At 40.0% G+C, this 68,471-nt stretch overlaps 1 protein-coding gene across 2 annotated transcripts; it reads left to right on the forward strand.

Annotated features, from left to right (window-relative positions):
- The first annotated feature begins 8,021 nt into the window (after nucleotides 1-8,021).
- On the forward strand, nucleotides 8,022-54,087 carry LOC309386571 (calsequestrin-2-like). Of its 2 annotated transcripts, none has more exons than XM_081942117.1 (12): nucleotides 8,022-8,161; nucleotides 16,039-16,296; nucleotides 31,866-31,950; nucleotides 33,779-33,879; nucleotides 34,567-34,678; nucleotides 34,856-34,929; nucleotides 37,440-37,570; nucleotides 38,819-38,864; nucleotides 47,726-47,780; nucleotides 48,801-48,901; nucleotides 52,002-52,076; nucleotides 52,724-54,087. In XM_081942117.1, exons 1-12 carry the CDS (start codon nucleotides 8,138-8,140, stop codon nucleotides 52,886-52,888), a joined length of 1,227 nt encoding a protein of 408 aa, XP_081798243.1. In that variant the 5' UTR covers nucleotides 8,022-8,137; the 3' UTR covers nucleotides 52,889-54,087. The 2 variants fall into 2 exon arrangements, with proteins under 2 accessions (XP_081798243.1, XP_081798244.1); XM_081942118.1 differs by lacking the exon at nucleotides 8,022-8,161 and adding an exon at nucleotides 15,763-15,836.
- Nucleotides 54,088-68,471: the final 14,384 nt, after the last annotated feature.

Genomic DNA, 68,471 nt, shown 5'->3' on the forward strand with positions numbered 1-68,471 from the left:
TCCCCCCCGACATCAGAACCACCACCGACTTCCGCTCCTTCCGGCAGAAACTAAAGACTCACCTGTTTCGACTGGCTGGCCTGGCATAATTTCAACGCCTATCTCCTGGCATTTATATTTTACTGGTTTTTAAGGGTATTATTCTAGTCTTAATTTTATTGGGTATTGGGATCTTAATGTCTGTTTATTTTAATTATTTATTAGCAATACAGTCCTGCACATCTTTTATCCTCCTCTTATGCATCTATCCATTTTATATTTGTATATATATATTTTCCATGTAGTAATTTTAATTGTTTTAATTTTGTTCTTTGACATGGACTGTACACCGCCCCGAGTCCCTTTCGGGAGAGGGGGCGGTCTATAAGCGCTAATAAATTGAAAAATTGAATTGAAATTGAAATGTATTGGTAATTGCATAGCACTAATTAATATGGCATTACTAAAGATTATCCAGATGTTATATACATGTATTTTGAATATCTTTCTAGTTTAGCAAGCAGATCAGATAAATGTCACTAGAGATTTTAATCAAGTTTTGGATCCTTTGTTAGATCATAATGTTGTTCCAGCTGACTTAATTCTTTTACATCAAAAACTTTACAAGCTTATTTGCAGGACTTTAAGTTAATGGATATATAGCAACATTTTAGTTTCTCTCAGCAAGAATTTACTTTCCCCCCTCATTTTCACATTAGGCTTGCACTTGGTTTGTTTTTTAGTGTCTCAAACATGTTGTAATATTGGTATTTTTTCAATAGCCAATCATAGCAACATTATAAAATGAAACAAGACCTTGGATTCTTCATCTCAGCAACATGAATGTAAAATCATTCAATCTTGAATGGCAGAAAATATGGCAACATCAGTTGCACTGTTCCAATGCACTTGGGACTGTCCCAATGGTTGAGACTTATTTTGCCTCACTGACAAGCTTACGAATAGCACTGAGCATAGAATTTTAATGCAGGAAAGTAAAAGGATGGATCTTCTGTCTGCATTTTTCCTACCACACATTATCATGTCCCAGTTGGAAAACCATCAGTTGCTATCCTTTTAACATTTGGTAGGATGGACCTAGGTAACTATAGGCTGGTGCCTGGGGTGCTAGCTTTAGCTACCTTTCAAGTTGCCCAAATGACAGATAAATAATCTGGATGTTTCCCATAGTGCTAACCCATTACTTGTGTTATTTCTGAATTTGGGATGAGAAGTGTGTCTGTTTAAACGCATGTCCAAAATGTAGTCAAATTTAATACCAGTGTTTACTGTTGTAAATATCAGAAGCATTCCTTTCAACAACTAAAAGTCCATAATATGAATATCTTTTCCTCATCACAATGCTCAGGTAGTAATGTCATCCATCCATTATGAAAGTAAATCAGAAATGGAAGAATACCACAAGTGAATCACCGGTTATAACAATTGCTTATATGTCAAAAATAAGTTTGAGCTTTAAGTACAGGCAGGCAAATCTAATTAAATTGGTATTATGGAAACCTGAGGGCATGATTACCCCAAAGTAATTCCACAAACAGGAGAGAAGCAACAGAAAAGCAGAATGAGCTACATTTCATGTTACTAGTACTATACTTAAGAATCCAAAATAATGAATGTAATAAAATTATGAAGAGGAGTTGGATTAAAATTTGTAAAAGCATCTGTCTAGCCAAGAAGACAAGGGTAGCTAGTTTCCAAAAGTAAACTCTCAGTTTGATGGAGCATTACTTTCTTTAAGCTTTATTGTTCTTGATTTAAGAGAGGCTTAAATTATCTTTCATGGTGTAGATACTATATCTTGTTTTTATCAAAGCATTTGTCAAAATATCTAAACAATATTCTGATTAGCAATTTTGTTAACTATGAGCTGGAAGGTATGGTAATTAAGTGGATACACAGCTTGCTTAAAGAATGATGTGCCAAGTAAGATGCCCCAAGTCTTAGGCCTGTAGTCCTCAATATTTTTATTCATGGTTTAAATAAAGAAGTAGAGGAAATTGTTATTAGAATTGATTGTTGCCAAAAATGGTGAAATGGCTAATTTCATAGAAGACAGAATTAACAGAAACTTCTTCAGCTGGGGTAAAAAAAATGTCAAGATATGACTGCATGATGGTTTTTCTCTTTTTTAATAGGCAGCAAATATTTAAAAAGGGCAGAGTTTCAAACATGCAATTAGACAACATTTTCACTGCTAAGTGAAACATTTGTTAAGTGAGTTTGCTCCATTTTATCACTTTTCTTGCCATAGTTATTAAGTGAATCATTGCATTTGTTAAGTTAGTAACATGATTGTTAAATGAATGTGGCTTCCTCATTTATACTTGTCAAGACACAAAAGGGGATCACATGACCCTGGGACACTGCAACCGTCATAAATATGAGTCAGTTGCCAAGCATCTGAATTTTGATCATATGTCCATAAGGATACTGCAACAGTTGTAAGTGTGAAAAATGATCAAGTCACTTTTTTCTGTTGTAACTTTGAACATCACTAAATGAAAGGACTACCTGCATATATAAATTAATTTAATAATAATACAAAGCATAGCTCTGTGAGTGTCTGCCTACAGGAGGAGCTGAGGAGGTTACTGTGGGGGAGGTGGGCCATGTTGTTTCTGGGATCTCATTCAGCATTTCCAATACCCAAGAGTCACATTCATGCAACAAGCTTTTTCTGGCTTTTTGAAATGTTGAGGTTTCAAGGTGATACAGAATCACACTGCTGTCATGGTACAAACAGTCTCTAAGATAAAGCCAAGCTGCTTCATATAAACTCTATATAATATTGGTGAACTATTGGTGAACTATTCTCCAAGGCACCTGAGGGTAGAACAAGAAGCAATGGGTGGAAACTAATCAAGGAGAGAAGCAACTTAGAACTGAGGAGAAATTTCCTGACAGTTAGAACAATTAATCAGTGGAACAGTTTGCCTCCAGAAGCTGTGAATGCCCCAACACTGGAAGTCTTTAAGAAGATGTTGGATAGCTATCTGTCTGAAACGGTATAGGGTTTCCTGCCTAGGCAGGGGGTTGGACTAGAAGACCTCCAAGGTCCCTTCCAACTCTACTATTGTATTGTATTAACTAAAGCAATTTTCCTTGATAAAGAGACTTAACTCCAAAACTTCTGTTTTTATGCATAAGTAACAAGTCATGATACAACTGCAGTTATGTTCTGTCAATCATACTGAAATTTCTTTTTTTTATTTATTAAATTTTTTTCTGGCTTTTCTTCATCAGTTTTTGGTGCTTTTCAGGTTCCATTGCTTACATCATATACCAAGCAAAGGTTTTTGCATTTAATATGTATCTACAAAACGAGAAATATTCCTAGTACAGTAAGCTTGTATTTTATTGTAGAAATCTATTTCAAGTTTTAAAAAATTTATAACAAATGGTTAGTTTTCAAAATATGAAGGAGATAATTTTAGGTGCATCTGTAAGTAAAATGGCTAAGAACAAAATCTGTCTATAATCACTTCTGCTTAATTAGTTTAACATTAATCTCAATCTTAAAAAGGGATCTGGGGACAATAGATTGAATGCAACTAGGATATGAAATGAAGTGGGGTTAAGATTTTATAAGTAAGCACATGCCATATTTGGAAATAACTTGGCACAATAGGAGATTAACTCATATTCAGAACTGGGATAGATTCCATTTATTATGACAATATCATGCCCAGATGATATGGAATATAAAAAACTGGTTTCATTGTCAAGGTGGCATCTTAATATATGTTTACAGTATCATTCCTAATAATGAAGAAACAGGAATAATATATTCATGTGAGCCCCATTACAATTCCCAAGGCACTGATACAATAATGGTCAGAGAGCTGTGTGGTACAGAAAATTTGGGTATATCGTAACTCCTTTCAGAGTAGGTGACAGCAATGGTCCATTTTTACCAAACATCTGGCCTGTTTGAAGCCTCTTTGATAGAAATAAGCTATTATGTATAACTCATAATCATGAATATAAGTAGTCTTGTATTAAGTTTTTCTTTCCAAAATAAAAATTTAAATTCTGAGATTTTGATTGCTTTATTGGACATGAGTAAAATTAAATTCAGTACACATAAATGCTACACATCTTAGGTTTTAGAATTTGGCCAAATCTGTAATTAGGGCAGCATGCTGGAAGAGCTGCATAAACCTTTTCTTACAAGTGTGCTAAAATTATTATTTTTCTAGTAAGTAATATTAACATTGAAATATACTGAATAGCACAAAACTGACTTTATCATATATTTTTCTGAGAAGTAGAGTGTGCACTGATTGTAGAGCAATACCAATTCAATAATGCATCAACAATGTGATTGCATATACAGTGTGTGTGTGCTCATATACAAATATATATTGATACAAGCAGTTCTGTCTCCTTCCTTTCCAGCTTTGTGTATATTATAAAGGCAGAAAGAGATGACATGTTGGCTAAGTCTGATGCATCTTTTCATTTTTAATTTTTGGAAGGTGCTTTATAGAGCAGTTGTTCTTTCTCTTGCCTGAATAAAAGCCATAGAGGAGTATGAAAGGGTTGCATGTGTTGCAATGTAGCCCAAGGATATGTGTTATTATTCTTCGCCTCTTGACCAGCAGGGTCTCAGATCTCTCTTCCTCTCAGGCTTTTGTTTGAACAGATGGGATTGGGGAACAGAAAGAAAGAATAGCAGTCTCTTCTCATTAACTCTCCCAGTACACAAATACAGGGCTGAGCACTGGGGACCCAGAAAACAGGCCAGCTTTCACTCCATGCCAATTGAGGCCAGATGTACGGGTGCATAAAAGAACGGAACATGATGCACAAAAACATGGACATTTACCTAAGAGGGTTTCTCTATTTTGATATCAAGTGGTAACCATTAATTTATTTCATTTTAGTTGGATATCTAGCTCTGAAATCAAAATAAGCTCCATGGATAAGACCACCTTCTGCCAACCTAGCAGTTCTAGTCGTTCCCAACTCTAGGGGGCGGTGCTCACCTCCGTTTCAAAGCCAAAGAGCCAGCACTGTCTGAAGATGTCTCCGTGGTCATGTGGCCAGGATGACTAAATGCCAAAAGTACACAGAATGCTGTTATCTTCCCACCAAAGTGGTCCCTATTTTTCTACTTGCATTTTTACATGCTTTCGAACTGCTAAGTTGGCAGAAGTAGGGACAAGTAATGGGAGCTCACTCCATTACGCGGCGCTAGGGATTCGAACCGCTGAACTGCCAACTTTTCTGATCGACAAGCTCAGTGTCTTAGCCACTAATCCACTGTGTTCCTTAGTTTGTGCATAGAAAATGCCATATTATTGGCTGAGAATCTAATCTGCAGATTATATTAGATAGATGCATGATACAATCTATAGAAGGACCGTGGACCTAAAAATTAACAAATCAGAGACCAAAGTAGTTTTGTTTGAGAGAGAATATGTAGTCGATTATTTTAAGTTATATATAATAAACAATTATAACCAGTATCTTAATCTGTATATCTTAATAAAATGTTAACTGAAATTGGAAATCAAGAATAAAACACAATCTGTGAAGTAGGACTGAACCTATCTATATAGGTCTGTTAGAACACAATAAAAATACAATATAAGTGCAATACAAATTAAGTTATCTACAAACTTAAAATATAATGTAAATAAACCAGCAGATATTGCAAAGGCAATAATTATGACTAAAATTACTTAAAATGATTGTAGAAAAGAAAAACAATCTTTACGTACATTTTACGTACCAAGAAACCTCAGATGAAGAATGTTCCATAAATTGGATGTCATTACTAAAAGCTTTCTCACCTGATCTCACTATATATGGGAACCTGGAAAATGGCCTCTCATGAAGGCCTCAGTAAAGACTCTTTCAGGTAACCTGAATTTCAGTTAAATACTTAACAGAATAGGAAAGGTAAGTTAAATAGCAAAAACCAAGCCTGAAATTCTTTCCAATGATTGACAGGCTTATCATATCAATGCTATGCAGTGACAGCTTATTTTGCTCAGTTGTCCACTTCTATGTCAGTTGGAAGGAGACTGATGTAACCAACTGAAATTTAGGACTAATGTGAGGTTGAAGTGGCTGCAATCCTCTGGACACCCTCTAGGGGCAAGGCTAGAATGATATGGTATATATGTGGGAAATCAATAGTCTAAATGTAAGGAATTTGAGCAATTTTCAGGTTTGGTAAATTTCAGATTTATGGAGTTCAAATTCCAGAATTCCCCAGTCAGCATCCATACAGTTCATACATCTTAAAGATTGAGAAACCCTAAATTTGAATATCCACGATGGGATTAAAGGCAGAGTATATGCAGGAGTGTTTTGATGGATGGGACAATTAAGTGCAATTAAAGAAGGGATTCTAAAAGCAGTGCAATAAGTGTCTCTAATTTGTGGAAATTGCATGTGTCATCTGCAAGTGGGTAGATATAAACGGTAAGTAAAAAAAAAAACCTGTTCATATGGTCTTTATTATCTTTGTGTGTCATGATCTTGCTTTTCTCCACCACCCTCCTGCCCCCATTGCTTTACTGTGAAGCAAAGAAATACAGATTCAACACTGCAATCATATTGTTAAAGAACCATCTTTTGTTTGCCCAGGTGATCTTTCAATTAACTTGTGTGCCAAACATATTTGAAGTATATGTTGTGTACAGTTGGATTTCTCCCGGATTGGAAGATGGGTAAAAATATTAGCCCAGCACTACTAAGTACAACTGTCATTGGAAACCATTGTTTACAGCAGGGGTGTCCAAACTTGGGAACTTTAAGACTTGTGGACTTCAACTCCCAGAATTCCCCAGCCAGCATGGCTGGCTGGGGAATTCTGGAAGTTGAAGTCCACAAGTCTTAAAGTTCCCAAGTTTGGACACCCCTGGTTTACAGCATGCACTTAATATACAACTATCTACAACCGTTCCTTTCACTGAAATTGCAGGTGTATAATATGCAAAGGACATTAAATGGCCCTTTGCTAGCTATTATCTCCTAAATAGGCGAGGAAAATACAGTAGGGAAAGACTTTCCCATACAAGCTAAACCTTTCAATAGCACCATTGAACCACTGCACTTCAGTGTTCCCAACAGGATAGCCTCGGCGATGAACTGGGCTCGGCTGCTACCGTAATAAGGAGAAAGTACCCAGATGACCTGGCGCTTTAGCAAACTGCTCCTGACTGGGCTTTTTCCCATTAAAAAGAAATGCGGCTCCCGTTTGAATTAGGATTATGATGCTGCGAAGCGTTAGCTTTCTTTCAGTTTAAAATAAAATCAGATCTCACCCAAATTGCTGGTGATCACAGGAAATTTAAAAAGAAAAAAGAAACAAAGATCGGAGTGAGACTTTAGTTTTTCTGTTCTTTACCTTTTGATATAGGGCAGAGGTCTTCAAACTTGGCAACTTTAAGACTTGAAGACTTCTTAAAGTCTTAAAGTTGCCAGGTTTGGGGACCCCTGGTATAGGGGATGGGATGGGATGTTAGAAATTGCGAGAAAAAGCATTTCTGAAAGCAGGAATCTGAGGTCGCCAAATAAATAGCAAAGCGGGGTTTAGAAATATGTCAGAAAGGAGATTTAAAGAAAATTAATCACAGAGATTAACAAGCCCACTACCACCGTTCAAAGTCCACGTGCTCCATGCACGTGCCCAAGAAGAAAGGAAGAAGGAAGTGACCTCTGATTAGGAGTTTCATAGAGAAAGAGCATAGAGAGAGAGAGAGAGAGAGAGAGAGACTGCCGAGGAAGGGACACAAAGTACTGTAAATCCTTAGCTCTCTATCTACACCCTACTGCCATCTTGTGGTCAGTGCATCTGACCGCCAAAAGTTTGAAGAGCACATTTGGAAGAGCAGCACCGCTAAAAATCTAATCCAAAACTCTCCGCAAATAATATCAAATCCCCCTTAGAGGTAAAAAGATTTTCTCTTACAGTTTTGTGCACTATTCAGAGAAACAAGAGCCTACACCGGGAAAAGGTTAAGAGGAGAACAACATATGGATTTGTCCCACTGGAACCCAATGTCAATTAATAAGGAGTTGCTGCACAGAATAACAATTGCACAACCAAGGAACTACTTTGATATAAACTTCCTAGAAGCATCTACCTGGGTACTTTGGAAAGGCATACTGGATTCCAAAGATGTTTGGACTGATCCTGCAAAAGGTAAATTATTGAAAAGTGTGTGAGTACAACTTGTTCCCAGAGTCAACTCTATAAACTCAAGCAGTTTCTGGCCCATTTCAAGGTCCATTCAACATGCTAGTCCTCATCTAAAAACTTCTTCATGAATCTGTAGAATCGTTTCTAATTGTGTGTGCTTGTTCTATTAGACTTAGTCGAGTGGGTATGCTCTAGGTTGCATACAAATTCAAGCATACTGTAGGTCTACAGAACTCTGTCTTATCTGGGGCTGCCTTTGCCCTGTGATATAGTATCCACCTCCACTGAAATCACATGACCCAAGCTTAGATGTCATTTAGGAAAACTCTTAAAACAAGTCTCTCTCCAATTTGTGTGTATGTTTGTGTACATGGGAGAGAATGTGTGTGTGAGAGAGAGAGAGGGTGGGGTGGGGTGGGGAGGATTATTTATTAAAATAAAATAAAAGCACCTAGAAATGAGCAAGATGTTTACTAGAAGCCAGACCTATTGCCTTTGTAGGTAGAACAATCCATCTGGTTCAGTTCCGAGACGGGAGAAAGGTACTAGAAATAAAAGGGAGGCTGCTTGGAAAGAAGGATTACATTTATTGATGAGCAGAACCAGCATGTGGTTCTGGAACAGCTGACAAATTAGTTTGATGAAAGCAAGGATTTTTAGACTGTTTCTGAAATGCTACAGGGGTTGGTGCAATGTAGTGAGTCCTGTGTCTTTTGCTATTGTAATGGTGGTGGGTTAATCCTATTATGCCCTAAAACTCATGTCCTGTTCTTAGTATTTGGGTGGAGGGGAATGTAAATTTTAATCCCATCACTGGAGGTGAAGGTATTTTGTTTGTGAATAGGCTGGCCTGATCTTTCTTAATGGGCACAAAACATCCATCTCTAAAGACTTCGGGCATCTGCTGGAGGCTATTAAGAAAGACTAGGGCTGCTTTCTGCCTTTAAAAACAGTTTCTCCTTTGGGGAAATATAATATTCTGCCTCTTAATATCCCCAAAAATATTTCATTCTTTGTGGGAGGGGGAGAGGATTCCCACACCTTTTTTGACAAAGTGACTAAATGAGTGGACCATTGAAATTCTGTGATATAGTATACAGTACTTGGACTTCAGTAAGACATTGGACAAAGTAGACGACAACCTACTTCTTGGTAAGACCGAAAAATGTGGAATAGACAACATCATCACCAAATGTTAAATTTATATTTGCCAACAAAGAAATAAAGGGAGACTAGTATAAATCTATTTTAAGCTATTAAGCTCTAATCAGCTAGTATACCCTTCTGGGATTCAAACCCGGGCTACTTACATATTAGGTAGATGTATTAACCTCTTAGCCCTAAAATAATGCTCTCCTCGCTTTATCAGCTGTAACAGGGGAGAGATTATGTGTTTTCCGGTAAGACCAGTTTATCAGGGCAACCTGGTCTACTCAAGTAGCCCAGGTTCGAATCCTAGAAGGGTATGGCTAGCTGATGAGAGCTAAATGGCTTGAAATAGATCTATACTAGTCTCCCTTTATTTCTTTGTCGGTAAACAAATTGAACACAAAAATAGTTTGTCACAGCCTGCGACTGCCTGCGAAGGCTCCTGGATTGGGGCTGAAAAGCAAAAGCGAAAGCAGTATGCTCTGTCTCATATTTGGGTAGACCAGGTTGCCCTGATAGAGTGGTCTCACCGGCAAACACTCAGTCACCACCAAATGGATTCATAACTGGCTGACCAACCACATTCAGCATGTATTCCTCAATGGAACTACATCAACATGGAGGGCAGCATGAGTCGGATACCACATGTCTCTGTCTTAACCCAGTACTCTTCAACATCTTCATAAACAATTTGCATGAAGGGCTAGAAGGGGGATTCATTAAATTCACACAAGATGAATCAATACACCAAGCTGGGAGGGAATCACCAATCCTTTATAAGATAGATTAAAGATTCAAAAGGATATTAACAGAGTTGAAAATTGAGCCTTATCCAACAAAATGCTACCATGAACACCAACTTACAGTCAGAAGTCATGATGAAAACTTTTAATTTCATAACATATGGATGGACTGGGGACCTGTGACCATCCCAGACCAAGCCAAGTCTAAAAAAGCTTGAAATTTCCAGACGCCTGATACTGTTTATGTAGATACTACTTATGTATATTTGTCTATTGATATATTGATATATATAGACAAATAAACATAAACATTATCTACATAACTGTACAGAAGAGACAATCAACAAAAGACCAAAATGCTTCCCCAGTAGCAATCAACATCCAGATGATCATAGATTAACTCCAAGATTAACATCAGACCAACAATCAAGTAGTAAACAAAACCGCAATCAACAAACTGCCAAACAAGCTAACAGTAAACAGCCCAATCAAAGTACTTCCAAGACCACTCCCACTAACACTGACAGGACAAGCACTAGAATATAAACTGTGAGCAAACCTCACTCCTTAGTACCACTGATGATGTTTGAATAATGAAACATCTGTAAGAAAACAACCAAGCTCAGAGAATACCAGGGACTCCTCAATTATAAAATCATAGGACTGGAAGGAACCTTGGAGGTCTAATCCAACATCCTGTTCACTATAGGAGTCATTACTCCTGGTGGGGAGCTGTTCCATTGTTTAATTGTTCTCACTTTTATGAAGTTTCTCCTTAGTTCTAGGTTCTATCATTTTCTAACTAGCTTCCACCCATTACTTCTTGTCCTATCTTCAGGGCAATAGTGGGCATAGGTGATGTTTAAACCATGTTCTTTTTATCACACACATACCTATCCTAAGAGCTTCCCAAAATGATATTCAAGACTAAAGCACATAAAATTTAAAAATAAAAATAATGACAATTTCTGATTAAAAACTTTACCCACAGTGTTGAGTAGTTAACTCTAGCTATTTTGTTCAATACCTCTAGCCAGTGACAGACAGTAGTAATCGCATCTTCGTATATTGTATATTTGTGCCACATCACCGGTTATTTCAATTTACTACGAACTTTAAACTTCATCTACAATTCCTCAACTTTTGTTCTCACCATGCTTAGGTTCCCTATTAATTGAGGATTAAATTATACCACTTGCAGGGAATATCTTAAATTGATTATTCCTCAGTCTAAACTAGCCAATAATTGAGCTTTGAGAATGCCAGCTACTCAGTGCTCACTCTTTCTGCTTCCAGCTTGCACTGAATGTATTGAAACCTTCACACTCCTAGTGAGTTTCCAGCACTCCATGAAAACAAGGGAGAAAGCCCTTTGGATTGGTGTGGTGCTATAGCAAGCCCTGTATTGCAAATCCCGGTAGCATAACAAGCTGGCAAACATTAAAGAGCTTTTCCATATTTTCTGAGTATGAAGCAGCATTTAGAAATAAGTAGCGCTCACAGGCACAGGATACTGCAGTAGAGTTTTTAAGACTTCCTATCATGTTACTGCAGGTTTGCTGTCAGCGTGGTTGGATATATAGGATGTGCATCAACAACAGCAAAGTAAAAGTTTTGTATAATAACATTCATTCATTTCAGTCTTCTAACTTAGTGCTGTTGATAAAAAATGTACCTTGTTACGCTCAAATGGATAACAGCAATGCTGAGTATGGCCACTAGATGGGAGCTTAATTTCTGGAAACAAGAAAGAGAATTTTATGTCAAGAAATAACATGCTTGGGTAAGAAAAGGTGAAAAATGCAGCAGATACATTTAATGCATGTATTGAATATATTAAGATCTATGCCCCCCCCGAAATCCTCCCATTATACATTTTTCTAGGTCAGTAACTTTTAGGAATATACTGCAGCTAGTGACATATTTCAAGGAGAGCAAGTATAAGCCACTTTTGAAAGTTCTTTCTAGAGGTGCTGCTGCTGCAGTTTTTCTAAACATGCTTAAGTAATATTGAGAGGAAGACATATAATTAAAACAGAGGCAATAAAGAGTCTTACAGCATCTTGAAGATGAACACATCTTATTATTGCTTTGGTTGGCTCCTCAGTCTCTGACATTGAGGACCTTTTCTCACTGTCCACTCTAGAATGTTGAACTGAACTAACATTTCCTGTGGCAACATTCTGTCTTTAAAACATAATAATATTTGCTGCTGTAGCATCTAGATAACCACACAAGAAGGCACACAAATATTTTGAGAGTATTGACTGGCAGATATGGTGAGTGGAAGTCCCTCCACACTGAAGAGCAGCGCAGTGTAAAGCCTAATTCAGGCCCCATTCCTTAGCATGTTTTTCCCATTAGTTGTCAACTGGGAAAACTAGTTTTGTCACTTAACTAAGGAAATAATGGGAAGCAGGATGCAAAAATACACAGCTAGGTATAATTCCACTGGCAACACTGACTACCTGTCTTTTAACAGCCAATATGTTGACAAAATTATTGACTGGATCAATGATTACTGACAAAGGGATTTTATATGCTTTCTATGCCTTGGAAATTTGCTAGCTGATCCAGTCAGTAAGTGGAATTATCTTAACCAGCCTCTCCTCCATTTCTGCATATTATCCAATTTGCTTCTTTATCACAGTAACTTTATATAAAGTGTTTTATATTTTTTATTAATGTTATTGTAAGCCACATAGTGTCAGTTGATAGTGCGGTGGGCAGCTATATACTGTAAATTGAATAAAAAATAAAAAAGTAACCAGTACCACAGAAAAAGGCAAATAAATAAAACAATGCAGTAATTTTCACAATGAAACCAGATAGAGGAGAATGAAATATAACCAGAAAAGGATCAACATGCCAATTGACTTTTATAACTTATAGGTTATCTATTATAGTACCACATTAAGACTGCTAGCTAAAATAACAGCTGACAGATTACCCAGCCATCATTTAATTCTTCATACTATCAAGAAAAATTTGGCTACATTTGAATCCTGGTAAAAATGATAGATATATGTTCCTCAGGTCATCAAGGAAATAAAATACCTTTAAACTATTACAGAAATCTCAATAATATGAAAATATAGCAGGGCATAAAGGAGGAATTAAGATAATCTAACCATGGACTGATCTCCTTATAAAAGACTCCATACTCTTGCTACTCTTCTCCTTTCCAGGACAGAAAATCCATATGAAGAGTCTTTCAATATATTTAGGGCCACATCTGAAAAAAAGCTGTATGTTGTAACAGTCATGAAATCCTGAATAAAGCCCTCTAGCGAAGCATGTTTACATGTTTAAAGGTAACAGACGTTTTGAATATCACCCTAAATCCATGATGGCGAACCTATGGCACGCGTGCCACAAGTGGCACGCGGAGCCATTTGTCAGGGCACGCGAGGCGCTGCCCTGTCAGCTGGCCAGCTGAGTTCACCTTTTTAAAAGCTATTTTTTGCCTTCCCCAGGCTCCAAAGGCTTTATAGGAGCCTGGGGAGGGCGAAAAGAGCCTCCCCCCCCCCCCGGAGGCTTCAGGGACCGTCCCTGAAGCCTTCGGAACGCTTAAAACCACCCTCTGAGCAAACCGGAAGTGACTTCCGGGTTGCTCGGAGGGTCGTTTTAAGCGCTCCAAAGGCTTCAGGGACCGTCCGAGGCTTCCCTGATGCCTTCGGAGCGCTTAAAACAACCCTCCGAGCAACCCGGAAGCCACTTCCGGGTTGTTCAGAGGGTGGTTTTAAGCGCTCCGAAGGCTTCAGGGACCGTCTGAGGCTTCCCTGATGCCTTCGGAGCGCTTAAAACGACCCTCCGAGCAACCCGGAAGTCACTTCCGGGTTGCTCGGAGGGTGGTTTTAAGCGCTCCGAAGGCTTCAGGGAAGCCTCCGGACAGTCCCTGGAGCCTCTGGAGGGCCTCCAGGGGGTCGGAGGAGGCTCTTTTCGCCCTCCCCAGGCTCCTATAAAAGCCCCTGGAGCCTGGCGAGGGCAAAAAAACCATGTAAAAATGGGGGGGTCGTGCGTTGTGCGCGCATGTGCACTGGGGGGGTCACGCGTTGCATTATGGGTGCGGCACGCCCGCACTTGACCCCCCTGCGCTCCCCCCACTTGTGGCACGCGAGCCAAAAAAGGTTCGCCATCACTGCCCTAAATCCATCTCTTGGATGGATTTGTTGATCTGTTGATGCAACAATCAGAGTAGTTCACAAACTAAAGACTCCAATCCAGTCACTGCCCTTCTTGTCAGACCTGCCTGATCCCCTAGCCCCAATTTCCTTCCCATTGACGACACCGCTCTTTAAATTTTGGTGCTGCCATAGGATTTACAATTCTTTAATTAAGATTTTGGAGAGATTGTTTCAAATTTTTCTACAGATACTATCTTTCCAGGATTGTCAGCTTTTGGAAATGTTAGAAGTAGCTGTTATTTCTAGAATGAAATGTAAAAATAAGGGGTCCTTGGTGCTCTCTGAGCTTGGTTGTTTTCTGGCAGACATTTTATTACCAAACTTTGTAACATTATCAGGTGTTAGTAAGGAATGGGATTTGCTCTCATTTTATATACTAACGGTTTGCCCTATCAGTTTTGGTTAGGGGTAGTCTTGGAGGTACTTTGATTGGGCTGTTTACTATTAGTTTGTTTAGTAGTTCCTTGATTTGGGTATTACTTCTTGATTGTAGGGCTAATGTTAATATTGGTGTTAATCTCAGCTCATCTGGATATTCATTGCTGGTGTTTTGGGTTTTTTTGCTTCCCTTTTGGCTTTTTGATTGTCTCTTTTGAATGATATGTAGATGTTTGTGTCTATGTGCCCGTTGATGGTGATTTGTCTGAGTGTTAGACTTCTAGGAATTCTCTAGCCCAGTAGACGACTCTGTTTTCAGTAGAAAAGGATGATAATTCCTTGAAATACCCCATATGCTTTCTCAATGTGAGGGCCTAGTTCTAAGTGAAAGTAGCAATATTAGCAGTTCTTATGTGCAAAGACATGCCTGCTATTAAATTAATAACATTAATATAAATTGGTGAGGTAGGCAGTAACACAAAGTTCAACCTGAATAGATGACATGAGGAGAGATCAGTTTTCCTTCCCAGGAGAACAGGAGCTAAAAATAATGGTTTGCTATAAGAAAGGAGACAAGAGTTCCTCTTCCTTCACTTATGCTGCATTTAAATCCCCTTTTGATTTATAAGGAATTGAGAGCAATCTGACTGTCTCCCAAGTTACCTCCAGCTTTTTTTTTTAACCATCTAATAAATCAAAACAGGATTGACTAAATTTCAATCCGAACAACGGCTGACAGAAAATAAACGCGGAACATTTATTTACATTTTTTTTAAAATTGCAAGCTATAGGACAAGTTTTAAGGAAATGACTTATAATTAGATGGCACATCTGAAGCAAATGGAATTCCCCTCAAATCTCACAAAAAAGCAAATCCCATTCATTCATAAAATGAATGATAATTAAAGCATCTCATATAAAACACTCTTTAATTTTTTTTGGTAAAACAAATAATACAATAAAGTATTTGCAAGGGAAATTGCCATAAACCTGTGCATTCCGGTTGCCAGTTTTCTGCACAAGGAAGAGCACAAACCTCCCTTCACTTCCCCCCCACCCTCTGCTTTCCCTTTCTCTCCCTCAGAGGCAGAGTGCCAGCAGCCTCTCAATCGTGTCATCTCTTTCCTTTTTATTCATTGTAGGATCTATTAATAGCTTGAAACAACTGTTTCCTAAAAATGGAGTTCTGAATGACACAGAAGCTGGCCTGAGCTATGTAAGGTATCCAGGGTTTGGTCTCTCAGCTTCTCCTATTTTTTTGCCTTTGTCTTCAAACAAGGGTTGCTTACTTGCTGCAGATGCTTCCTGGTGACCTGAATCCATCTAGATCTATCTACTGGAAAAACGCGGGGATCAAAACAGTGCACAGAGATTGCTGAATTTCTCCATGCTTTCCCCCTAAAATTTCCTTTTCTTCTCCCAGATAAACTCACAGAAGTCCAGCAGTATGAAGGCAGCTTGCTGGTTCCTGGCAGTTTTTTATGTGCTTGCCTGCTACAGGGCTGAAGAAGGACTGGAGTTCCCTACCTATGATGGGAAAGATCGTGTGGTTGACTTGAGTGAGAAAAACTACAAGCAGGCCTTAAAGAAGTATGATATGTTTGGTGTGCTGCTCCATGAACCAGTGACTTCCGACAAAAGCTCTCAAAGACGGTTTCAAATGACTGAGATGGTGCTCGAGGTATGTGTAAAAAATACAGGTTTATGTGATTGTACATGGAATAATTTGGAGTCTAAATTGGAGTAGGATACAGATCTTCAAATGGACATTGAGAGAAATATCAATGCAGACTTATATTATCTTTGGCATTTAATTTCTAAATCTTAACAATGCTTTTAAAAGTTAAACTCTGCTTCTCAAACTGTACTGTTTCACTTAAGCGAAAAGTTTCTTTCATCCATATATTGGATTCAATTATTCTCCTTCCCATTAGGAAATAAACAAGAAAGCATTTAGTAAACCAAGCTGAAACAACTTCAAGTTCCATGTACTTTGCAGTCTTGTTATCAGTCTTGGTTAAGTATTCATTTCTTAGGCGGGAAAAAAACCCTGATTAATATTCTAGAGATGAAATAGTTCCAATATTAATGAAGCTAATCTAATAAAATGGAATACTATAACTGCCAGAAATATTCTAGAAGCAGCAGCTAACCACAATTGAGAAAGAAATATGTTTTACAGACTGTTAATGGGAAACAATAGCTACTTTATAGAAATATGGCAGATTCAAGGTCATATTATTATCTGGTAAAATTAGTCTGGATTTGTCTATAGCAACTTGTGTTTTGAGAATAAGCAAGTACCTAGAACCACCCCACAATATTGTCTTGTAAGCATCTTCTCAAAATCCTGTACTCTATAGCTAAAACTCAATAGTTCAGTCTCATTTGAGCACAATGCCTTCTAGATTTTGTAAGATGTGATACTAGAGTCTTATATGGTTAGATAATTTTGTGCAGTTATTCACAGAATCTAAAGCTAACGATATATCAGATGGTTACTATCCAGAAAGAAAGCCAGCTTATGGTTCACTATCACTTGTATGAGAGAAGTACCTATTGACAATATCTGTGTCAGTGCCTAGCTACCCAAAAGCTTCATTCACACAATTATTCACCTTTAAAGGTTAGGTTCTGGCAGCAGAGGAACAACTATACAACAACTTTTTCCTATATTACTAAGGCAGCGTGAGAAATTACAATGCATATGGAAGAAGTCACTTCTTCAATGTATCTCATTATCAGCAATAATATCCAGAGCAAAGAGATAATATCCAGAATGAGAGAATATGCAGCATCTGTGATCTATCTCTGATTTGGTGGTTTCTTTATCACCTGAGAAGGAGTGATACTGTGGCCATCACTTTGCCAGTAAGGCAACATAAAAACAAAAACACCTTTCATGATCATGACCAATATGTGGCAAAATTCTCAGAAATTAGCATATTGGTGGCACACCTTAAATACTCACAATGTATCTCTGATCTTTGTCTGACTCATCAAAAAAGGAAGCAAGAAAACAAAATTCAAAGTTTTGCATAATTATTTATTTTACAGCTAGTGATCAAACAGAATTTGCTAACTTGCTGATAGATACTATCTGCTCTTGAGAATAGGTTTTTGCTTCTCATATCTGGATAACCTCCAATGTGTCACTATTGATAATAGGGACACACTTATAGCAGTCCTGTTTTAAGCATTAAAAAAAAGGTAAAGGTTTTCCCTGTCCAATCATGTCTGACTCTAGGGGATGGTGCTCATTTCTGTTTCCTAGCTGAGGGAACCAGCATTATCTGAAGATGCTTCTGTGGTCATTGGCTGACATGACTTTCTTCATCATCATTCCATTTTGCTACAATTTTACTCCCATCTGTGATACGTTCTATTCAGTGGTGGGATTCAAATTGTTTTTGCTATCGGTTCTGTGGGCGTGGCTTGGTGGGCATGGCTTGGTGGGTGCAATAAGGGAAGGATACTGTAAAATCTCCATTCCCACCCCACTCCAGGGGAAGGATACTGCAAAATCCACATTTCCTCCCGATCGGATTTGAGAGGCAGAGAATGGATGGAGGCGGGACCAGTCAGAGGTGGTATTTACCGGTTCTCCGAACTACTCAAAATTTTGACTCCCGGTTCTCCAGAACTGGTCAGAACCTGCTGAATGCCTACCTACCTACCTACCTACCTACCTACCTACCTACCTACCTACCTCTCTCCCTCCCTCCCCCCCCCTTCTGAAACAAAGCATTCATTACTATCATTCCTTCATTACTTACAGGGTGCTCTGAGTGGTTGGTTTATCAGCACAGTGCTGGGGATGGGGTTGGCCATTTGCCTTGTTCAGCTCACTTTTTTCTTACTTTGTTACTAAGAATAAATTTGGCAAAGGAAGAACAAGGAAGGGCAGCATACCAGCTAATTGCCATTTAATCTCCCATTTGCCCCCATTGGACAGCTTCAGAGAGTTTTGGCCAATGGAAGGGCAGAAGGAGGTGAGGAATGCTCAACAGTGGCATAGAACATAGAATTACTTTGTCATGCAGTTGTGTGTTCAGCTGCATTGTATAGTTGAAACTACTGAGAAGCTAGAGGTTCTTTTTGTTTTGTTGTTTAAACGATATTGTCCCATTGGGAGGAATGTTTGCTTTACCCTTCTTTCTGGCTCCTGAGATTTAGGTCCTTTAAGAGCTAAACCTATGTGGGTTCCTCCAGCAATCCAGATGAAATGAAAACAGCTGAAATTTACATGAATTTTGTTTCATTTCTTACTTTTCTTCAGCAACAAATATATAGAATCAGACTACTGGATATTTTTCTTCTTCTTTACCCTTTTCTTTTGTGTTTGGTGAGAGAGTGAGGGATTTTGTTCCTGAAGAATCTGCAGAAACTTGATCCCCAATGGTATTCTTTATTCCTTGTTCTTGGCATTTCCGGTTCTTGGAGATGACGGTATGGGGACTGAAATTGATCACATTAATAAAACCTTTGTATAGGCACAGATGCTTGTATCCAAATAGCAATGTTGTTCATTTGGAGCTTTTTTGATGTTCCTCCAGGTGGTTCTGTTTTTCCCCCCTTATCAAAGAAAATCTGCTAGGGAGAATAGAACAAAATAACTGCCTATCCGTAGCTCCCTGAGTCCTCTAACTAAATGCATTAATTAACAGATGATAAAATAGTGGAGTAGTAAAATACACAAAATCATTATGCCTAAGAGATATAATAATGTTAGTGATAAAGGTTTTTTCACTCTTTGTGGCAAGTCATTATATTTTCTGTACAGTGGACTGGTGGAGCAACACATTCATATTCCATTTTTTAATTGTTGTTCATTGGGCGGCAGCCATGACTGCTAGTTTTCCATAGGACACCTACATCTTATCTGGTTACTTCATCAACAAGAGAAAGAGTTTTCAACTCATGCTGCAGGAATGTGACATATACAGTGGTGGTGGACTGGTTTGAATGCTGATTGTCTCTTGGAGCATCTCACAAAAGGTTTCATATGACCTGGCTGGATCATATTTTTATTTGGACAGAGTGTTCCGAATTTTAGTGACCTTAAGCAAAGTGTTTCAGCTTTCTAAATTTAAAGGGGATCATGGTGAACTTTGAACTTCTTTTTAAGCTTTATTGCCAAGGCCTGTTATGGAAATGCTAAAAGAAAGTAAAACCAGAGGTTTTGCAGCAATACATGATAACTGTAACAGTGGGGTGCCCTCAAGTCAGTCTTGACTTCTGGTGACAGCTTGGACAAGTCCCAACAGTTTTTTTAGCAAGCTTTTGGAAAGTAGTTTGTTATTACCTTCTTCCTAGGACTGAGATAGAGGGATTGGCCCAAAGGCCAAAAATTTATAATAATAATAATAATAAATTTGGATTTATTAGCCGCTCCCTTTCCAAGTAGGACTCGGGGCGGCGTACAATGGAGCATAAAACATAAAAGATATATAACAACACAAAAACGTACATACATACACAACGCACATACATACACGGAGGAGGAAACAAATTACATCATTAGACAGTTAAAAATCAACTTTAAAATACCCCAATTGTAAAAACCCAATAAGAATTAATATTTAAGGACAATTTAAAAACAGTTAGGAGGAATGAGAAAATTACGATTGCGATTGAGCCAGGCCAGATAATTGAAAGAGGTGAGTCTTCAGCTGTACACGGAAGGAGCGGAGATCGGAAGTAATCCTGATGTCACGGGGGAGGTCATTCCACAGGGCTGGGCCCATCACAGAGAAGGCTCTGCTCCTGGGTGTCGCCCCCCGGCACTGTTTGGCGGACGGCACCCGGAGAAGTCCCTCTCTGTGTGAGCGAATTGGTCGTAGGGATGTGTGGGGCAGGATGCGATCCTGCATATAACTAGGCCCTGTGCCATGAAGCGCTTTAAAGATCATAATCAAAACCTTGAAACGCACTCGGTAGACCACAGGAAGCCAGTGCAGCTCGCGCAGGAGAGGTGTTACAGGGGAGTATCTAGTCCTCCCCATAATCACCCGCGCGGCCGCGTTCTGGACCAACTGTAGTCTCCGAGTGCATCTCAAGGGAAGCCCCATGTAGAGAGCATTGCAGTAATCCAGGCGAGACGTCACTAGCGCATGGGTGACTGTGCGTAGGGCATCCCGGTCCAATAAGGGGCGCAATTGGCGCATCAGGCGGACCTGATGGAACGCCCCCCTTGCCACGGCTGTTACATGGTTATCCATGGACAGCCGGGCATCCAGGAGGACGCCCAAATTGCGCACCTGTTCCATGGGGGCTAGTTGGACGCCCCCGATGGCCAGAGATGGAAGCACCTGGTTGAACCGGGAGGCCGGAAGCCACAGCCACTCCGTCTTGGAAGGGTTGAGTTTTAGTCGGTTGCCATCCATCCAGACCCGTACGGCCTCCAGACACCGGGACATCATTTCGACGGCCTCATTGGGGTGGTTCGGAGTGGAAATGTATAGCTGAGTATCATCAGCATACAGATGATATCCCACCCCAAAACCACGGATGATCTCGCCCAGCGGTTTCATATATGTGTTGAACAGGAGAGGCGAGAGCACCGATCCCTGTGGCACTCCACATGTGAGTGACCTCCGGGTCGAACTCTGCTCCCCTGTCAACACACGTTGCGTCCGATCAGAGAGGTAGGAGCCAAACCACCGTAAAACGGTGCCCCTGACTCCCAGCCCCTCTAGCCGGTGCAACAGGATACCATGGTCGATGGTATCGAACGCCGCCGAGAGATCTAATAGGACCAGGATAGAGGAACAACCCCTATCTCTGGCCCTCCAGAGATCATCAACCAATGCGACCAAGGCCGTCTCCGTGCTGTGCCCGGGTCGGAAGCCGGACTGGCGCGGGTCTAGATAATCATTTTCCTCCAGGTGACGTGGGAACTGCTGTGCTACCACACTCTCTACAACCTTCGCTAAAAAAGGAAGGTTGGAGACTGGACGATAATTGACTAGGTCCGTTGGGTCCAGGGAAGGCTTCTTGAGCAGGGGCCTCACCACCGCCTCTTTCAAGGCGGCCGGTAGAGACCCCTCGCCCAACGAGGCGTTCACCAGGCCCAGGAGCCAGTCGCGCGTAACCTCCCAGGATGCCAGTACAAGCCAGGAGGGACACGGGTCCAATAAACATGTGGTGGGTCGCAGACGTCCACGCAACCTGTCCAAATCCTCGATGGCAACCGAGTCAAACTCCTCCCAAAGTGGTCCCTCAAGACTCGCAACGGGCGTCTCTACTGAACCACTGAAAGGGGTCCATCCCATCCGGATTTGAGCGACTTTGTCCTGTAGATAATTCCCAAACTCCTCTGCTCTGCCCTGTAGTGGGGCTTCCCGTGGTCTCTCAAACAAGAGGGAACGGGTCACCCGAAACAGGGCGGCAGGGCGGTTATCTGCAGACGCAATAAGAGCGGCGCAATGTTGACGTTTGGCCGCTCTTAATGCCACAAGGTACGTCTTCAAATAGGCTCGTGCCTGTGCTCGGTCAAATTCGGAACGGGAGGATCTCCAACGACTCTCTAGGCGTCTCTTGTGGCGTTTCATCACCCTTAGCTCCTCGGTAAACCAAGGTGCCAGGGTGGTTCGTCGCCGCAGGAGAGGCCGCAAAGGCGCCACCTCTTATCCCTCTAGAAAATACTACTAATAAAAATATTTTCATTCCGTGATCCATAGCTCATGTTATTCACATGAACTTTTTATTGTGCAACAACTAGCACCTTCTTCATGAAATGTTATGGAGATCGACCTGATAATTGACTCTTATTTGCAAAAGTATATTGGAATAATAACATTTTTTAAATTAGGAAAATAGTATACCTGAGATATAGTGGGGAGGCATTGTCCTGTAGAAAGACAGAATTTTGAAGTACTCTCTTTTACATATTCTCCTCTCCACCTTTGTTATTATCTAACAAAATGGAAGCACTGGAGAGATTCTCCCCCCCCCCCCCCCTGTATTAATATAAAAAGGATGTTTTGTGTTCAGACTCAGGGAGATAAATGGTGGTGTCTGTTAAAATAACAGTTTAAGCTAACCATTTTTCAGTCATCAAATATAAAATGAAAAAAAGAGCACCTTTGTTTATTTTATCATGCAAATAATGGAAATGAGGGAAACTGTACAAGGTCACAATTCACAAGTGGATTTTTTTTTCATACAGTATATTTCTATTGAAATTTAAAATAATCATATGTAAAGGTGCACACTTGCATATGCAAGTGAAGAACACCAAGCTGGCAATTTTATCAGAATTTGTGAATTTCCTGCAGTTAGGCAGGAAAAACCAAATGCACATGTATAGGCAGTTGTTGGCTCAACAACAACTGTGAGAGGAATTTAGATGTCCTGGCAGACAAACATTTAGGCATGTGCCAGCAGTGTGCAGCAGATGCCAAAAAAAAGTCAATGCAATCCTAGGCTGTGCAATAGAAGGACAACATCAAGATCATGAGAAGTGATAGTATTGTCTGTACTGCACTAGTGAGGCCACACTTGGTCCAATTGTTTCCAATTCTAGTCACCATAATACAGAAAAGACGCTGCTAAGGCCTTAGAAAGAGTGCAGAGAATAGCAACAAAGATAATAAAAGGTCTGGAGGCTAAACTATATGAAGAACAGTTAAGGATTAGGGTTAACTATCTATCACTACTTGAGGAGCTGTTACAGAGAAGAGGGGGTCAACGTATTCTCCATTCCACCTGAGGGTAGGACGCAGTGGGTGGAAGCTCATTAAAGAAAGATCCAATCTGGAACTAAGGAGAAATTTCCTGACAATGGGAATCTATATACCCTGTTTCCCTGAAAATAAGACCTCCCCGGATAATAAGCCCAATCGGGCTTTTGAGCACATGCGCTAAAATAAGCCTTCCCCTGAAAATAAGCCCTCCCTAAAAATATTGCAACACAACAGCAGCCATGAGGTGACCACACTCACTGCCTTCTGCACCTCAAAAATAATAAGACCTCTCTGAAAATAAGGCCAGGTGCTTATTTCGGGGGTCAAAAGAAAATAAAACCCTGTCTTATTTTCAGGGAAACACGGTATATAAAAGCCAAATCCACTCAATCATCATGAAATCTCCAGAACTGTAAAGCCTACAAACCAGGGATGGGTTCCTACCGGCGTTTGTACTGGTTCACTTCGCACCCGCTTTAAGTGTCAATTTATCAAGCCCGATCACATAGTTTCGTAGCGAAGCACGGATATCCAGCTAGTAATTAATAAATGGAACAGCTTGCCTCCTGGAGTTGTGAATGCTCCATTGTTGGAGGTCTTCAAGAAAAGATTGGACAGCCATTGGTCTTGAATGGAATAAGGTCTCTTACCTTAGCAAGTCAAATTAAAGCTATTACATGATATTTCTATTAAATCTTTTTATTTTGATATTAATTGTATATTTTGATTTGTTGATCATTAAGTGATCAAATTTACTGGTTAGTTTGGTTTGAACTTTTACTGTTGTTTTTTTGTTGTTGTTGTTGCTTGCTATATTTTGGGGGGAATTCCCTATCAATTCATTTCCAATCCAGTTTGGTAATGACTGGAGTGCTAATCTAACTTAATCTTGGGTTGTTGTAAATAGGATTTTTTTTTTAGGTATCTGAGATGTAGACAGAATTGTACAGAATTTTGGTATAGTCTTTACATCTTTGTTTTATCTTTTAATTAGTTACTCTCTGTCCATTGGCATCCTTTATCAGTTCGAGTTTGGAAACCTCAATTCTGAGTTTGGAGATCTGTTTGAAAACTTGCATTGTTTTTCTATGTCTCTTTTCATCTATGACAGGGGTGTCAAACTCAAAGCCTGTGGGCCGCATTCTGCCCTGGAACAGGGTTTATTACCCGAGACACAATGCGGTTTCCGCAAAGAGCGTGACACTGTGGACATGATCTTCACAGCCTAACATCTCCAAGAGAAGTGTCAAGAGCAGAATTATGAATTGTACATCAGCTTTGTGGATCTCACCAATGCTTTTGACACTGTCAGTTGGGAAGTTCTGTGGTGTATCATGTCAAAGTTTGGGTGCCCTGATAGATTCATCCTGATGGTATGTCAGTTCCACAACGGCATGACAGCTCATTTTCTGGACAACAAAGAAGCTTCAGAACCTTTCCCATCGCAAATGGCATCAAGCAAGGGTGCGTGCTTGCATTGACCCTGTTCAGCATAATGATTCAGCCATACTGTCAGATGTCTTCCAGAACAATTCCTTGGAAGTCAGTCTAAGATACAAGACTGATGGAAAACTGTTCAGCCTGCGAAGACTCCAGGCTGTCACCAAGATAAAGGAGACTGTGCTCTGAGACCTCCTTTTTGTTGATGACTATGCCTTGTATGCCCAGATCAGAGCAGGAAATGCAAGCCAGCGTGGACAAATTCCCAGTAGCATGTGACAACTTTGGCCTCCTCAACAACACAAAGAAGACCGAAGGGATGCACCAGCCATCCCCGAATGCCCAACATAAAGAGCCCATCATCACAGTAAAGGGACAAAAGCTGCATGCAGTGGCCGCACCCTCTCCCATGCAGTGACAATTGACATCGAGGTCAGCTGCCGAATCGCCAAGTCAAGCTCTACTGTCATGCCCCCATCAGAGTCTGAATCTGTGGGGGAAGATGAGCTGGAACAAGAACTGACAATGATTGAGAGGGCAGCTTTTTTGGCCTTGGAGAAAACTGGGGAAGGGCAGTCAGTCCAGGCAAGGCTTTTTGGAATTAGTAAGGCCTGCAGGCAGGGAGGAACAGAGGCAGGATGAACATGAGAGACAGAGCTCAGACGAGGAGCAAGGACCACCCCCTCCTGATCTAAGGGCTTGGAGAGTGCAGGGAAGACATGATCAGCGCAGACTGAGCAGGCTACTCGGGAGGAAAGTGTCCCACCTATCTTCACCAGGCACACCTGGGGAATGAGACTTAAGGAGATGCTGTGGGGAGGGGCACTTTTTGGGAACAAACAGTGAGTTCCTGAAGTGTTGTGTGCTGACGTTTGAACTTGCCAAAAGTACTTGTATTCCTTTTGGCATTCTGGCTTAATTATCTGTATCTTTTGCTCCCTGAACTACTTGATTTGCCAAAGGAAGTGATATAAAGACACGCTGAAAGCCTCTCTCAAGTCCCTGGATATCGATACCACCTCCTGGGAAACCCTGGCACAAGATCGATCAACATGGCACATGATGATCCACCAAGGCTGCCAGGCATTTGAAGACAGAAAGATAACCATAGCACAAGCGAAGTGAGCACTCTGTAAAGCCAGAGCTGCAAATGCTGCAATAGTGGTGCCCACGCATGCCTGCCTGACATGTGGCAGAACATTCTGTGCCTATATAAGCCTTACCAGCCACCTGCGGACACACCATGGATAGCCCACAATTTGTTAGATGTCAAGGTCCTCTTTGAAAATTATGAATGAACATTATCATGACATCTGTATAGAATGGGCAGCTGATGTCACAGCAAAGCAGTGCGGATTAGCGGAGCTACATGAATTCCCGCCAATTTCCTCAAGCCAGGAGGCTCTACAGGGCCGAAAGTCATCCTATAGGGGTGATGAAGATAGAGGGGATGCTTCGGTAGTCACGAGGAGAGCGGAGTCTGAAGTGACACCCCTGAAGTGAGACGATCATTGAAAGGTGTATTGAAAGTTCAACAGAGTGAAGAAGCTGTTGAAATCACTTATGATATAAGTGATGATATAAGACTCAAGATCCCTAGGGAGGAGTATGGGAGATGTGCCAAGAAGTCAATAAGAGTTGAGCTATGAAAACAGGCAAGAGATGAGGGAAAGGTGCAGCAATAAAAGTTGTTCTATTAAGAATTAGTACAGAGGTAGAAACTAGAAATGGGGAAAATAGTTTTTTTTAACTTGGGAACTATTCTATCAATGGTTGGAAAATAGAAGCAGAAGTTAGAAATTTAGAATTAAGAAGGATACGTAGATAAAGATGAAGTAAATGTGTAATTAAATAATGAATACTGAATAATTAGGATAAGTAAACATGATTAATAGACTTGAAAGATAATGGTGATAAATGTGATGTTTATATGATGTTTATTAATGTTTGATATTACTAACTGATTATAGACAAAACTGAATAGAGTGTTTAATTAAATAACAGAAAATGTTTAATAAGAATAACGGAAGACCATGGCAAATAGATTTTGAGAATAATACTTATAATTATCGTGTACATAAGACTTATTATTTGTATTTAAAAGAAATTGTACCCAGATAATACACTGTCATTGTGAATATGGAAATTTTATATATAACAAAGAAAATTGCATAATAAAAATAATTTTTAAAAAAGAAAATGATAGATGAACATCATCATGACATCTGTATAGAAAAATGGTTTAACTCTGGTACGTTTAAGGCATCTTCACATTACTGTCTTACGGTACTAGCTATCATCACTTGACTTCTTCCCAAGAATAGCAAGATTTTACATATTGTGAAGATATCCTTGGGCAGGGTTGAGATATGGCAGAAAATAAATAGTATTCTGACATTTATGCAATTAAGGACAAATGTAACACCATTCATTCATATGTAGGGATGAGATGAAGGCAATGTACTGGCAACATAGCAGGAAACAAAGATATGGCTGGGGCATATTTGTGCCATGGTAACATGCAGTATATGTGGTTTTAATGACAACATAAGATTGGGATAAAATGAAGATAATGTGTGACCAAAAGGGTTGCCAAAGCATGATGAAGTGTGCTAAATTGCCAATGAGGGCAGGGTATAGAATAGATCTTAATTACAATTATAGAACAGACTTATCTGCATACTAGTTCCCTTTGTCACACTCATACAAGTCTGTCTTCTAAGATGAAAGAGACCATATTTTCTTAGATTTTTAGATACACTCAATAGTTGTACAAGCAGTGTCTTTTTCAAAATTTAAATAAAATGTAGTTTCTCTTGAGTATTCTAACTTTAGTCTCACAGAATATAATTTGAAGAGCTTATTGTTATTATATCAGTTAAGCCCCATTTTTCCTCCATCAAGATAAATAATAGTGTAAAGCCAGAAAAGTGCTCATATAACTTCTTTCTTAATCAGATAAAGCAAGATTAAATTAACACAATTAGATTGTTCTTTAGGCTTTCTTCTGGGTTGTTTAATAGTTATGAATGATAGTGAACTATATTTTAAGTAATTTTTTTTTCTTTCAAAAAGTTATTTGCAATCTGAAGTGTTTTTCTAGCATGTTATTTGTTTAAGGATACTGAACAATAACACAATGAAAGTTATAGAAAACTGGAATGAATAAAACTCTGTTGCCATAAATTGGATTTCATTGTTAATCATCAGGCATGATGCACAAAATAATTTCTGAATTGTGCAATAGCTTTATTAAAACAACTTCAGGCAGAAAAAAATAATAGGCACGTTGTCTCCTCAATTAACACAAATTAACTGCTAATGTTTATCAAAAAGGCTGTTGTAATTAAAGGTTAGGTTCATTGTGTTAGTTTTGTTGATCACAATGTTGAACACAATGTCTCTTTAATCTGCTCACAATAGTTGACTAGATTATTCATAACCGTAGTGAATAAAGTCTCGGATTTTCTATTCCATAAAGTCTGCTTCAACACTGTGATTCCCTTTCCCATTGACTTGGGGCTCTTCGTTCTAGGCATGTTAATGTTGTATTCTGCCTCAGAAGCAGTATAGAAGCCTAGTGCTGTCTTTCCACATTTAATATGGGACAAATTAAGGGATGTGTTTATAGATTCGTCTAATTTTGTTAGGAATAACCCAGTTTCTGCCTCATTTTTGAGGAAAATAGGGTTACTCATCAAGGCATTTCAAATTACATTGGCATGCTTTTATGCCGACTCAATAATTGGAAGGATATACACTAATGTAGTCATGAGGAAGAGACTCTAGGAATCAGATTGTATTACATCTCCATCCACAATAGATCCAGTAAGCCTTTTCTTAGGAAATTTATCTTGGTGTGCAAATAGACCTTGTATTAAACTTTGTTTTCATCCATAGTTCTAAAGGGTGTTTCACAAGCTCATTTTCCAAACTGTCTTTAAAACCCACACTGTAAAAATACATGGAAAGTGGCATGCCAGGGCTTCAGGTATTCAATGCAGGTAGGAAAAAATGAACAAAGGAGACAAGTGCCTTGACTATTTTCCGTGGTTTTGCCATGGAATGGGGAAACACCCCCACCCCCACCCCCAGGGTGGATAAAAAATCTTTAATATATGATTTATTCATCTCATGGCAAAACTAAGGCAGTAAATCAGAATGGCGCGTGACCTTCAAATGGTTTGAATAGATATTTATATCTGTGGTGCAGAGTTCTTTCCATTCTAAAAATATAGACCATTATATGGCAGTAACCTCACAATACTTTCATAACCTTTCATCCATACTGTTAAAACAAAACCTAAAACATAATAGGTCATACATTCTCTCACACATTCCATTTGATATAGTATAATTGAGGGCATGCAGTTCTCTTGACAATGAGGTCCCTACCTATACTATTATGTCTTTCTGGAATAATGTATGTATGTATGTATGTATGTATGTATATTAAGTGTTCTCTTCCCGAGTATATTACTAACATTTTAGCAAAAGTTTGGATTCCTGCCTATGAAAGCAAGTCTGGACCAATTCAATAGCAGTAGAGAGAAATTAAGTTTGATGTTTCTTACCCCCTTTAATCTCCTGGTACTTTCCTGAGTTCAGGTTATTTATAGCATAGTTTTAAAGCAACAGCACTTCAACAGGAGCTCAGCTGCTGTATGATATTTCAATAATTCTAAGGAGATATGCATGGGAAAGGACTTTGGTAGAGTTTTCATTGTTACCAAACTGGCCTTCAGGACCACAGTTTTCTTCTTTTTACACATAATAGGTCACCATAAAATGGAAACGCTTGTCGGCAGGGTCACTGTTTCCCAAAGGGTTTGTGCCCTATTTTTGTTGAGAGGAAATCTCTCAGCTCAGATATTATGACACAATTCAATGCAAAGACAAGGGAAAGTACCGCTGTTTCCAGATAAACCTTTTACAGTGCTTGTGTTAAGTACTTACGGTAGTTTCGTGGATGGTGTCTCCGTTTAGATGTTTCTTATACATTTTTTTTTTCATTTTAAGGTAAGGCATTCGTAAACTGAAGACTCTTAAACCCTAAAAAACTTTGCTTTGTGCTGTAAAATAATCTGAATTGCAAAATAGCCTTTAAAAGGGAGAAATGTAAAATATTTCACTCAAGGAGAAAAGAATTAGGACATATGTATAAGATACAGCAATCATTGCTTGAAAACAGTACATATGAGAGGAACTTTGCTGTGAATATTGACACAAACTGAGCATAAATCAGCAATGTAAGGCAGCTACGAGAACAGCTCAATCAACTTTTTATTATGATCGCAGACCAGGGTTAAACGCTAAAATGTTAAAATAAAATAAAAAATAGAGCAGAACAAGACTTAATAGTACATTATCGTTAGTGGTGAGATCATTGATACGGTAGATGGCCAAGTCTGCCTAATTTTACAGACAGTAGAGCAGAATTTAGCTACTTTCAAAGAAACTATATCATACTGATATGATAGCAATAGTTGTAAATAAAAGAGAACAGAACTTCCTGCATATTTTACCAAGTAAGAACAAATAAAATGAGTCCATGAATCCTTATGAAGGGAACAATATCATAAGGTATGAGCTGTGTTTCAATGGACCCTTGTCCAAAGAGCTACAATGGGACTTTTTTTCTTTCAGCCCTCCAGAACTGCTGTGAGAAGAGTATTACAATGTGCTAGAATTAGTGCTATTTAAAATTTAGAAACATTTTATATAACATAGATGTCAGAGCTGCCTCCTATCAATTCCTAGGAAAGAAAACCTTTGATTCCATAGATTCAGAAAAAATATACTTTTACTAAGAAAGAACTGAATGCAGCAAAAGTCAGGCAACGTCTGAAGCAAACATGCATGAAAAAGATAAATTGAAAATCACCCCAGAGCCCTGAGCTCACCCCCCCCAGTAGTCAGGCAGACAGAGTCCAATCATAGGCCAGGAAACTATTTTGGGAATGTCTCTGGTTCAGGTGCTCTGCACTGCCATTCCCAGAACGGCTGGCCTTGAAGATGTCAAACAAGTCAAGTTCACCTCTGTGAGTCCAGTCCTCCCCATAGTTCTCGGCAGTTCTGCTCTCACACCACTTGCACACTTCCTCTCCCAAATACCTATTGCTCCCTGCCTCACTATTTCCATAGCAGCTGGCAGCAAGCTTGAAGAAAAGCGATGATGGCCAGGTTGACAAAGGTTATCTTGCTGGTTTATGAAGAGGGTTTGAAATCACACCTAAAGTACTTTCTTTAATCAGCTGTTTGATAGTGTTTGATAGTGTCTTTCTTTAATCAGCTGTTTGATAGTGTTTAATCAGCTGTTTGATAGTAATCAGCTGTTTGATAGTGATAGCATGGCTCTTCTATCTTTAGAGCTGATGGTCAGATCTTACATTTTGAGATCATATCACAAATGATCTCAAAAGAGTTGACATGATTGTGGACACTCACATAAAACATTGCTTTCCAGACTCAAATTTTATAGCATGCTGGCTTCCTATTTCATATGTCTAAATTTTAAAAATGCTAATTGTTCTTTTAAAAAATGAAATAGTTGATTATTTCTAATAGTAGGTCGGGTGGTCTCTGTGAGCACCACACTGAGTACTCCTAATGTAATGTTAGGAGTTCTTCTTCTGAAAACCCTCAAAACTGGTATAGAATAGTTTTGGGAAATAGACAAAGAAGGAAATGAATTAATATAGAACTGGAAACAAAGGACCTTCCAAAAATCCTCAAGCAACCTAAGTCTATGTGTTTATATTTATGGGTTAACACTGGGAGGGTGTAATTCTGGAGTGAGGGTTCTTCTAGAGTGGAATGGAGGTTGGGACTGCATTCATTTGAGTCATACCTCTACTCCTTATTGTTCTAGACCAGTGGTTCTCAACCTTCCCAATGCCACAACCCTTTAATACAGTTCCACATGTTGTGGTGACCCCCAACCATAAAATTGGTGTCTCAGTTCCTAAGACCATTGAAAAAATGTGTTTTCCGATGGTCTTAGGCGACCCCTGTGAAAGGGTCGTTCGATCCCCAAAGGGGTCCCGACCCACAGGTTGAGAACCACTGTTCTAGACCCTTCCACAGTCCTTCTGCCTTATGACTTTTCTGGGTCTTTCTACAGCTTGCTGCACAGGTCCTAGAGGAGAAAGGCATTGCTTTTGGATTACTGGATTCCAAGAAAGATGCAAAGCTTGCAAAAAAACTAGGTAAGTGTAATCCATTTTTCATTCTTCAAGGGGGTGAGAAATTCCAGCACCTTGTTTTCATGACCCAAACTAAGCCAGTGTTTAGTTTTAAAAAGCAGAATACATGTGTAATGTGCGCAAAAGGATTTTCTATCATACTATCATCTACTTGTTCTGTTTCTCTTGTGCATTTTTGGTTTTTATTATTATTATTTGTTTGGTTTGATTATTCTGAGATATAATGATAAAACAGCAAACTATAAAAGAAAGTTTATAAAGCCAGTATGGTCTTGATGGGCTGTCTGCTAAACTAAAGCAAGGTCATGGCACACACTTGAACGTAAATCAGGAAGCCTGTAATTGTGGGGTCTGTCTGGCAAGAAGAAAGAATGCTTATTCACAGGAAATATGCATGTGTAAAGCTTGTAACAATCCTGGGTAGTTAGAAAGCTGATAAAAGTAACAAAGAGTTAGGCATCTTGCAGACCTCAGGCAGAAGTTAGGAATAGAGATGGCCTGGAGCAAATAGAATGTATATTAGATAACTCCTTGAGCATCAATTAGCCAAGGTTTAGGAATAGGGACAGCTAGATTACTAAAATGTTTATTAGATGATATTTCTTATTATCTTGCCTTGCCCCGCCTTCTCTTTTAGTGAAAATATACAAAGCTTTCTTAATCCTTTGTTCTGGGCTCTTGGCATTTTGGCCAGGAGCCCTTTTTTGGGGGGGGGGTACTCTAATAAAAAGCAATCAAAACCTGTACCTCATGTCTAGGGTCCCTCATTGGCCTTGGCACCAGGATCAGACCCACATTGGGTACGATAGTCTGGTCTAGTGGTTAAGGCATCAGGTTAGAAGCCAGGAGATCAGTTCTAGCCCTTGCTTGCCTTAGGTACAAAGCCAGTGGGTGACTCTCAGCCTAGCCCACCTCAAAGACTTGTTGTAGGGAAAACAGGAGGAGGATGACATATTAGATATGTTGACTGTCTCGAATTATTTGTAAGAATCATAAAGCAGGATTAAAAAATTGAAAAGAGAATGAATGCACAACATAAATAGAATTCTGTGGCCTCTGCTGTCTCTACTGACTCTGCATGTAGATACAGGATTATTTGCAAATTAAGCAGAAGTGAGTGCATGTTAGTTTTATAGTCTGTCAGAAACTAAAGCCAGCAGTTATATAGAACTGCCTGCAATGTATAGTCTTTATTTAAAAAGTTTAAACAATTTTCAGATTCCACCTTAACCCCCCCCCTCCAGATTACTAGCCCAACCTTAACAAAAAAGTAACATGAGGGAGTTCACAAAAAGCTTATAAATATTTACTAAACCAGTCTCTCCTTCGTCCTTGATGAGCATTTGTTCTCTCGGAATTCCTGTCTTCCATTCAATTGCATTCTATTGCCTTTCCCCGTAAACTTAATGCCATTTCAGGTAAAATATTCTAAATTATTCTTATATTGCTTCTGTTTAGTTTTGCCTGGATTAAAATACAGATTTATCACTGTGGCAGGTGCTAGTTTTGACTTCAATAAGCCTAAGAGTAAGTATCTGGCAAGCAAGACAAGGAGTGGCTGGGAGGAGAGGGGTGAGGAGAGGCAGCCATTGACGTGAATGATATTGAGTTGGCCCATCCAGTCACATGACCACCCCAGGCATGCCTAGCCAGCCGGTCATTAGAGCAGAGAACCAGTTGTTAAATTATTTGAATCCCACCACTGTTCAGAACCCACAGTGAGCCTAAAAAATTAATTGTATCTTATGTAGGAAAAGTAACTTGTGTTATCTTTCACTCAGACTGCAGCACTGATCCATGTATTTATTTGCATTTTTGTCTTTTTTTCTAGGTTTGGATGAAGAAGGAAGCCTATATGTCTTTAAGGAGGATCATGTAATAGAGTTTGATGGGCAAATGTCAGCAGATGTCTTGGTTGAATTCCTATTGGATGTAGGTTCATCCTGTTTTCCAGTAGAAATAATATATTATCATTAATGCTAGTTACAGAGATGTTCTTTTGCCAAGGAATACAAATAATATAGTGGAATGCAAATCATATATTTTAAGTTAAAGAAACAAACATTATTTCCATTCAAAACTAATGGTATCTATTATATAGGATAATTATCAAAATACTACTTTTAGATGGCCCCAAACTAATTTTACCAATAAATTCATAAGGAAGATCAACTTCAGCCGGTTGATTTCACATGTTTAAAACAGAAGTTCTAGTATTTCAATTTTTCAAGGACTCAGTATTTCAAGGGTTGTCCATTCCACTACAGGCTATTTTATAGATCCCCAAATTGATAGTCAAGTCCACTTTTTAAATGGCAAAACTACCTTGTGGCATAAATTGCCTCCTCTTTAAAGCATACAGAAATGTTGAGGGGCAACTTGGTCACAGGTGGATTTATCTCTGATTATATAAAGTGAATGTACAAGCTATCTGAGCCACTGACCCTTATGCTGTGATAGTGAGTTTTTAAAAGTTTCTGTTCATGTTCTCTTTGGTGACAACAGTAATGTGACATAGACACTGAGACTACAACATTCCATGATTGACCTCAGTGATGAAGTTTTCCATCACTGCCTTTGTGTTAAATTGTTCCTGTCAAAATTCTTTCTTCCTGACAGCTGATGGAAGATCCTGTAGAAATCATTAACAGCAAACTGGAACTTCAAGCCTTTGACCACATGGAGGAGGAGATCAAACTTATTGGCTACTTCAAAGGAGAAGATTCAGAACGTGCGTTCTAAGTCATGATGGAATCTGAAGGGAGCTGGAAAGCAGTATTATTATTTTTCTTTGCTGGAAATGAATTGATATCTTTCTTGAAACATTTGTACGTTCTTTACAACACGCACTGTGTGTAGCCCTGCCTAGAATAGTATGTGATTCTTTTTCCTTTTTCTTCCTTCTCAGATTACAAAGCATTTGAAGAGGCAGCTGAACACTTCCAGCCTTATGTCAGGTTCTTTGCCACATTTGACAAAGGGGTAAGGACACAAAGATTCCCATGCTGATCTGGTAATTGAGAAAGTGGTAGTCTTGAAGTTCTAGGTGCATTTTCTGATTCTGATTATCTGGAATTATGCAGTCAGCCTTATGGCTAGAATAAAGGTACAGTTTGTTTTGGTAGATGGACTATGTCAGAAGTTGAATTATGGTGAGGAGAAAGAACATGACTGTTCTGGATCTATTGGACCTCTTGGCATGTTTTGTATGGATCATTTTCTGTTCTCAGATTTTCATTAAGGTTTTTGTGCAGTCATACTGACTTTGTCTGCTATCTTCTTATTTCCCTCGTTGGAATTATTTACAGCTGTTTTTAGTATTTCTTTCTCTAGGAAGTCTCATCCATTTCTTTTTTCCTCTGAAACTCTCTTTCATGAAATACTTCTTATTGCTGAGTTCAATAAAACAAAGGGAAGGGGAGCTTAACTCCAAGGGTTGTGTTTGACTATAACTTCAGCTGTACATGATCATTTCCCCAAATCTGCTTCATACTGACTAAGTCAGGGGTGTCCAAACTTGGGAACTTTAAGACTTGTGGACTTCAACTCCCAGAATTCCCCAGCCAGCATGGAGAAAATTTTCAGCATGACAAGTCAGAAAGATCATACTTGCAAGAGTTTGTTTTCTAATCATTATTAAGCCAATTAATGTCCCCCATAAGTATGACTTTATTTTTATCCCACCTTTATTTTTTTTATGAATAACTCAAAGCAGCAAACATACCCAATGCACTTTCTTCCTACTATTTTCCCTAGTACAACTTTGTCTGGTGGGCTGAGCTGAGAGTGACCGGGGACAAAGTCACCTGCTGGCTTTCATCCCTTAAATCGGACTAGAATTCACAATCTACTGGCTTCTAGCCAGGTGCCTTAACCACGAAATAAAACTGGATCGCCTTCACTTTGTTCTGGAAGATGTAATGCATGTCTTCTCTTTGGTTCAGCAGCAGTAGCAGATACCAACAATAATACTCTTTTCATTTACTTTTTTTATTTTGTGCAGCATTGTTAAGTTAATTTGTTTGGATTTTTTAGCAAGAAAAGGTATTTTTAACATATAAGGCAATCCCTCATTTTCTGTGTCTTCTGTTCCTTTTGCACAGTTAATAGTATATTTCAACTACTATAATCCTGTTGTGGGATCACCTTCCCAGGTCTCTATTAGACCTATTTATAATATTTGCTTTCTGTTCATAAATTCATAACATTTATATACCATATTCTGAATATGAATGTATAGACAATGAAGGCCATTAAGTTATGAGCCAATATTTTAACTTTTTTTTAATTTCAGAGAGCCTTTTTCAACAATATTTTCATTTTCTAGAACACCTATGTTCTTGATTCATGATCCTCATTTTAGTGGAGGAAAATTCCAAAACGTCCTTTATAACGATTGTTTATGCCCCTGCAAGTCAAATACAGAAGAATCCTGAAGTCTTGTATTTTTTATAGGCTGTTTTATATAGTAGAAATATTGCACCTCTTTTAGTGGACTGCTCAGGATGTAGAGATTATTTTTACAAATACATTACTATTGTTGACTGATCAATATCACTGTTCAGTGGTGCTGGTCTAAAAACCAAGACACTGTGAATTCTAGTTCCACCTTAGGCATGAAAGCTACTGTAGTTGGGTGACCTTGGGCCAGTCATTCTCTTTCAGCCAAACCTATCTCATAAGTATTATGTGTTTTTGTTGTGGAGAAAATGGAAGAAAAGTGCATTATGTATGTTCACCACCGAGTTTATTTCATGTAGTTAAGCTGCTATTGTAGCATCATGCCTTTAGAAATATTATTTCTAGTGTCATAACATATAAAGTTTCATAACACACGTATATATATATATATATATATATATATATATATATATATATATATATATATATATATATATATATATATATATATATATATATATATATTTGTTCTTATTTGTTTATAAGATAAAAATTATATGCTGAGTATTATATGCTAGTGCAACTATATTTTTGCTTTCTAACTTTTAAAACAGCTTTGCTGATGACATGGAGTTTAAACTGAAAAATCAGATGGAATACTTTTAACATTTGAAAAATATTCATATAATATTGATCAATAATCAATATTGTCAAGACAAGAAACAATGGATGGAAACTAAGCAAGGAGAGAATCAACCTAGAAATAAGGAGAAATTCCCTGACAGTGACAACCATTATTCAGTGGAAACCTTCAAAAGTTATGGTTGCTCCATCATTGGAGATTTTTAAGAAGAGACTGGACAGTCCTTTGTCTGAAGTGGTATAGGGTCTCCTGTTTGAGTAGGGGGTTGGACTAGAAGACCCCCAAGGTCCCTTCCAATTCTGTTATTCTATGTTTTATAATATATCCTAAACTTTTAAAATCTATTTATCAGAAATAGAAATTACTATTGTAAGTCTACAATATACCATACTTTTCAGCAAAATAAATTACAATAATTTATCAATGCAACATTTCTCATTTCTTATAGGTGGCCAAGAAATTGGGCCTAAAGCTAAATGAGGTGGATTTTTATGAACCATTTATGGATGATCCCATCCGTGTTCCTGACAAGCCATATACTGAAGAAGAGTTGGTTGAGTTTGTGAATGAGCACAAAAGGTACAGAGAATGGCATAAGGATCATTTCACCTACATTTTCATCAATACCTACCTACCTACCTACCTACCTACCTACCTACCTACCTACCTACCTAATTCATATACAGTAGCTGCCTGCTCACTCACAGTGACTCTATGTGGCTTACAAGCAATAAAACACAATATATGAAAAAAAACAATAACCCCTGCTTGACACATACGTCATTTGATGGGCTCCATCCCACTCTGGGTTCCCCAGGCCCGCTGGCAAAACCAAATCTTCAGGGCCTTATGAAAGAGTGTCAGTGTAGGCCAGTCTAATTTCTGAAGGGACAATATTCCAAAGGTCGGGATATTTGGGTCCCACCAGATGTACCTCCTTAGAGGATGGGACTCGCAACAGTCCTTGGCTGCTTATTCTACTGAGTTGGGCAGATGTAACTGACAAGATGTGGTCCGTCAGATAACCTGATCTCAAGCCATGAAGGGCTTTAAAGGTGACAAGCAGCACCTTGAATTGCATCCGGAAACAAATTGCAGCCGGAAACAAATCGGCAACCAATGCAGCTCCTGCAGGACAGGCGACACATGTGCACACCGAAGTCTGCACAAAACCATGCATGTCGAATTCAAGTATCAATCATTGAAAAATAGTGAATTTATATAGTTCCCTCCTGAGCTTGGTAGAGTTGATTAATGGGTAGTGTTTTGAAAGCTTCATTTTTGTCATGTCCTTCCTAAAACCTGGAGAAAGTTAGCATACATTTGGTAACTGAAAAAGATGATCTAATGGCTGGATGCTTTCAAGGTTTCTATTTATTTGTGAAAAGTACATAAGTGGAGGTCTCTTAAGCCTTCCACTCACAATACTGTAATCCACAGGGTTTGTCTACATTCACTATCCTATTCATTTCAATGTTGATTTGAATATCCAGTTCACATAAAGATTTTTCAACTTTCCTCTCAGGAAAAGAATCTGTTTTACCTAGATGGGTAGCTGAGAAAACAAGGCGGGAAAAGGGTATATAATACCTTGAGCCTGATAGAATCAGCCCTACACACTGCTGTTGTTTACGTTAATACCATCTGCTAATGCTTTTCTCTGAACATCCTCCAGTCCTTCTGTGTTTGTTGAAGAATGACTATAATGTTTTATGGAACTGGTTTCTGATCTGCCAGTCATGCTTTCTGAATCTACCTTCCCTACACATATTCTTATGAATCGAAATAGAATGGAATGGAACTGAAAACCATTTGTTTCCCTTTCAGAGCCACCCTGCGCAAGTTGCAGCCTGAAGACATGTTTGAGATCTGGGTAAGGGATGGAAGTTGCAAACCTTATGGAATCTTCATATGAAAAAGGCCCTGGATTGGTAATGCCAGCAAACAGTTAACGAGACCGTATTATGCTAGTGCTGTTTGTGCCATTTCAAGGCAAAATTCAAAGCAATAGTCCGAGTCTATGAAGCCATAGGGAACCTGGTGCAGGATATCAAAAAGGGTATCTGTTCCTGCCTATCTTATCCTTGGATTGCTGAAATGCCCCATGAGAATAACCTTGAGGAATGAGGATAAAGAGCTGTAGTTAAAGCAAGGGTCAAATAGAAAAATCTAAGTCCAAAAGAGGAATGGAATTTGAGAAAGTGTCTCTCAGACTTGACCGTTTCTAATTCCTTTGAGGAAAAAGGCAGAAACGGGATTGCAAAATTCTGTTATTGTAGCAGTAGCAGAATATTTTAGTATTAATAACTTAGGTATTCAAGTCCGTCCACCCTGAAGGCCTGACGGTTGCTTTCTGAAGTCTTTCTCTGGCCAAATGAGTTAAGAAGGATAGCCAGAAGAAAAAAGGTCTTTTCAGTTATGCCACCTTCTTCACCTGATTTTTTAAAATATATATTTATATTTAAAATATTATTTCACTATTTTTCCTAGTATAATATTGCTAGTTTTATTATTGAAATTTTAATCCCATAGCAATTGCTGTCTTATTGCTGCTTAATATTTTATTTTATTGTGCTATTTTCCATAGTAGTTTTAATTTTTAAATCTTTTCCTGTATTTATTTCCTGCTCAAAAATTAAACAAACAAATAAATATGCATTTAGTCTAGGATTCCTCTTTTAATCCAATTTAAGGCACTTTGTAAATGTCTGAGCTAATTTCTGGCAGCAACAGGAATTGTGTACAAATGAAAAGACCGATTAGAATGAGCCATCACTGCTAAGAAACCTCCTTCTAAGTAATATCTAGTTTATCCATACAAAGATAGAGATGCATGCACTATGTTATGATTAAATAATTTTAGAGAATACCTATTCCATTGTTTTACTATAGTAAAATTATGGCACATCCACGAATAGCTCAAGATCAGTGATTCCATAGTATTTTAAATAAAAACAATGATCAAGTCAAAGTGACCTTGTTTTGTCATCAAGCAATTAAGGATAACAACTTCCTCTAGGCTGCACACATACAGTATTGTGTACCTCTATAGAGGAATCTCTTTTTCTTATAGAAGTGAATTTTGGAACATGGAGAGAAAAAGGCCTAGAAGTACTGAATGTTTTACCATTAAATAGAGGCCGAGCCTCTAGCCATCCCCTTAACACCAGGGGTGGGTTGCTGCTGGTTTTACTACTGGTTTGCTTTGTGCGCGTATGCAATGGAGGCCTCTCTACCATCTGGCATCCTGTGACTTAGTGCTGTCCCATTGCTGTATGGTGAAGCATCACAAGCTAGTGTTACTGGTAGGGTTCCTTTGAAATGAGCTAGGACAGAGTCCGAGGAAGCAGTGATTTTACTACCTTGAACACTTTGTCTTGAGTGCTCGACCAGACCCAGGGCACTTGTTTGTCCAGTAGGCAGTGTAATGGTTCTGCCAGGGCAGCCTTATCCGGTAAGCAGAAATGGTAAAAATTGAGCAAGCCCAGGAATGCTTGGAGCTCCCCCTTGGATTTTGGTGTGGGGGCTTGCTGAATTACCTTTAGCTTTGCTTTAGATGGGTGGATTCCAGAAGCATCAATGTGGAAACCCAGGAATTCTGTGGATTTCACGCCGATCTGGCACTTTTTCCTCTTGAGTTTTAGGCCTGCCTTGCAGAAATGTTGGAGTACTGTATGGAGACGTTTTGCCAGGACTGCCACTGATTCCCCAAAGTATGGGCATATGCTAGGAATGTTCTTCAGTATTTGTTATGAAATACTTTGGAACAACCTGGTGCCATGCTTACCCGAAACTGCAAGCGGTGCACTCGGAATGCACCTCTGTGACTATTGTTTGTGCTTCTGCAGTAGCGTCATCTACTGCTAGCTGCTAGTAGGCCTGGATGAGGTCTAGCTTAACATAGATTCGGCCTCCCTGGAGTGAGGCGAGGATGTGGCTTACCTTTGGTACTATAGTGTAAATATGCTGCTCCATAGTGCCTTGTTTATAGTGCACCTGTAGTTTGCGCAGATGCAAATGTCCCCATTAGGCTTAATTGGGGTCACTATGGGAGTTTCCCAATGGCTGCAGTCCACTGCTTTAAGCACTCCCTGCTGTACCAGCTTGTCTAGTTCTGCATCAATTTTAGGCTTCAATGCAAAGGGAACCATACGCGATTTTAATCGGATTGGAGTTACTGCTGGATCAAGGTTTAGTGAAATGGGTGCCCCTTTGTATTGTCCCAGTTCAGTGCTGAATATGTCAGCATATTGTTGGCATAACACTTCTAGATTGGCTATTTGGATTCAATGGATGCCCATTATTCTGATGCCCAGGGCCTCGAACCAGTCCAGTCCTATGAGGCTGGTGCGCGGCCCCTCTACGACCATTATGCTGAGGAACCCTTGAATTCTCTGAATTGTATTGTAATGGTAGTGTCAGGAACATGGTGATTCTGGAAGTCCGTTAGCACTAAGTTCGATGATTTAAGTGGGACCCCTTGAAATTTTGGTTGGAGTGTTATCTTGTCTTTGATGGGGCATTGGACCCTTGTGTGTTGGATGCTATATCTTTCTGAGCAGTATTCAACTCTGTTCTGTCCTAGGGGTCTTTTCCCTTTGTGCTGCTGTGTTGCAGGTTTCATTTCCCGCTGACGACCTCTGCAAACTCTGGCAATGTGCCCTTCCTTTCCACAGGCATAGAATACTGCTGTGCGGAATCTGTACTCTGCTCTTTCACACTGTCCCTGCAGCTTGCAGCTCTCTGGGGGAGTTGCTTGCTCTGTGGAGCATGGCCTTCTGGGTGGCTCTCTCTGTAAGCAATCAATTTCTTCTATCTCACTGACCCCCCTGAGCGTTCTGCAGTCTCTTGGTGGATCGCTGGGCTGCACTTAAGAGTCCTGGGGATGGATCCCACAGGTACATCTGCACTTCAGTGTATCTTACTGGCAGGCAGGGTGGGGATCGTGGTCCCACCAGGGCTCTTTACCCTGTCTGACACTCAGTGATTTCAGTGTCCCTCCAGTGTGATTTACTGGTAAGCAAGAAAAAAACAGCATAGATACAACAGTATTTATTGACTCAAAATTGGAACTGAGGAACAGCAGGCAAATCCCTGTAATTTATACTCTGGGCCCCACAGGGCCTTAACCAATCATAATACTTGAAAAAGCCCACCCACCCAAATATGAATGTTCTAAATTTCCCTTAAAAACAGTTGAAGTTAACAGTTAGGGTCATCTAAAAGGTAGTTTTACTTTAGCAGGGCTTAACACAACATATATACTCAATACATAACAGGAAAGATTCCTCCTTTTCCAAATCCAGTGTCTTTCTTCTCATAAAATACATAATTTGCCTATATAAATCCCCAGGTCACCCCTTTATATTTCTAATTAAACTCTGTTTGAGACTGTTGGAAGAAATGTCCATCTGGGTTCAGTTCCAAGTGGGGAGAAAGACAGTGGAAACATGGAGGCTATTTGGAAAGATGGTTTAATGGTGGACAGGATCACATGGTTTGAGATCCTGGGCAAAATGAGCACATGGGTGAGAGAGGGAGAGAGATTTTTACCCTCTGTTGGGCTTTGAACTTGCTTCCTGTTCCGGTGGCAAGAAATGCATCCTGATTGGTTGTCAGACTCCCATGGGGCTATTCAGCAGGACCTTTATAGGTTGTCTTGAGTCCCAGGCCTTGTTGAATCTTGCTGGGTGATGATGTAATGAAGGGCCTTTGGCAATTTGTATTATGACTTAAAGGCTTTGTCCTGGTTTGGATCTTGAGTGAGGGCTAATCCTATCGTGTCCTGAGGGCCACGTCTTTTGTGTTGTAGATAAGCTGGCCCAGCCTTTCTGGGGCTATTAACAAAGATGGAAGCTGCTTTCCAAGAGCGTGTTTCTCCTTTTCTCATCCAGGGAGGTATAATACTCTGCCTTTTTAATATTTCTTAGAATATGTCATTCTTCCAGGAGAAGGATGGGTGCTCATTTCCTAAAAGACTTAAACCATTTTAACAGGCAGCCCTGAATCCAGGCCCTGATCTTCTGTGTCTCTTAGCGCCTAAAAGCTGAGGAAAAATGCTCAAACAGATTTTTAGCCTATTCTGTGTGAGTCAGTTAGTTGCAGAGAGAGTTGCCGCCCCGAGTCCCTTTTTGGGAGAGGGGGCGGTTTAGAAATCCAAAGAAATAATAAATAAGTCAGTCTGAGGCTCCAGCCATATGTCTGGTTTCTCCTGTTTAGGAACTGTCTCTGTGCTCTTGTGTTGTTCCCAGAATGCCAGGAGCCTCATGATGATCATCATCATCATTTTGCATTTTTCTCAAGCTCACATCTACTTGCTCTTTGACAAAGTCCAGTTGCCTCTTGAAAAAGCACCTTTGGGACAAGAGATAGATATAACTTCCATCTCTGCCTTATTATAGCTACAAAACTGCTTTCCCTCCCTCCAGAATGCTTCCCCTCACACACAGAATATTTCCACTTCCACAGTAAATTGCACATCCCTGGCTCCTCAGTTTTCTTCTCTCCTTGCTGAAGTTAAGGCTCCGTGGCTCCTGTCTTCATTGCATCAGATTTCTTAGAATTTATTTTATGATGCTTCATTTTCTCTCCTTCATTGTTCCTTCCTCCTGTGGCTGTTGCAAACATTCACCTGAGCTGATCAGTGAGGGAATATCCTCAAAGGCCTGCCCCTGAGCCTTTGCTCCACTGTGCTTATATTGGAGTGAGGCAAAAAAAAAATGAAAACATTGCTGGCTACCACCAAGAAATCTAGTTTAAGGGCACCTGGGGGCCTGAGATGGCTTTTTAAAAGTGAGGAAGGGAGGGAGAAGTAGCATTTCCATCCAATAGGATAGTGTCTTGTCTACAAGCTCCAAGTTGCTCCGGCATTTTAGATCAAAAATTGAGAATTGGAACAATTGATCCAGAAGAGGGAACTGCAGCTGATTCTCTTCTGGATCAATGGGACAAAGGACTGCATGAAAGTGCCTTTGAACTATGATGCCTTGATACTATTTTGCCAGGCCTCTTAAACTAGATAAGGACCTGCTTTTTCTCCCACCACCAGACTTCTTCAAAAAGACATGGACTGAACACTGTTTCTTGCCAACTTTTATTCTTGCTCTGTGTTTAAATCACTGGTTAGTTTATGGAGAATACTCTGCATTGCTTCTGTAATGGGGAGGATGTTACAGGGGCTGTCTGGAGGGGTCTGGTACCTTCTGTTAATTGCATAGATGGAAGGTAGAAAATCCATACACAAAGAGGGAAAAACTTCCAATGGGAAAGAATAGCAGCACATTTTTTCTTAACACAAATAGCAGCTATAAGTTTCATTCAAAATCATAGATGGAGATGGCTTAATTTACCCCCTCACTTCAGTGGTGGGTTCCTACCGGTTGGGACCAGTTCGGCTGAACCGGTAGTGGTTTGGCAGCCTGGCTCATTGGAACCAGCAGTGACCCAGGCCTGCCATGCCCCTGAACCGGTTCTCCAGGTAGCTCCTATAGTGCCGCCATCTTGTTTTTTGCTTCTGCGCATGCACAGAGCAATTTTCATTGCTCTGCGCATACATGCGCAGCGCCCATCAAGCCCCGGTGCACAGCGCATCCACAAGCGAACCAGCAGTAGAGACTGCCAGAACCCACCCCTGTCTCACTTGTGTCTAGAAGAGAATGGAAAGGAGGAGACGGATCGTAGAGTGTGAACATTTCTGTTATACCATTCACATAAAGTGTAATTTGAGCTCACTGGCAAAGTGTTTCTGTTTTGCATACTGAAAATCTGAGGTGCAAACTCTACCATTTCCAGTAAAGTGATTTTGGCTTGGTAGGACTTTTGCCTCAAAACATCTGGAATGGTTGTCAATCAGCATAGCTCACTTAGGGATTGGAATGGGTAGATTGACTCACTAAAACATCATTTCAACTGTGAGTGTGCATGTCAGTGTAGTAGATGGAATTTTGCTTTGTTGCCACTGAATTGAACAGCAGTTTATAGTCTCTGGTAGATAATTATATACACTCTACAAGAACGTGGAGAAAAACTTCTTCCACTGCACTGGAGAGAAGAGCAGGGTCTTTTGTTTAATGAGTTATCGACTCTGGCATTGTGCTTGTGTTAAGACAGCTGGAGATTGAGTGGGGGAGTATGGGGAAAACAAGAAAGAAGCACAGAAGGCCACACTATCTTGGACTACTTTTGCTCCAATTTTAGTCATAAATCTACTCTAAACATCCCTCTCAGACTCTGATTCCCCTGCTGAAGTCTTGATCTTACATTCTCCCTCTCCCACCCCTCCACCAATGTTTTCCACTTATTCTTTTAATTCTTCATTTTATGGGGTTCTGTCACTTTTGGACTCAGAGGGGAAAGACATTAGCATTTAGATGGATTTTTTTCCTCTTGCATTAATACCAATTGAAATTGAAAGCTGGGATTGGCGGGACACAAGGAACATGAGGGTTTTCCATGGTATAATTCCAAGATGACGTTTGTAGCAGGTGCACAATAAACATCCTCCCTGCCAACTCCAGGGGCTTTTGCCAATATAATTTTCACTGAACCCAGCTGCCCAAGGTTTGGATGCTACTTTTGTGGAAGAAAATCTGTTCCAGACTTGATTTTTAATATCAATTTTTCACAAGTCGCCTTTGCAGAATACAGAAAAGAGAATAACAGAAATGGAAGGGGCTTTGGAGGTTTTCTAGTCCAACCCCCTGCTGGAGCGGGAGACCCTGTTCCATTCTAGACAAATAGCTGACTAGTCTCTTGTTAAAAACCTCCATGGATGGAGCATCCACAGTCAATGGAGGTAAGCCGTTCCATTGATTAATTCTTCTGACTGTCAGAAAACTTTTTTCTCCTTTTATTATTATTATTACTTAACTCCATATCTCTTATATGACAAAATTGTGTTTAATACAAAATAACTGGACATTAATCCAGAAGGTGAAAAGTTCATTTCATTCCTGTAATCACCAAGTTGCAATGATTTAAGCAATCATGGAATGTCTAGGTTCAAAAGAACCTCCAGCTCAGTGCACCACTTGCATTCCCAAAGAAATGGCCATTTAGCCTCTGTTGAGCCTCTGAGTCATGGTGGCACAATGGCTAGAATGCAGTATCGCAGGCTAGTTCTGGTGACTGCCAGCACTTCAATTCTCACTGCCTCAACTCAGCCTTCCATCCTTCCGAAGTCCCAGATTGTTGGGGGCAATATGCTGACTCTGTAAACCACTTAGAGCGGGCTATGAAGCACTGTGAAGTGGTATATAAGTCTTAAGTGCTATCGCTAAATGCTATTGCTATTGTTTAAAAAACTTCCAGTGAAGAGAATTCACTCAGGAAAATATTCTATTGTTAAAGAGCTCTCACTGCTGGGAATAATTTTTAATGTCCAATTGAAATTGACTTCTGGGTAATTTAAATTAAATATCCATGGTTTCTTGCCCCATCTTCAGGGCAATTGCTTAATATCATACAAGGCAGCTCTTCTGATATTCAAAGACTTCAGTAAGACATTTGACAAAGTAGACCACAGCCCAAATTTTGATAAGATAGAAAAATGTGGGATAGACAGCATCATCACCACATGGATTCACAACTGGCAGACCAACTGCATGTAGTCCTCTAAACGCAGGGAAGCACACAGTGGGGTATCTCAAGATTCTGCCTTAGGCCCAGTATTTTTCAACATTTTTATAAATGATTTAAATGAGGGGATAGTAGGGGAACACCAAATTTGCAGATGACACCAAGGTGGGTGGGGGGGGAACAGCCAACATTTTAGAAGATAGACTTGAGATTCATATGGACCTTGACCGACTTCAACACTGGGCCCTATCCAGCAAAATGCAATTCAGAGGAGAGAAAAGTAAGGTCTTTGGCAAGAAAAATCAAATGCACAGGTATAGTGCATTTGCGGTACTGCGGTAATATGCGGTACCTGGCTCAACAGCAGTGAGGCAGTAAGAGTCCTAGTGGCAACTGCTTAAGTATGAGTGTGCTGCAGCTGCCCAAAAAGCCAATGCAGTCCTAGGCTGCATCAACTGAAAGATAGGTATTACTATTTTATATTGCACTGGTAAGATCACACTTGGGATACCGTATCCAGCTTTGATTACCATGATACAAAAAAGATATTGAAACTCTAGAAAAAGTACAGAGAAAAACAACAAAGAGGATGAGGTGGTCTGAAGATTAAAGTGTACGAAGAACAGTTACAGGAACCTGGTATACCTAGTTTAACAAAGAGAAGGACTAGGACTGACATGAAAGCAATATGTAAAAATCATGGGTTGACCTAGTCTGCAAAGAACCTGAGGGCAGAGCAAGAAATAACGAAAGTAAGTAATGGAAGATATTGAAGAGAGATCCAACCTAAAATTAAAAAGAATTTTTTTGACAGTGAAAACAATGGAATGGTTTGCTTCCAGAACTTGTTGTGTTCTTTCACTGGAGATATTGGACCACCATTTATCTAGAATGGTATAGGGTCCCCTGCTTGAACAGGGGGCTGGGCTAGAAGACCTCAAAGGTTCCTTCCATCTCTCCTTATGGTCTTCTCATTTTCAGGATATACATAACCAGTACCTTTAGTTCTACCTTTTCTTTCTAAGTTTATGTGTTTTTCTATCTTGTAAAGCAAATTTCGAACCATGGAATAGCAATGTGTGATGTATGTATGTTTTGGTGGTATTGTATACTTCACAATTAATGATGGACTCATCATTACATATTTCTTGCATATAGGAGGATGATCTAGATGGAATTCACATTGTGGCATTTGCTGAAGAAGACGACCCAGGTACAAAACACATAGGCTTGTTGCAGGTCTTGGTGTATAGAACATAAAACATTGCTGTTAGGGGATGATTTTCTATGTGTCATCTGTCTATTAAATGGAAGTGTCCTATGTTATGCTGATTATAGGTATTTACCGCCTGAACTCTGTTCCATTCTTCAGATGTAGGAGAAGTTAGCTTGAAAGAGGCATATAGTATATTCCCATTCTTTTAGAGGAGGGAAAGTGGCTGTATGCATTTTTCCTTTTTGCAAATAAAAGCTAAAAACAATTTAATTAGGAAATCAGTTTTTTGGGGGGGAAAACATTTATCTGAGCATTTTCAGCTTAATTTCTGAAATGTTTCATTTGTGATATTACCTTAATCACTGATTCATTGCTAGCTGTTCTCCTATTCTGTGTTTCATATGTAACTGGAACCATCTTTACTCTCATTCTGGATACATTTACTTCAGTGGTGGGATTCAATTTTTTTTACTACCGGTTCTGTGGGCATGGCTTGGTGGGCATGGAAGGGAAGGATACTGTAAAATCTCCATTCCCATCCCACTCCAGGGGAAGGTTACAACAAAATCCCCATTCCCTCCTGATCAGCTGGGATTCAGGAGACAGAGAATAAATGGAGGCAGGGCCAGTCAGGGGTGGTAATTACCAGTTCTCCAAACTACTCAAAATGTCCACTACCGGTTCTCCAAAACTGGTCGGAACCTGCTGAATACCACCTCTGATTTACTCCCCTGTGATACAGTATGTGTAACGTTAGAAATAGGGAAAAGAAATTATCCACCAGAAAGTCTTCCATTCCAGTTCTGAGTGGGCTGAACTCAGAGCTTAGTGTCTACAAAAAGGACTTGGCAGGTACCTCCCAAATTTGAAACCACTAGTGAAATGGTGGGACTGAGAAATAGTGCACTGAAATAATCTTCTCTCACATGATTGTGGTTGCTTGGAATATGCTATTCTTGTCTGATTACTATAAACACCCAAGTACTATTCTTCAGAGCACTGTTATTATATTTTCAGATGGCTTTGAATTCCTGGAAATTGTCAAGCAGGTTGCCAAAGACAATACTGATAATCCTGATCTAAGCATTGTCTGGATTGATCCTGATAATTTTCCTCTGGTAAGTAGCCCTATCTCCCAGCTGGTCCCTTCTCATTTTTTACACACTTACATTCATGTGCATGTAGAAGTACATAGACATTCCATGTATAATAGAGAGCAAAGAATTGAATCTATTGTGTACTACTATCAAGAAAAAAAATCCATATATATTATATAAAAATGAATACTAGAATACACACACACCAGTGGTGGATTACAGATCCCTTTGCAACCGGTACGGTGCAATGGGGCCAGGCGTCCACCACATGAATGAGCGCAGCATGCACACACATACATGCAGCATGCGCGCACATGTGTGCAACATGTGCACATATGTACTTATTGCCCGCAACGCTCTGCAATGCCTCCGCGATGGTCCAGCTGCCCGGCAGAGTGTTGCGCATGCACCGTGCGCTCCCTGCGCTCCCTGCGCGTACATGGAAGCCCCAAACAGATCAAATACAGGTAAGGAGCATGGGCGGGCAGGTGGGCCCTCCAGAGCACCGTACCGGAATGGTACCTGGTGCTCCCAGCAGGCACCGGTATGCCCGTACCGGGGCGTACCGGTTGTATCCCACTACTGACACACACACACACACACTTTCTTGTGTTCCTTTTTATATATAATTAGCATTAAAGAATTTTATATATGTAAAAGGTAAACATGCAATTATATAATGTAAGATTAAGAAAAGAAAAAAATATAAGAAAAAATACAGATAGAAAAAAGGAAAATATATAAAGAAGTGACTTCTGATCTCCTTTACAGCAATTACAAACTTATTATCCCTACTCCCTCTTTAAAATTACATGATTCCCTTCATCCATATCATCCATTTCTAAACTAATCCATAAATGACCAATTCATTTTTCCAGCCTTTAATAAAGTACTTATTGTCTTATTCCTGATCAAACAGATCATTTTTGCCATTTCCACAAGTTCCACCATTTTCACAACCTACTCCTCCATTGTGGATATTACAGTATTTTTCCAACTTTGTGCAGAATAGTCTTGCTACGTGTTACATATGTTACCATATATAAAATCAATCTTCCATAGGTCTTTTCTAAGTTGTTACCCATAAATCCCAATTTTAAAAAAATTCTAGTTTCATTTGAATATTGGTTTTTAAAATTGTTAGTATCATTATATGTATTTGCATCCAATTGTTTTTGGTTTTTGCAAGTTCACCATAGCACTAGCAATAGCACTTAGACTTACGCACCACTTCACAGTGCTTTGCGGCCCTCTCTAAGCAGTTTATAGAGTCAGCATATTGCCCCTAATAATCTGGATCCTCATTTTACTAACCTCGAAAGGATGGAAGGCTGAGTCAACCTTGAGCCGGTCAGGATCGAATTCCTGGCAGTGAGCTGAATTAGCCTGCAATACTGCATTCTAACCACTGCACCACCACTGCTCTTCAGTTTACCCATGCATGGTAAACCGTCCCTTCATATTTTTCTCTCACATTGTCCCATGTGATATAGCACATTGCTATACATTATAACCCAAATTTCTAATCCATTTTATCATACACTTAATGCTTTTAACTATCACATTAAATTTAAACATTAAATGTAAACAACCCTTATTCCCATGAAGGAATATATTATTTATTAAATTAATCCAAAAGCACTTTAGAATAAACAAGATTACTTTCAGCTCTTCCATTAATCTGTTTTAAACTTTCTTAGTTCAAGTTCTTGGAAAGCTTTTTTGCTTTTATTTATTTTTAAATCCTTATAATTATTTCTTTACTTTTTACATTAAGCCAGGTCAAATGATACTCGCCATGTGGTTTAATTGCTCTGCTGCTTGAAGGCTCTGTAACTCATATCTTTGCAAGTTTTAAAATGTAATCCAGACATGCATTAGAAAGTATAGCTTTGGATGAGTTCCTTAAAAGCAGGCCCTGCATGAGGCTATGCACTTGGCGTTTGTGGCTTCTGTCACAAATCATCAATAGGAGCCCTCTCAATCCTGCAGGTTTCCTCATAAGAAGTTGCCCTCTGAAGCACAAGTTGGCAATCTCCTGGCTTCTCCTTGTCCAAGAAGCTCTGCTCACTAGGGTTTGCCTCCTGGTCATCAGCCTCCATTGCTGCAGTGTCTTTGCTATTTGGTGTGTGTTAGTCCTCCCTTTTCTCCATCCAGAAGTCCCCAATATTCTATTGTTTCTTACAACTTAAGAAACATATATATAACATTCTTCTCCTAATGTTTTTCAATACCAGAAAGGTTCTGAATTTCACAAAAGGAATACAAGGGTCCATTGAGTTTACATAATTCTACTTTATAATGTAGAAATCTGTGATTTTCAAAACTTTTTATAACTGTTATGTGAGTGAAGAAAGGAAGCCCCACTTTTTTCTTCTTTTTTTCTGCAGTGGTTAAAATTTCTTTATTTTATTTATTTAATTTGTTAAATTTATTTGCCACATATCTCGCTAGATGTGGCAAATAGGCAGCTTTTATAAGGCATTCATAAGGCATATTTATAAGGCTATTTATATGTTTCAATGTTTTGCAATGTTGTAGGTGCCAGAGCTGATGCTGCTGACAATTGGTCTGAGTTCCCTCTCTGTAGATTTTGGGGAGTCCATATATGCATGGAGTGACATCCCCAGGGTAAACAAAGAGGGGACAAAGAGGCCATCTATGTCAAAATTGAACAACTCTTTCCCAACAGAGGGGGAGGGATATAACATCATCTAACTCCAGTCTGCAACAAGGTCCTTTCAAAAGTTCCAAAAAGGCTCCACACCCATTTGCACCACTCATGAATTAATTAGGGCATCTTTCGGAAAGCTGACAAAGACCCTGATGACACAGATAAACCTCCAGGTGACTTTAACGCCTTGCTAAAAGAATGCAAATGACCAGCCGTCTGCAAGGAGTATAAATCTTTCCATTCCCCACCATCCAGTCAGAGCTGAAGAAGCTTCTTGGATGAGAAGTGAAACGCCTTCAAAAAAAAACCAAAAAAGTCAAGTTGCCTCTTGAAAAAGCATCTTTGAGACAACCATGACCTGGATGACTGAGAATCTCCATAGACACCAAATTTTTTGAGTTCACAATATGAATAAAAGTATGTTTTTCTTTTCTTTTGTTTCTACAGCTGATCACATACTGGGAAAAGACATTCAAGATTGACCTGTTCAAGCCACAAATTGGTGTGGTCAATGTCACCGATGTGAGTATCCTCTGGCTCATAGTTTCAGTGGCCTTAGCATCAGGGCTACTGGATCTGACTATGTGCGTCATTGTAACTTTGAATGGTACCTAAATGAAAGGTTGTTAAGTCAAGGACTACCAGTGTTTTGCTGTGATAGTCGGCTCCTCAGTGATGGTTGCCTGTCAAGGATGTATCTATTTGTCTAAACATAGATAGGCAATTTGTGATAAGAGTGAGAAACAAAAAGAGAGGTGCAGAGGAAGGGAAAGGATGTCTCCGAGAGCAGATGGGCAACATATCCTCTATTCTTGTTCTGGTTAGGGATGGGGTAATCTAGATAATCTAGTGATTATCCCAAACTTCTGGAATAATTCAAAGGAATTTTATTTTAGCATGTGTATCTTAACAATATTATAATTTAAAAAAACAATTATTTGCCATTTTCATTTGTTAACATATATGGCCATGTAGTATTACTACTTATATTTGAAAGCTTTTATATTCAGTTTATTGGGAGGAAGTGTAGGATGAAATCCACAAATGATTTTTCCTTTATTTCCAGTTTCCTAAACTCCCATTTTATAAGTAATTGGAGAAGATTTAAACATATTTTGCTCCAAAAACTCCCAGTATTCTGTGAAGAAAATGTTCACCCTTCCTTTCAGGCTGACAGTGTCTGGATGGACATCAGGGATGATGATGAACTCCCTACAGTTGAGGAATTAGAAGATTGGATAGAAGATGTGCTTTCTGGCAAAATAAACACAGAAGATGATGATATTGATGACGATGACGATGATGACGATGACGACGACGACGATGATGATTAGATTATAGCTCATTGAATACTGGACACCAAAATCTGTGCGCCTCAAAATACTCTGCCTTACAGTATTTCTCTTCTAAAGGGAAAATACTGTTCTTTTTGACTTCTAAGGGTCATTGAAAATTCATAGTCTTGATCCCTTTTATTTGTCCCTCTTCCCAAATACCATCTTCACCCTTCTGGCTTCCACAATGTGAGCTCTATACCTACAGTAAGTTAGAAATGATTATTATTTAATTGTGTAAGCTCAGTATTTATGCTCCCTGCAGGAAACTTTAAATCTATGAATATGTTTGTTCATAAGAATAAGAGAAAATAAAGAATTACATAATAGTTCATGAGTTATCAAAGACATTTCTACCCTACACTACTCCCAACAGAATGGCTTGCGAAATCAAGGTATAGAAAATGGAAATAGTGGAGAGCAATAGGCCTTTTCTCCCTGTTCTTCTATCCTTGGGGTTATGGGCTCATGTTTTCTCCACATGCCATCTGTGGAGGACATGTTCTCTACAATGGAATATCAGTCTTTGAGCCAAACTGTTCTTGAAGTTTGTTGTTTTCCCCTTTCCTGCTACTTGCTTCCCTGACAGCGGCAGAAGAAATGATCCCCCAACTTTGATGGACTTATTGCCGAGATTAAGTAAGTGGAACCCTGTGTGATAGCACTTTTCCAAATGGCATACTTTCTTCCCATCTTGGAGATCACAGGAAAACACATGTGGTAGATGTGGGGAAGAGTCCAGTTGGCTTTATTTTGGAATGACTTGCATCTATTCTCCAAATGGGTCTAGGACAATTTGCCACAGCAAACTCACCACGGCCATCTCTCCATGGCCATCTATGCAATTCCATGCCAGATAACTCAATGCAAGAAACATTATCTTTGACATTATTTCCATTGACAAAACTGGAAATAATGTTGGAGAAACAATGGTGGATAACATTTATTGTATTGAGTTATTCCACGTGGAATTTTCCATGGTGAATTGTCCCATGGCAAGTTGGCCCTGACCAGATGGCTGGGACAAATTGTCCCATTCTACTCCAAACACCAGAAGGAAAGAATGGGGGCTCGCCAGAAGTGACTGATGTTGAAATTGCTTGGTTCAGAATATGTATTTCCCATACTTTGTAATGCTTATGTTTTATTCTTGGCTCCTGTTCAATTGAAATGTAAAAATAAATTCTGATTGGACTGATGCAGGATTTCATTTCATCTTACCTCGTTTCTTGCTTACCAATACTCAGTCTGCAATAAAACTGCCATCAATCACTGTCCTGTTTTCTAGAAGCTGATATTTAAGTTTCCTCCCCTATAATCAAAAGATGATTAACCAATGTGAAATTACTCTGCATAGATAATTGATCAGGATTCCCATTTTCATTAAAACGCCATATTGTGTGTATATTCTTATACATGTATCACTTTTTAATTTATCCAATTAAACATAGAATACAAGCTTGGAAGGGGCCTTGGAGGTCTTCCTAGTCCAACCAGGTGCTTGAGCAGGAGACCTTATACCAGGGGTGTCAAACTCACATCATCATGGCATCGTCACATATCATATTGTACCTTTACACCCCTTCACTAAACTGGGCATGGCCATGGCCAGCATGTGATGCATCTGAGCCACGGACCATGAGTTTGACGCCCCTGCCTTATACTATTCCAATCTCTTATTGAAAACTTCCAGTGATGGAGAACCCATAATTTCTGGTTTATATCATTACCAATCATGTTTCAAATCATGTGCAGCTGATATGTTATTATCTGAAGGTTTCCCTTTTGCACCTACCAACTTTACAAAAATTGAGCTTGCAACATTGTTTTCTGCCACATTTCCATGATGTTGCCTTTGTCTTATCCTGGAAATTTCTCATGAGTGAGACAGGCTTGTCATCCTTGCTCTACCAATGATAGTGTTTCTCCATTTATTCTGTCCAAGGAAAATGTCATGATGAGCTATGATTCATAGCAAATTTCATGTTGGGTAGATGAATTAATACTTTAATTCAGCAACAGAGAAAGTCCCAAATGTAGGATCACAGTATGTTTCTTGTAAGCTTTTCATCACTCTTACTGGTACATTGAAATTATTAGTTGAAATGAACTTGGGGGGAGGGAGGGATTATTCAAAACGCAGTTATTTATTCACCCAACTTCTTGATTTCAGTCTAAACATCTCATACTTATTTTCAAATGCCTCGGGGTTTGCCTCAAAATGTTTAATGACACAGCCCTATTCTAGTTTCTCCAAAAGGAGAAGTGAGGAAGGATTGTATTGTCAGATTGTACTGCTGGCTACGCCCGGTCGTTTGTACCAACCCCCGCAGTCTAGGTGGCCAGGAACTACAGAGCCAGGGCCTGCGGCTGATGCTTTGCAATGCAAGGTCCGTGACCAACAAGGCCCCCCTCATCAGTGAGTTGATCTCTGAGGGGGAGCTGGACCTTGCAGGGATAACGGAGACCTGGTTGGGCCACGAGGGTGGTTTACCCCTCGTGGAAATGTGCCCACCGGGTTTCCGTGCATTCCATCAGCCTCGGGCCCTGGGTAAGGGTGGTGGGGTGGCGTTAGTTATACGGGAATGTTTAGAGCCGAGGGAGTTCACTGTTCCTCAGATACCCGGGTGTGAGTCCCTAGGTGTGAAATGGGGCACAGGGAGGCAGTGGGGTCTGCTGATTGTATACTTGGCTCCTCGCTATACATCAGCGGCCCTGCCCGAGCTCCTCGAGCTGATCTCAGAGACGGCAGTTGAGATCCCCAAACTTTTGGTTATGGGGGATTTCAACTTGCCGTCGACGGGAGCAGCATCTGAGGTGGCTCGGGAGTTCATGGCTTCCATGACAGCCATGGACCTGACCCAGTTAATTCAGGGCCCCACACACGAAGGTGGCCACACACTGGACCTTGTTTTTGTATCTGAGCAGTGGACGAGTGATCTGGGAATAGGGGACTTAGTTATTACTCCCCTGTCATGGTCAGATCACTCATCTCTCCGGCTAGACTTCCCTGGCGCTACCCCCCACCGTGAGGAGGCGGAGCCAGACTGTCCAAGTTGGTACCGCCCCAGGCACCTGATGGAACCGGATAGGTTCCAGACGGAGCTTGGGCCACTACCTGTAGCCCTGACCCGCTCTCGGTCGGAGGACCTAGTGGCCGCCTGGAATAAGGCGGCGGCTGGGGCCTTGGACCGGGTTGCGCCTCTGCGACCTCTCCTACGGTAGCGACCCACCCGGGCTCCTTGGTATACCGAGGAGCTGAGGGTGATGAAGCGCCATAGGAGACGTCTAGAGAGCAGGTGGAGGTCCTCACGCTCCGAATCTGATCGAACACAGGTAAGAGCCTATTTACGGACCTACCTTGTGGTATTAAGAGCGGCCAAACGTAGACATTGTGCCACTCTTATTGCGTCCGCTGATAACCGCCCTGCCGCCCTGTTTAGGGTAACCCGCTCCCTCTTATCGCAGAGGACGCGGGAAGCCCCATTGCAGGGCAGAGCAGAGGAGTTTGGGGAATATCTGCAGGACAAAGTCGCTCAGATCCGGAGTGGATGGGCCCCCTTCAGTGGACCAGGGGAGCCGTCAACAGTGAGTCTTGTGAGACCATTCTGGGAGGAGTTTGACTCTGTTGCCCCCGAGGATTTGGACAGGTTACGTGGACGGCTGCGACCCACCACATGTTCAATGGACCTGTGTCCCTCCTGGCTGGTACTGGCATCCTGGGAGGTGACACAAGGCTGGCTTCTGGGCCTGGTGAACGCCTCGTTGGGCGAGGGATCCTTACCAACTGCCTTGCACGGAGCACGGAGACGGCCTTGGTCGCGTTGCTTGATGATCTCTGGAGGGCCAGAGATAGAGGCTGTTCCTCTATCCTGGTCCTATTAGATCTCTCAGCGGCTTTTGATACCATCAACCATGGTATCTTATTGCGCCGGCTGGAGGGGATGGGAGTCGGAGGCACCGTTTTGCGGTGGTTCGGCTCCTACCTCTCCGACCGGACGCAATGTGTGTTGACAGGAGGGCAGAGGTCGACCCTGAGGCCACTCACTTGTGGGGTGCCACAGGGGTCGGTCCTCTCGCCCCTTCTGTTCAACACATATGTGAAGCCGCTGGGGGAGATCATCCGTGGTTTTGGGGTTGAGTACCATCTGTACGCTGATGATACCCAGCTGTACATTTCAACCCCAAACCACCCCAACGAGGCTGTCGAAGTGATGTCCCGGTGTTTGGAAGCCGTCGGGGTCTGGATGGGGGACAACAGACTCAAACTCAACCCCTCCAAGACTGAGTGGCTGTGGTTACCGGCATCTCGGTTCAGCCAGTTGACTCCATCACTGGCCATAGGGGGCGAACAATTGCCCCCCGTGGAACGGGCGCGCAATTTGGGCGTCCTCCTAGATGCCCGGCTGTCAATGGACGATCATGTGGCAGCCGTGGCAAGGGGGGCGTTCCACCAGGTTCGCCTGGTGCGCCAATTGCGCCCCCTACTGGACCGGGATGCCCTACGCACGGTCACTCACGCACTGGTGACATCTCGCCTGGACTACTGCAATGCTCTCTACATGGGGCTTCCCCTGGGACGCGCCCGAAGACTGCAGCTAGTCCAGAACGCAGCCGCGCGGGCTATCATGGGGAGTACTAGGTACTCCCACGTAACACCTCTCCTGCGTGAGCTGCACTGGCTGCCTGTGATTTTTCGGGTGCGTTTCAAGGTTTTGATTACCATCTTCAAAGCGCTCCATGGCACAGGACCTAGCTACCTGCGGGATCGCATCCTGCCACACACATCCCTGCGACCAATCCGCTCTCACAGGGAGGGACTTCTCCTGGTGCCGTCCACCAGGCAATGCCAACGGGCGACGCCTAGGAGTAGGGCCTTCTCTGTGATGGGCCCAACCCTCTGGAATGACCTCCCCCCCGACATCAGAACCACCACCGACTTCTGCTCCTTCCGACAAAAATTGAAGACTCACCTGTTCCGATTAGCTGGCCTGGCACATTCATAACTTCTACCTCCTGGCAGATATATTTTAACTGGTATTCTGGGGAAACTGTTTTTAAATTTAACTTATGGGATATTTTTAAGGGTTTTTTAAAACTATATTTTAGATACTTTACTTAGATGTACAGTTCTTTTTTGACCTCCTCCATAACTATTTAATTGTTTAACTATTTAATTATTTAATTTATTCATATTATGTATTTTTATGTATGGACTGTACACCGCCCCGAGTCCCTTTTTGGGAGAGGGGGCGGTCTATAAGCGCAAATAAAGTAAAGTAAAGTAAAGTAAAGTAAGCTTGGTCTGTAATACTGAACATGCTGTCCATGCGGTCACTATTATTTGATTCATGTATTGTATGTTTAGAAAAGGTCACCTTTCTCAATGCAACTTTATTGCTTCGCCATGTTGATTGGATTTCCAATTGTGCAGGGATTTCAATTGCATTAAACATCTGCCTCTAATAGGTAGATGAGGGATCCAGGGACGTGCGGTGAGGGAGGCAGGGGAGGCAAAGCCACACAGCTCTCGTCATGAAAAGAAAAAAAAAGGGAAAAGGGAAAAGGCTCTGAGGACCCTCGGGCAATGGGACCACGTGTGCAGGAGGGAGGTGCAGGAAGCTCCTCTAGCCTCAGCCTCCCTCCTGCACATGTGGTCCCATTCCCCGCCTTCCTGAGTCAACATGAAGGGGAGCGCGGCTCACGGTCCCCTTCATGTTGACTCAGGAAGGCGGGGAATGGGACCATGTATGCAGGAGGGAGGTGCAGGAGGCTCCTCTAGCCTCAGCCTCCCTCCTGCACACGTGGTCCCATTCCCCGCCTTCTGTTAAGTTCTGACGCCGGAGTTCATGGTTCCAGGGCGAATGTGCATGCGTGAGCAGCTCCTTTCCTCGCACTGAGCAACGGCGGGTTTATGGGAAGTTGCTCGTGAAAGCAGAAAGTGCGATGGACTTTTCGGACCGGCGGCTACCGTTTCCCTGCCAGCTCGCTCGCAAAAGGACCCTGGAAACCGAGTCGTGGCTGGCAGAGAGAAAAAGCAGATGTATTTTTTTTACAATTATTATTTTGTGATATGATATTGAACGTAGCGCTTAGAAGGCCATGGCTGATTCCAAGAAAACTAAGCGGGGTCAGATTTTATTAATCTTTGGTTAGGATAGGGACCCAGGAAATCCTAGGCGGGGAATGGGACCATGTGTGCAGGAGGCAGCCTCAGTCTCCTGCACACGTCCCATTCCCCGCCTTCCTGATGACGTCACCAGCCTCACCAGTCATAAACCTCACCGCATGTCACTGGAGGGATCTGAATTTGATCCAACTCCCCCACCCACAAATTGTATGATAGTCACTAAGTGGGGCACCACCATGTCCAATTTTACGACTTATTAAGTTATGACCTGCATCGCCCATCACAGTCACAGGATCACATTTTGGGTGTTTAGCAACCAGCTCACTTTCAGCTCTTTGCAATATCCTGTGATCACATTGTAGGAAGTTAAAACCCATCCTCCTCCCAGAAAAATGAAATATCCTAGGAAATATTGAAAAGGCAGAATATTTCCCTGGATGTGAAAAGGAAGAAACATGTTTTAAAGAGAGAATAGCTCCCTGCAGCTTCCTGCCCCCACCCCCCTTTGTCAATGAGCCATTAAAGCCTGAGCTAGTCCACTTTACATAATAAAGGTAGTATCAGCTTTTCACAGAAACTCACCACATGGCATCTGAGAACTCAACCAAACTTGGAATTCAAAGCACAGCCTACAGAGTTGCCCCAGCATGGCCCCATTGATTATTCTGACAACCAATCAGAATACAAGATCAAGATCAAAGGCCAGAGAGGGCATAAAACCAGGGACTGAGCATCTCAGTACACCCGTCCTCTCCTTCTCCCCAACATTGAAGCATGTGATCACCTTTTCTGTTCAGGACTCAAGCCATGTGGTCCTGTCCACCATTAAACCATCTTTCCAAGCAGCCTCCATGTCTCCAGTGTCTTTTTCCCCACTTGGAGCCGAACCCAGAAGGACATTTCTTTCAACAGCATAACTGCAATTTTTGGCAGATTTTGCTGGTTTCTGGTATTTACTTACAGTTTCCAGCAAAATTGCCCATTGGTGAAAACAGGTTTGCTTAACAACTGCCAGATTTGCTTAATAACTGCAGCGTTCTTTTAACAACTGCAGTAGGTACCGCAGGTCATAACTTTCCAAATGGGTTATAAGTAGCTCTGTGGACGTCTGTTATAACTTTGAATGATTGCTAAGTGGTAATTAAGTGAGGACTATTTGCATTAGTATTATTCTTGGAACATTACCCTGAAACTGTTAATTGCACTGAGTCAGCACCTGAGGCAGTTCATGGCTTTTCTAAGTCTCAGCCTTTTTTCATACCATGAATGAGATTCAGTTCAGTGCTTTCTTTTACCAGCAGTCATTAATCAAGAACCCTGCTGTTTAGCAAATATTGGACATTGTGCCCACAAGTCTTCAAAAGGGTAGAAGTTCTGACTGTTCAGAAGAAGAAGTAATGCCTGTTTGTCTTGTTCCCTGGCTTAAATTGGTTTGATATTGCCTGTGAATGCCCCAACACTGGAAGTCTTTAAGAAGATGTTGGATAGCCATTTGCCTGAAACGGTATAGGGTTTCCTGCCTAGGCAGGGGGTTGGACTAGAAGGCCTCCAAGGTCCCTTCCAACTCTACTATTGTATTGTATTGTATTGTATTGTAAGTTCCACCAGGATCCTACTTTTGTTTGGTTCTTCTACAAGTGATATCAAAAGCACCTGGGCAATGAGGATAGAAGAGTAGTGCTATTCTTTGCTCTCAGCTCCATCCATTTAACACAGTCCTATTGTCCCTGGCAAATGTCAAGTAATTTTGATCCCCAAACATTAACAATAAGCAAGTACTGCATTTAATGCCATTGTATTGGATTTTGGTTTGTGAGGCACTGTGCATTGTTCAGATTATCATCTCTTGTCATTTACTTGGACACAGATACATTTCTGTTGAGAGTTACACACTGTGCTGAGCCATAAAATGATTGCAATTTTATGGATTAGGGAACATCTGAGTCCAGTTAATTGTGGCTTATGCAAGGTTAAGCAAACCATATGTCTTTGTGCTATTTCATCATTCTCCCACAGGTATTTTTTTCTTAAAATAATGCTGCTATAAGAACTATGAATCTCATTTTCATATATAGATATATGGTAGTCAAAAATCTTGCAATGAAGATCTAAAAGAAGAAAAATATGTTTTGATGCTTTATGACAAAGGAAGTAGTTGTAATCAAGAATTTTCCCGTTGAACTGAAGAGAAGGCGCTGACTTCACGATGATATGGATGTGCGATCTTGGAGCTCCGAGATCGCAGCCGATACTTTTACCTCTGGGTGGTCCATCTGGACCTAAACTGTCCCGAAGAGACAGTGACAGGGAAGAGTACATCTTGCTGAGCTTAGGGACATCACAAAGTCCCTGATTGATCCAAGAGAATTTCTTCTAGCTGGCGCAGCCCCAAGCTGCTGAAGTCGGGACAGCTCCGCAACCAGAGGAAAGCGGAAAGGGAAAGTGTGTCCATCTGGTGAGGAAATTTTATTTTTACAAAAGAGACTGCCCAAAAAAGATTAAAACCAAATTAAACTTGTAAAGAAAAGAAAAGAAAAGAAGCGGCAAATTTAAGTTATTTTGGACAGTGTGTTATCCTTTTATTAAATCGTCTTCTATGGATAGAGGTTTGGCAAACACTTCCTACTTTTTAAAGTGAAAGTATTGGCTTTTCTTCTACTACTTTTTTTTAACCTATGGATTAAATCTTTTTTTTATTTTCACAATACTGGCTTGGATGGGTTTTTTTTTCTTTTTCTTTTGTTCCATTTAAGAGCCTTGTTTCTTTTAAGCTTGGAATATAAAGAGGATATAAAAGGAATATAAAGAGAACAGTAACATCAGAAGGAAAAGAAGTTACACTGCCACTTAGAGGTTGGAGGCTGAGTTCTGGAAATATTTCTCTCTCTCTTTTCTTTGATCATTTTGACCTTGCACTTCAAAGGTTTTAGCTTGCAAAGAGATAAGATGGATTGTTTATGCAGGTGCCCTTTGGATATCTCTTTGGCAGCGAGAGAGAAGTGAAAAACAAAGCTTTGTTTTCCAACTAGAGTGGCAGTGTTTATAAATTGGACAATGACACAATACCAAGAAGAAACCATAACATTACAACAGATTATGTTTGAAATTCAAAAATTATTAGAAACATCAGAGAGAATTGAGAAGAAATTGAGAAGAAAATATAGATGGTAATATAGCAAAATTTGATGAAATTGAAGATAGCCAGCTAATGGAAAAAGTGGAGGTTAGAGTCTCAAAAACCCAAGGGAAAAATGAACAAAGAGGCAAGATAACTGTGGATATTGACAGTGATCTGAGCGTGGTTGGAAATGGAAAGAATGGAACATGGAAAGGGAAGAGAGATGGGAAGGAGCTCTACCCCAGATTTCAAGGTATAGAAGGAGAAAAAAGAGAAGAATTGATGGATTTAAAGAGAGGAACTTCAACAAAAGCACTACTGATAACCAAAGATAAGCTGATTAAAGAAGCTGCTGGAGGGTTTCGAGAATTTATAAGACATGCAACAAGCAACAAGAAGAGAAGTCCACACAAAGTTGATTAAGGAAATAACCAGAAGATTAATCCCACATAAGGCAAAAGAAATAAGATTGTACTACTACTGGAAAGACACGGGTTGAGATATGAAAACTATTAACAAAATACTAGCTAAATAGTTAAAATTAGAGCATTATGTTAAAGTGAAGTGATAATGGATATAGCTAGATAGATAATTGATCATGATATAATGTATACATATGTATTGGTTTGACAAGAGAAAATTTGGTATAACATTTTTAAATGGTGACCATGAAAGGAAGTTTAGAAATTTTGTTATGTATGAAAGCCTATAATATTGAAATTGGATTGATCATGGATATAGTTAGATAAATAATTGATAATGATATAATGTATACATATATATTGGTTCAATAAGAGGAAATTTGGTATAAATTTTAAATGGTGACCGTGAAAGGAAGTTTTGAAACTTAGTTATGTATGAAAGCCTATAATATGGATATAAATTGTAAACAGTGATTAAGAAAGGAGGTTTAGAAACTTTGTTATCAAACATAATTAATTTTTATTTAGAACGTTTCACAAAGATAGAATGTTGTTGGATGATATTGAAAATAGACAATGGAATGCCATTATGTGGTTTTGCTTTGAATTTTGGAATATTTGTTATAAAGGGATTTTAAAACAACTATAGTCATATGAAGGATGAGGTATGATGATAGTAATATATATAAATATATTTGATGTAAAATATATAATTTGATATGGATTATAGGTGATGACTGTGGAAGGGATGCACAAAAGTTCTTTGTAACCAATTAACACACTTTTTATAATTTGTAATGGAATATGTTTTTATGGTGTTTGTTGTGTCTTGTTGGTTTGTGTCTATTCAAAAATGGAAAAAAAAGAATTTCCCCATTGAACTATGATGTTTGCAGTTCTCCTTACTCTGGCTAATTCTTGCTCTCATTTTTCTTAGATATGGTTAGAATAGGCAGTACCTGACTCAACAATATATTGTGAGAGGGAAGTAGGTATCCTAATGGACTACCACTTAATGATGAGCCAGCAGTATACTGCAGCTGCCAAAAAACCAAATGCAGTTCTAGGCTGCATCCACAGAGAGATAGAATCAATATCACAAGAAGTAACAATACCATTTTATACTGCACTTGTGTGGTCACACTTGGAATATTCCATCCAATTCTGGTCACAACAATATTTAAAAAAAAAGCCTTGTCAGTGTGCAGAGAAGAACAACAAACATGAAAAGGAATCTAGAGGCTAAATTGTATGATGAATGGTTGAGGGAGCTATGTATGTCTAGCCCAGTGATGGCTAACCTTTTTGTAAAGGAACGTGTGCCCAAACCCACAATAGAATGTGCCCCCACCCACCTGCGCATGTATACATGCCCCCGCACAGGGGTGGGGATTTTTGCCCTCCCCAGGCTCCAGAGGCTTTCCCGAAGCCTGGGAAGAGCAAAAACGGCTCCCCTGGAGGCCCTCCAGAAGGCGGAAATGGATCATTTACTTACTTCTGGTTGGCCCGTTGGGTCTGTTTTTTGTCCTTCCCAGGCTTCAGGAAAGCCTCCGCAGCCTCGGGAGGGCAAAAAATGGGCCCAATGGGCCAAGTGGAAATTCAGAAACGATCCATTTCTGCCTTCCGGAGGGCCTCCGGAGGGCTGGGGGAGGCCGTTTTTGTCCTCCCCAGACTTCAGGAAAGCCTCCAGAGCCTGGGGTGGCCAAAAAACAGACCCAACAGGCCAACTGGAAGTTCGTTCCCTGGCTCCCAGTGTTTTCTGTGGGAAACGGGTCCAAATGGCTCCTTGAGTGTTTAAGGTTGCAGACCCCTGGTATAAGGTGAAGTATCTTGAGCAGGACTAAAAGAGTTTAGATTAAAAGACCTCCAAGGCCCCTTCTAGCTCTATTTTATGTTCTATGATGCAGCCTTGGATCATATACTTCCTTAGCTGAAAATTTCTTCATTTGAAGAACAGATCCCTATTCAAAACCAAATGAATCTCATACTGTGTTTTTTTTAAATCAAATTGCCATCAATAATATATTGGAATTGAAGCGTGCAGCAGATTAATTTACATCCAATAAAAAGGTTATAACTGAATGATATCTTGATGGTGATACAAGTTTCAGTATTCCAGTATTCTCATGTGGCTATTAAATAGTGAGGAAAACTTGGGGTTCAGAACATTTTGGAACTGTGTATGTCTAGTCAAACAAAGAAAAGGACTAGGGAAGAACATGATAGCAGCCTTCCAATCTTTAAACAGAGAAAAAGGGATTAACCTATTCTCCAAAGCACCTGAGGGCAGGACAAGAAGCAACAGATGGAAATTTACCAAGGAGATATTCAACCTAAGGAGAAATTTCCTGACAGTGAGAACAATTAATCAGTGAAATATCTTGCCTCTAGAATTTGCATCTATCACTGGAGGCTTTTAAAAAGAGATTGGACAGCCATTTATCTGAAATAGTATAGGGATTTCTGTTTAAGCATGAGGGCTGGACTAAAAGACCTCCAAAGTCCCTAAATTATCATAATCACTTTTCAGTCATTTAACCCATTTATATCATGGTATAATGTAATGTTTAATATCTGAACCACATTTTCCTACAGCCAAGTATATTGCTGTATCAAACTTTTGTAACAGCCTTAAGAAGAGGTATGTTTCTTGTGAAGTAAAATTCTACCCGGCTACCTCTCAGAGTAATTGTACGATATTGACCATGAAAACATTGCAGTCAGGACATCATGACAGCATTTCAGGCCAAAATAGCTTTGAGTATCTTCATGGCTACTTCCTAGCAGTATCCAGAAGTTTTTTCTTCTTATATGTAACATTATTTCCCATTTGAATGTATTTCACACTGTATTGGCCTATTATGTTAAAATAACTCAAATAATGAAACAATGAAACGTGTGTGTTAGCTGCATATGCATAATTCTTAGATGTGTACCTGCTTCATCAACCAAAAGTCACTTGAGATGAGTGACATACTTCATATTTTCTATACCTGTGCATTTGATGTTTCCTGTCTGCTTTTCTCACCACTGAATTCCATCTTATTGGATAGGATCCAATGCTGGTCTGTCGATATACTTTTGGATCTTAAGTCTATCTTCCAAAGAGTTAGCAATTCCTCCCAGCTTGGTTTCATCTGCAAGTTTGATGAGTTCCCCTTCTATCCCCTCATCTAAATTACTTATGAAGATGTTGAAGAGCACTGGCCTGTTCCAGATGCATGTATGTGCTGAGGAGTTAGGAGAGGTGAACAACGGAGGACAAGGAGTTGACTCAGGAAGCAAAGCACACATGGACGCTGATTGGCCCCTCCCTGGCTGGGGAATAAATAGAAGGAAAGGGGAGTGGTTGTTGTAGGAGACAACAGTTCATATTTCTGAACATTTTACTCATGGTGTTTCGTGCCACAAGACTGCTTGCCAGAACATAATTTGCATCCTTTCGGCTGGGAGCTCACAGCTTTGCAATTATCACCAGTAACTGATAAGGTCTGTTACTGCAGTTAACTCCTTGAAGGACTATTGCCTGGACTTTTTGGTGGGTGAATGCAATTATTTCACAAGAAGTAAGTAAAGAGAGGGGTTTTGTGACGAGGAGTCTGTTTCTTGCTTCTGCTAAGGCTGGGTCAGAACGCCTTCAATCAGTTTATATGTGAGCATATTCAGTAATATGTTTTTGAAGTATCCATATATACTTAAGGATAAACCCATCCATGGATATGCTGATCCTCAAAATTTTCATAATTGGGTTATCAGCAGATGGCACATTTTTCATGGAATTTGGGTAGAAAGTTGAATGTTGGTTTATCCACAAGTTTCTACAGTATTTGTAATAATTTTACAGAATAGACAGACACAAACACTCCATAAAAGAAAGGGAATATTGCAGTATCATATGAAAACGACATATAACATTATCAAAACTGAGGAGGCTATTATATATGATAGTAATTTCAAGAACATGCAGTGGCTGCATGCACAGAAGTACATCTGTGTAAGTGGAAACTTCCAGGTAAGTACTGCCCCAAGTTCTCCCCCCACCAGTTTTATAGAATTTTAATTTTTAAATCTGCATCAATATTAATATAGGGAAAAGTGTGACCTCGGTATAATTCATCTTGTTACAAATAACAATAACACAATTAATAATTTGTTATATTAATTGAATTTGTATAATCCCATAATTAATATACATATTTGCTTTACAATAATCAATATTTCAATGTTCCACTTTAATGCCAATAGTATTATTTAAGCATACATAGTAATACCATCCTTTAACTGCTAATCTTTCCATCTGATTATTACTCATATTCTATCATATAAAAAGTATATATGTTAATATTCCCTCTATTTCTTACTTCTGCCTCCATTCCAAATTCTAGTCAGGTCATCATTACCTATCCTAGTATTAATACACATGTTTATATAAAGACATAGTCCTTCATTATTGGTTGTTCAATATTTCAATACGCCATTCTGATGCCAATCATCATATTATTTGAACATACACAATACTATCTTTCAACCTCCAATATTTTCATCTACCTATTACTTTATGTAAAAATGTGTATTCTTATTTCTGTCTCTATCCTAGTTTTTCATCAGGCCATCATTATATTAGAAAAGAAGAAGAAAAATAAAATATTTCCTTTCTATCCATCATCTCTTTCCCATTTCAATTCTTATTTGTTTTTTAAGTTGCCTCCCATATTCCTCTCTTGGATCTTTATCTCTATAAACACCTATGTCTTCACCATTCAATCTGGGTATTTCTCCCATCTCTATCCTCTTAATCTGCCAGGTCTCCAAAATATCCACCCATGCCCCGATCTCCCTTTCAAAAGTATCTTGCAGCTTATCGGATTCCATTTTTAAAACTCTTAAAGTACTTTATTATTATTATTAGTCATTATTATTTTTGTCATCTTCTCCTTTTCATCTTCTTGTTTTATTTGCTGATTTGTCTGTTCTGATTTTCCCTGTTTTTCTGTTGTTTCCTTCTTTCCTGGACTCTTTGATCTTCATTCATTATCAATTGTAAGCTATTTTCCATTTTCCCATTCATGCCTTTTGTGTTTCTCTGTAATTCTTTGTCATAGGATCCCTAATGTCTTGAAACATCAAAGCCATTTCTCCTGGGGTCCCACTCATCTTTCCTTGGTAAAGCCTCTTGTCTTGTTTTAATAAGTCCCACTCTTATCTACAGTCAGAAAATCAAGACTGATGTTGCTCCTCAGAATATTCAATAATAAATCTTTATATCTCAGGGTTATTAATCCATTCCATAGATAGTCCAGGCAACTTTCCAAAAGTCACTTTACTTTCTTTAAGAGTCTTCCTTATTCTCACTGCAACATCAGCCAAAAAGTAAGTACTGCCCGAAGTTCTATAACAACAATAGTGTGTGTCGAAGAAGAAATGGAAAGCATTGTGTTAGCTTATATGGCATGGCGAAGAAGAGGGAAAACTGTAGGCTTTGCACAGAAATATTCAGATCCAGCTTTGCTTATGCTGTAATTGCTTGACTTTCATAAAAGTGAACTTTTCATTTCCAAAATGGAGTCAAGGATCTTTCTTTCCTAAATGCTAAGTCAGTACAAGTCTGACAAAATATTAACAATAAAAGTGTTCCCCATTCTATCCTTCCTACAATTTACGCTTCTATTTATTTATTTATGCAAACTGTTGTATGTCACAAATACAAAATACTGCAACCATATTATTTTTCTCAAAATGCAAATTCTTAGTGTCAACTTTGTTTTTTATAGAAAAAATAAGGCTGATTATTCTCAGATGCATATGTGAAGATGGATCTTTTGTTTTCTAATGATTGATAATTCAATCACATGACCATTCTGGGCAATATAAAATCCTTTGGCCACCATCCACTCTCCACAGATGTCAATCCGT

This window comes from Natrix helvetica (genome assembly GCF_964273705.1).
Source record: "Natrix helvetica genome assembly, chromosome: 2".
Classification (NCBI taxonomy): Eukaryota; Metazoa; Chordata; class Lepidosauria; order Squamata; family Natricidae; genus Natrix; species Natrix helvetica.

Coding starts and splice junctions, on each gene's coding strand:
- LOC309386571 (XM_081942117.1), top strand. CDS start 8,138: ATGTTTGGACTGATCCTGCAAAAG. Junction 16,297..31,865: donor TGACTGAGATGGTGCTCGAG/GTATGTGTAAAA, acceptor GTCTTTCTACAG/CTTGCTGCACAGGTCCTAGA. Junction 34,679..34,855: donor CAAAGGAGAAGATTCAGAAC/GTGCGTTCTAAG, acceptor CTTCCTTCTCAG/ATTACAAAGCATTTGAAGAG.